At 43.2% G+C, this 72,089-nt stretch overlaps 1 protein-coding gene across 1 annotated transcript; it reads right to left on the bottom strand.

Moving 5' to 3' along the window:
* Positions 1–23,630: 23,630 nt before the first annotated feature.
* On the bottom strand, positions 23,631–64,996 carry LOC126199654 (beta-1,3-galactosyltransferase 4-like). The gene is made up of 4 exons (XM_049936583.1): positions 64,979–64,996; positions 64,664–64,894; positions 58,190–58,333; positions 23,631–25,648 (listed from the first exon to the last, which is right to left on the bottom strand). Exons 1-4 carry the CDS (start codon positions 64,994–64,996, stop codon positions 25,139–25,141), a joined length of 903 nt encoding a protein of 300 aa, XP_049792540.1. The 3' UTR covers positions 23,631–25,138.
* Between the last annotated feature and the right edge of the window lie 7,093 nt (positions 64,997–72,089).

The raw sequence follows: 72,089 nt of genomic DNA, 5'->3' as shown, positions 1-72,089 counted from the left end.
TTGTATTGGTCAAAAGGATCTCTTAGGGTGTTATCTGTTCAAACTTTAACATATATAAATGACACACTCAGTCCAGAGGAATTGCAGTCCTTGGACAGATTAATAGAGTCCCAAAAAGGGGAATATCGATGGAACAAATGTGGCAGCATGTACACTGAGCCTTGCTCACTGCCAACTATGCGTTTTCGTGAACTTTGCTGTCTATGTTTGGTTTCCCGCCCTTGTTGCGGTTGCGTCGTGGTTCTTCTTCCTTCTACGTGTGGCAGCAGCGATGTGTATTGATATTTACACCGTATACAATCTTTGGTTTTGTGCATATAGTTTCCGGCTACGGGGTTTGCAGGGAGTCGGTCAGTTACTGCGGACCAGTAAAGTTATCTCCACGCGGTGCAGTCGGCTGGGTCCGCTGGCGGTCCCTGCACAGTGCCGGAGCGGGTGTGGAGCTGTCCGATCACTACGAGCTTCGTGGTTCACCGACCCAGGACGTCACGGTTGAGTAGTGGTTTCAACTACCCGAGCCACGTCCATTCATGTGGTGTGGTTCGTTTCCGTGGTTCACTGTTGGGGAGGTTTTCCTGTGAGCAACACCGAGTGTTTCTATTGCTGAAATTTAGCAGCCATGCGATGCAATTAACTATATTGGTTGACTACAATTCGAGTGAACCAGCGGAATGTTCTGCCTTGTGGCCGTTAGTGTTCCGGTTACCTGCCCTGGCCACTAACGTAATTTCAGGCAGCGTCCTTTCCTCACCTGTTGTCGCTGTCCAACATAGTGTGTAGTTGTGACAGCTAATACATTTTTCATTGTGGATAATCACGTTCGTAACCTTCTGTGTTTGAGTTCTCACGTACTGATTGGTGGCAAGCAAGCAAGCCGTCGTGTCGGTCGGTCCATGGTTGTCCCCTGGTTGGGCTCCGACGGATCAAGTGTAGTTGGGCTCACCACCTGTCTCACCTAAGTGAAGAAGTGCAGACCGACCTCCCTGGGGGAGAGAGTGCCGTTTTCTTTATTGTCCTGCTCACCGGTGTCTGTTTATAACCTATCATAGACAATGATTTAAAAATTCTAGCTTTTACTGGACTTCATGTATTTTCTGAATTTTGGAAAATCAATTGTGGGCCTTAAGCCGCTTATAACCTTATTCTTGAAATTACCCTTTAAGCAAAAACATTGCGGCCTTCTGCCTTAAAAGATTATGGTAGGATATTTTAAAACTTCCAAATTTAATTGTGGACCTCAGCCGATTGTATTGCACCTTGCCTATGTTTGTTCTGTCTACTTTTGCCTTGAGGCTTTCTAATCTAGCTGTGATACCATATTTATTTTAATTGCTTTTTTAAGTGCATTTTTTGTTTTGTTGACTTTTAAGATTCCTTGTTTGGAGGCCTTCAGCCGTGAAATAATTGCCTTTTTGAAACTCTTAGTTCTAAAGGGTCGGCTATATGCCGTTTCGGTTTAAAGGTGTTATTAAATTACAATTTTGAATGAACCTGACCGACACCTTAATTGGCCCTTTCCACAGTCCTAATCACCTGTTCTGCCCTGCGGGTTTAGCGGGCGTCTCTTACACTATTTCTGGGAAAAACAGGAGCAAAAATTTATTAGTGGTGAGCTTATCGGCCATCAGTTGTGGTGTATTTCTAGCAAGCTTTTGGGCACTGTCTCTCTGGGTAAGACGCAAGTGGCCACAGGCTGTGGACATGCCAACACACTAATTACCAGTATGGTTGACCAACATTGGTCGGGGAATCAATCAGTTTTAAGGTCTTAATACTTGTATAAGGGTATGATAAGGGATACACAGTAGTAGTAAAGTGGGAACGGAAGTCCTGTACGGTAAATTCGGGAGATTGTCCTTATACGTAGATTATTAGAGTTAAATTAGCTGAGTGGTTCACGATGTTAAAGATTAGAGACGAATCTTCTCGGAAGGGAGGGGTATGCTGCGCCACGAATGAGTACAAGCATAGATTTGGGGAATTCTTGTAAATTTCGTACAGCTATGGCTGGAAGATAGTAGTTAAGGGACGGATTGGCTCATGGGATGGTAGGTGCAGGCAGTGTTGATATTTTGTATACGATTCTGCGAGGCAGGTGTACGACACCGCTCGCAGACGAGAAGGCACGGCCCGGCAGGTACTTTTGTATGCAAGTGTGAAGTAATCAGGGCAGCACAGGGCACTGACGTGCTCTGAAGAACCCATACGTTACAGTAAAATGTTCAAATCTGTGTGAAATCTTATGGGAGTTAACTGCTAAGGTCATCAGTCCCTAAGCTTACACACTACTTAACCTAAATTATCCTAAGGACACACACACACACACACACACACACACACACACACACACACACACACACACACACACGCCCGAGGGAGGACTCGAACCTCCGCCGGGAGTAGCCCTTACGTTACAGTCACAACAGAGCCTAGTGACCTGCGTTAGAGGCCGGAGCGGGCTCAGGAAAGCTGACGTAATTACCAAAGAGCACGCCACTTGTCCCCTCCAGAGGAACTACGTCAGAGACCTAGGGAAAACAAGTATAAATGAAACCGGAGACTCAAATCAGGCAGTCATGTCACCACCATCAGTGTCCAGAACCGAAGAGAATGACGGTTGTTTAAACTGCAGGCCAATCACGACCACTTTCTCGTGATGGGTATCGACGGCCATCCGGCCCCTTAAACTACCTCCAACCTCGCCTGCACGGGCCGGGCAGCACCTTCGAGCTGCATCGGCGCGAGAAGGCTGTTGTCCTCCGCTCTCTGGGTGACATCGTCCGGCGGACTGCAACCAGCCGTCCGCAGGAGCGGGGCCGGGGCACGACCTTGCGGCCTCCTGGGTGTAGAGCTGTTTGCAGTCACTGAACGAGCTGCCCTGGGTGGACGGCTGGAGCGGCGCAGCCAATACACGCGGCGGCCACGTAGCCGTGCCGTGTGTAGGAGAACTACATCTGCAAGGCTGGGCGGCCATCAGCGGGAGCAGTGGAAGGCCGGTGTGTACTTCGATGTAAGAGTGTCTTTGACACTCTTGCTGGTGTTTCTCTGCACGCTTCAGCGTGAGTCAACCCTCTCTCCCAAATAATACATCTCGGTCATTACGACATATTACAACCACTGAGCTCATGGGGTTGTCACATAGCCATAAATTAAAAAACTTAAATCTTGTTACAATATTGGTTCTCCCAACTATGATTGTGCCAAGCACCTGGCGTCACTATTGAGACCGCTTGTGGGAAAATGTGATCATCATATAAGGAACTCTGCAGATTTTATTGGCAAATTAAAATCTTTGAAACTGAGCACCTCCGATCTATTAGTTAGCTTTGATGTAGTGTCGCTATTTACTAAGGTACCTCTCTCTGAATCTTTAGATCTCATTGGAAAAAGTTTTGATAAGGAGATTTTAGCTTTGTTTCACCATGTGATGACCTCCACATACTTTTTACTTAATAACGACTTTTTTGAACAGACTGACGGTGTTGCCATGGGTAGTCCTTTGTCACCCTTGGTGGCCAATTTATTTATGGAGGACTTGGAGGAGAAGGCCCTGGAGTCTGCTAGTTTGAAGCCTACAGTTTTTTGGAGGTACGTTGATGATACCTTTGTAGTGTGGCCCCATGGCGAGGACAAACTGCAGGACTTCTTAAACCATCTGAATTCCATCCATGGACAAATTCAGTTTACAATGGAAGTGGAAAAGGAGGGATGTCTTCCATTTTTGGATGTCTTGGTTCGGCGCAAAGAAGATGGCACTTTGGGTCATGCAGTATATCGGAAACCGACCCATACGGGCTTATATTTACATGCAAAAAGTTGTCACCATCCTTCGCAGACGAGTAGTGTTCTAAGAACTTTGGTAGACCGAGCACACGTCATATCTGATGAAAGTAGTTTAAAAGACGAACTTTTACATCTGAAGAGAGTTTGAGGACAACGGGTATTCTTCACAACAGATACGTATGGCACTACAAATAAAACCTAAGGTGTCCGTAAGGAATGCAGAAGATGACGAGGAAACATTTAAATCCATGGCTTTCCTGCCGTATGTGGGAAGCCTTTCATCCAAAATAGGACGGATCCTCACTAAACATAAAGTAAAAGTGATTTTTCGTCCACCGGCGAAGACGGCTGCACTCCTGGGTTCCGTTAAAGATGACTTACTACTCCGCAAGCCTGGAGTTTACAAGATACCATGTGAATGTGGCCTTTCATATATCGGACAAACGAATCGTACAGTCCAAGAGAGGTGTACGGAACATCGCAGGTACACTCGGCTCTTACAACCCAGTAAATCGGCTGTGGCAGAGCACTGTATTGATTCTGGTCACTCTATGGTATATGAAAATGTCGAAATTCTGACTTCTGTTTCATCTTTCTGGGACTCCGTAGTAAAAGAGGCCATTGAAATCCGCTTGACGAAGAATTTAATTAATAGAGACAGCGGTTTCACATTAGGTAAATCATGGAATCCGGCACTTTCAATATTGAACTTACAAAGACGTCGCTACAGTTCAGCTCCCAGTAATACATCGACCTCCCAGCGTGGATCGAATGCGCAGCCACAGACGTAACTCATACATATTGTACGTCTTTGCCGCCGATTAACATCACTGGCGCCTTGTTTATCTGTGGCCGCATGCGCAGTGGCGCGGTCCGCGAGTTTAAAAGGATGGAGCGAGCGCTGGAGCGTCAGTCGTACGGCTCTCTGAAGATAGCTGAAAGGTATACAGCCGAAATATTAGAAGAAGCAGAATTTATGCGGCTGCATTCCCGAAACCTAATGGAACAGTCTTTGCGCCGCGAAAACCTGAAGATTCACATTAAATCTTGTTACTTTAGCTGTTTCTATGTCCAACTGGCCAACACAAGTTCTGCTATCAATGCAACAAGCTGGAAATACTTGAAAATACTGAATTTAATATTTATTGTATGAGTATGAATAAAAGAATGTAAGTTCCTAAAACACACCACTGATGATGATGATCATGATGATGATTTGGGTTGAGGGGGCCCTCGACATCACGGTCATCAGCGCCCTGACGAAAAGTCAAATATGAAATCTCATGGGTGGGGACGAAGGCTGTCCCCACATGAAGAGCAGTTTATAACGTACTATTGTCTGCCGCCCTTCCCCACCAGTTTAGGGATGAGGCCTGACTGTTCACAAAATTCCACCACTCTGTCAACACTGGTATCGGTATCTGCCAGGACGGTGGGCAGATCTCCAGCGAGAACAAGGGCTGCCCTATTATCAGTATACAGCACACACGTAGCCCCAATATGCTGAACTGAAAGCGGCACGCCACAAGCTTCACAGAAAGGTTGATCCTCCCCCGGAGGAGGAAGCTATGTGTGAAAGATCTATGCCCGATGCGCAGTCTAGTAAGCAAAACCTCCTTCCAGCGGTGAGGCTGACTTGAAGTCCGCCAAGCTTTTGTGGTCGGTTTGAGTGACCGCAGTTTGTTGTCCGACACCTGCAACCCTTCAGTCTCCCACTGACGCATGATGCATCTATCTTAAAATGAGATAGTGGGACATTGATGGACAGCACCATCCCAACACGCTTCCTTGGCAGCTTTATCAGCCATGTCGTTACCCCGTATCCCAACGTGGCCAGGTACCCAGCAAAAGATCACCACCTAGTCACGGCGTTGGAGCCGCTGTGAGCAGTCATGGATGAGCTGAATCAGCGGGTCTACCGTATACATTTGGTGAAGCGCTTGCAGTGCACTAAGAGAGTCGGAACAGATAACAAAACTCGTCCGGTGATGAAACTTCCTGGCAGATTAAAACTGTGTGCCCGACCGAGACTCGAACTCGGAACCTTTGCCTTTCGCGGGCAAGTGCTCTACCATCTGAGCTACCGAAGCACGACTCACGCCCGGTACTCACAGCTTTACTTCTGCCAGTATCTCGTCTCCTACCTTCCAAACTTTACAGAAGCTCTCCTGCGAAACTTGCAGAACTAGCACTCCTGAAAGAAAGGATATAGCGGAGACGTGGCTTAGCCACAGCCTGGGGGATGTTTCCAGAATGAGATTTTCACTCTGCAGCGGAGTGTGCGCTGATATGAAACTTCCTGACAGATTAAAACTGTGTGCCCGACCGAGACTCGAACTCGGGCACACAGTTTTAATCTGCCAGGAAGTTTCATATCAGCGCACACTCGGCTGCAGAGTGAAAATCTCATTCGTCCGGTGATGTCTGTGAATCCTCTCCAGTGCCATTAGAATGCCATATAACTCCGCATCATAATTTGTAAATTGTTCTGGAAGACGCACTTTAAAAACCCTATCAGGGAAACACACCACTGGGACGATAAAAATCTGTTAAGAAGCTATTTGGGTTTGTTCCTAAATTGTAGTGTTATTATTTGTACAATTATTACATAGTGAAGAAGTGCGCAGTAAATCATCGTGAAGTCTTACAGCATTTTTGGCTGGGATCCCAAAGGTTGTAGTTTCAGCCGCCTAGTCGGATACGGTATTCTTGCGAACTTGCCACTTTCCTTGCAGATACGTGAGACTTGTTTTTGATGAGTATTTGCGGAGTGTAGGTGAGTGTAATGGATGCGCCTGTTGGGTGCCGTTATGTTAGCGTTGTATGTCATGGTGATAAGGTGATTGATGATGATGGTGATAACGGTAAAGAGCGGTAGCTTATTGCTCTTGAATAGCACCAAGGGGCCGCCAAAGATAATGTGTGCTTGCTACAGTTTCACAGGCTCTTAGAACTCTACAGTATACACTTACACTGATGCTGTCATTTACTGTCTTGTAAAAGTCATCAGATGATCAAAACGACTTGCAAAATGATTCAGATAAGATATCTGTATGGTGCGAAAAGTGGCAATTGACCCTGAATAAAGAAAAGTGCGAAGTTCTTCACGTGAGTACTAAAAGAAATCAGCTAAATATCGATTACGCAATAAGTCATACAAATCTGAGGGCTGTAAATTCAACTAAATACTTACGGATTACAATTCCAAATAACCTAAATTGGAACGATCACATAGATAATATTGTGGGTAGAGCTAACCAAAGACTGCGATTAATTGGCAGAACACTTAGAAGTTGCAATAGGTCTACTAAACAGACTGCTTACAACACGCTTGTCCGCCCTATTCTGGAGTATTGCTGTGGGGTGTGGGATGCACATCAGGTGGGACTGACGGATGACATTGAAGAAGTACAAAGAAGGGCAGCTGGTTTTGTATTATCGCGAGATAGGGGAGATAGTGTCACAGACATTATACGTGAATTGGAGTGGCAATCATTAAAACAAAGGCGTTTTTCGTTGTGACGGGATCTTCTCATGAAATTTCAATCGCCAGTTTTCTCCTCCGATTGCGAAAACATTCTGTTGGCACCCACCTACATATGGAGAAATGATCATCACGATAAAATAAGAGAAATCAGGGCTCGCACGGAAAAATTTAAGTGCTCGTTTTTCCCGCTTGCCTTTCGAGAGTGCAACTGTAGAGAGACAGCATGAAGGTGGTTCATTGAACACTCTGCCAGGCTATTCATTGTGAATAGCAGAGTAATCACGTAGATGTAGAAGTGCACTTAGATTAGGCAAAATATGATGGCCACAACGCACCGAGACGGTGAATGCCTCCTGGTGGTGTTGCGGGCACACGACGCAATAAGGAAAGAACGTAAGCGGAAGAGAGACGAATAGATAGTCATCATAGTGAAGATACGGGCCACAAATGAGGAAATCCACTGAAACGAGAATCTTTGAAACGCTGAAGCTGGTCGCCTGTTGACGTAATACTGTTATGAGCACCTATGGAAAGTGGTTGAAGGATGGTAAAATAACGAGTAGGCCGATTGACGTTGGACGACCACGTCTAGTCACGAAACGTAGAGGTCGGAGGATTTTCAGTTATGTGACTGGATTTGTGATTTCCTGCCAGAGAGGTCACAGTTCTTAGTAATCGACGGAAAGTCATCGAGCAAAGCTTAAGTGGTTTCTGGCGTTCTCCAAGGTAGTGTTAGGCTCTTTGCTGTTCCTTACCTATATAAACGATTTGGGAGACAATCTGAGCAGCCGTCTTCGGTTGTTTGCAGAAAACGCTGTCGTTTATCGACTAATAAAGTCATCAGAAGATAAAAACAAATTGTAAAACGTTTTAGAAAAAATATCGGAATGGTGCGAAAAGTGGCATTTGACCCTAAATAACGAAAAGAGTGAGATCATCCACATGAGTGCTAAAAGGAACTCAAACTTCGGTTACACGATAAACGAGTCTAATCTAAAAGCCGTGAATTCAACTAATTACCTAGGTATTACAATTACGAACAACTTAAACTGGAAGGAGCACACAGAAAATGTTGTGGGGAAGGCTAACCAAAGACTGCGTTTTATTGGCAGGACACTTAGAAAAGGTGACAGACCTACTAAGGAGACTGCCTACACTACGCTTGTCCGTTCTCGTGTAGAATACTGCTGCGCGGTGTGGGTTCCTTACCAGATAGGACTGACGGAATACAACGAAAAAGTTCAAAGAAAGGCAGCACGTTTTGTATTATCGCGAAATATGGGAGAGAGTGTCACAGAAATTATACAGGATTTGGGCTGGCCATCATTTAAAGAAAGGGGTTTTTCGTTGCGACAGAATCTTTTCACGAAACTCCAATCACCAACTATCTCCTCCGAATGCGAAAATATTTTGTTGACACCGAGCTACATAGGGAGGAACGATCACCACGATAAAGTAAGGGAAATCAGGGCTCGTACGGAAAGAGAGAGGTGTTCATTCTTTCCGCGTGCTATACGAGATTGGAATAATAGAGAATTGTGATGATGGTTCGATGAACCCTCTGCCAGGCACTTAAATGTGATTTCCAGAGTATCCATGCAGATGTAGATCCCCCACTGTGTAACCCGCGATAGCCAGTGATCTGTAGCAGGTCTGACGGCTGAGTATAATGCTAGTGCAGGCACATGTGTTTCGGAGAACACCATTCGAAGCCCATTATTCAACATGGAGCTCAACATCACACGACCCCTACGCGTTCTCGTGTTGACGCAACGACGTTGTCAGTTATTTCAGGGGGAACAGCATCACTGAGTTTTCATCGTGGATCAATAGAAATGTGTCGCCTGTCGAATGAACCTCATTTCTTGTTACACCGAGTTGATGGGTCTGTACACGCAGTCATTCAGGCGAATGGCTACACGAAACGTGCCCCGCCCCACAGATGCAGGCTGATGAGAGCAATTATGCTATGGGATTGGGCTTGCGCGATGTCTGTGGTGGTAATCGAAGAGACCATGACGACAGTGAACTACGTGAACATTGTTGCGAACCACCTGCACCGCCGGCCGTTCTGGCCGAGCGGTTCTAGGCGCTTCAGTCTGGAACCGAGCGACCGCTACGGTCGCAGGTACGAATCCTGCTTCGGGCATAGATGTGTGTGATGTCCTTAGGTTAGTTAGATTTAAGTAGTTCTAAGTCTAGCGGACTGATGACCTCAGATGTTACGTCCCATAGTGCTCAGAGCCATTTGAACCACCTGCACCGCTTCATGCTTTGTGCACTACGGTGATGACATCTTCCAGCTCGATAACTGTCCTTGCTGCAATGTCAGAATCGTGCTACAATGGCTTGAGGGGCATTATAGTGACCTCAAATTGATGCCTTGGCTAGCGAATGTGTGTGATCTGTACCCACTGCAACACAAACCGGGCGCCACCTGCGTGCCAGTAAACCGGCATACCGTAATTTGCGGGAATTGTTTGAGCCTAGACATCTGGTGCCTCATACTTCTGGAATCCTGCCAGGGACTTGTAGAACCCATGCCAAAATGGTTCAAATGGCTCTGAGCACTATGGGACTTAACATCTGAGGTCATCAGTCCCCTAGACTTAGAACTACTTAAACCTAATTAACCTATCACACACTTCCATGCCTGAGGCAGGATGCGAATCTGCGACCGTAGCGGTCGCGCGGTTCTAGACTGAAGCGCCTAGAACCGCTCAGCCAAAGCGGCCGGGTGAACCCATGCCAAGCACAGTCTCTGTTACGTGTTTGAAACGTGGAACAACACGCTATTAAACAGGTGGCCATAAAATAAAACACGAGAACAAGAAGGACTAGCTTGCCGAAATGTAAGCCCAGGACGGCTTGCCACTAAGGGCAACAAAACAAGGCGTGGAATACTGTCGACACGCCCCGGATGAAATCCAGGGGATCCTGCCATGAAAAGAAATGGCTTCCGAGACCATCACTCTCGTCATCGGGTTGTCTGGCGGAAGACAGTCAGGTTGGTATCCTGTTGCTGTCTGGGGCGTCTCCACACACGTCTTCGACTTGGAATCTCATTGACTGGAGTGGAAATGTCTTCAGTGATGAGTGATGGTTTAGAGAGTCATTTCTTTTCATAGCAGGACCCATATAGTAGTCATTCGAGGCACCCTTACAGCGCAGACGTACTTCGACGATATTCTACGCCCCGTTTTGGTGTCCCTCATGGCAAGCCATTCGGGGCTTACATTTCAGCAAGATGATCCCCGACGATAGTTTCTACTGCTTGTATGTGTGCTTGCCAAACCACACCTTGGCCAACAAGGTCGCCCAATGTCTCCCAAATTGAGAACGTTGAGAGCATTATGGTCAGATACTCCAACCATCTCTGGATTTTGACGATCTAACGCGCCAATTGGACAATTTTGCGTGATGTCCCTCAAGAGGACATTCAACCACTCTACCCATCAACGCCAAGCTGAATAGCTACTTGAGTAAGGGCCGCAGGTGAAACAATGCGTTATTGACTTGCTCAATTTGTGAAGCTCTTTCTCTTGAATAAATCATCTAATTGAATTTTATCCATGGTGGATGCTGTTTAACTCCGTGACTGTTCCTTTATAGGGTGTAGAAAAATTTCCGCTACCAGTCACAATAAAAGGTTATTTATTTGTCACACTACCGGTTTGGTGTGACGTCACGTGTGCTGCACTGCTGTTGAAATAGCTCGTTAATATTTTATAAATTTTAGACTTCAGTTACTTATTTTAAAGTTTGTTTTAATATTTGCCGTAAAAGTAACTTATTAGTGGATTTTCATTAATCTCAGTCTTTCTTCCTGTGTTATTGACTCGAGTGGACTGTTATTTGTGAGTCTAAGCCTCGCGCCTGAGTAGTGTGTTCACATTTTGCGGCGTGCACTGCAGCTGTAGCGGTTATAAGCTAAGTACTGACAAACTTATTTGTGCTCTGTAATACAGTTATTAAATTTAATAGATTTCAGCGGTGTTGCGTGCCGTTTGTGGAGAAATAACGACTTAATAAACTTTTGTAATCGTTCGCTCGCTGTGTTTTAGAGTGTTTTCAGTGTGTTGAAGTCGTTAGTAATTTTCTTGCTTTAGTTTTCAACTGACGTTTATTATTCTTTCTAGTGAAATATTTCAGTAAAATTTTCATGTAGTGTTTTAACTTCGCTTAGTGTTACAGTGGTAGTTTTAATTTTTTGGTTGTAGCTAATAATTTTGTGAAGTTTTGCTGGTATTGGTATCGGAAGTGTTGTAGTATTAATACAAGTAGCTGCTTTCTTAGTAGGCAGAGAATTTCGAGACCATTATTGTTAGTGCTTAAATAGTTCTACTGGTGTAACTGAACTTTGGTAACGTAGACGTATAGTTTTTTTTCAGTAACTGTAAAATTTACCATGAGTGAAAAGTGTGGGCTCTGTCGTAGGTTTGTGAGTAGTGGATTACGGTGTGGGATTTGTTCAAAGTATTTTCATTGCGGGAAATGCAGTGGGGAAGCCAGTGGTCATTTTAGGGAGATCCTCTCCTGGGAATGTAGACTCTGTAGTAGAAACAAGTTAATAGAGGAGCAGGAGCGTAAGATCTGTGCCCTTCAGGTGCAGTTACAATGCGCAAAGGAGGAACTAGATAGTTTGAGGAGGGTGTAGGGTGGTGGGGAATGGGAACTGGCAGTTGGCAAGAAGGTAGCTAGGAAGAGGAGGTACTCAGACAGTTTTACTTTGCATACATGCAATAGATACCACCAACTGTCAGAGTTGAGTGGAGAGGAGAGGAGAGGAGCCTCGTGTAGCCGTCGATGTAGGTAACTTGCAGCAGTCCTTAGCAATTAGGAGGCCTAGGTTAGTTGCAAAGTCTAGTAGAAAGAAGGTTCTGCTGCTAGGTAGTTCCCACGGTGGAAGTGTGGGCCAGCAGTTGCAGGAAGTGTTGGGGAGTGAGTACCAGGTCACCAGCATTGTGAAGCCTAGTGCAGGGTTGGCTCAGGTGACTGAAAGCGTAGGAGAGTTATGTAAGAATTTTACGAAAGAGGATCAGGTAGTGATAGTGGGTGGAGCAGGGAACAGTCTCGATAGGGACGGGGAATATGATGTCAGTGGTGACTTGGTTAAGATAGCTACTCAAACTGGTGGCACTAATGTGCATTTCGTGCAACTGTTTCAGCGTCATGATCGGCCTCACCTTAATGCGGCTGTTAGGCGCGTTAATGTGGGGCTGGGGAGGGCACTGATGGCGGAGGGCATGGATCACATCTCAGTGGTGCCAGTTGGGTCTATCAGTAGATCAGGTTTCACTATGCATGGCCTGCACCTCAATAGGTATGGGAAGGGGAGGCTGGCTAAGCTTATAGGTGACAGTGTAGTGGGTGGTGGCAGTGGTATCACTCATGGAAAAATTCCTATAGTAGGTGTTAGAGCTGCACCTTTTTTAGACTGAAGTCAGCTGATAGGTATACCTGCTTAAAGGAAGTGCCTCTAAGTAAGGGCTCACCTCCAGAGGATGTAATGTTTCCAAGTAGAGAAGGAATTAGCATATTTCATGAAAATATAAGAGGTATTAGAGATAAAGTTAGTGAACTGCTAGTAGATGTTAACTCTTGAAATTATTGGTATATCAGAGCACCACTTAAATAATTTGATATTCAGAGGCTTCCTTTACCAGGCTACAGATTAGCTGGCTGTTTCTCAAGGAGTTCCTTGCGGGGTGGGGGAGTGGCTCTGTACGTAAAAAACAGTATTTCATTTGAGTCCATAGACGTATCACGACACTGTACTGAACAGATATTTGAAAGTTGTGCAGCATTAGTTGAATTTAGTGAAAGTAAACTTCTAATTGCTGTTGTTTATAGGTCCCCTAACTCAGACTTCAGAGCATTTTTGCTTAAGCTAGAGAGGGTTCTTGTTTCACTTTGTAGGAAGTACCAGAAAGTAGTTCTATGTGGTGACTTCAATATTAATTTTGTATATGATTGTGCAAGAAAAAGGATGTTTGTATATCTCCTAAATTCATATGATCTGATGCAAACTGTGTTTTTTCCAACTAGGGTGCAGGGGAACAGTAGCACAGTCATAGACAATATTTTTATTCACTCTTCATTACTAGATGGGCATTCTGTTAGTAAAAGGGTGAATGGCCTTTCATACCATGATGCACAAATTTTAACACTGAAAGGTTTTTGTACTCTAACCAATGTCGTATTTAATTACAAACTACGTAGGAAAGTTAATCCAACAGCAATAGAGTTTTTTTGAAAACTTGTCAAGGAACAAGAGTGGCAAGATGTTTATAGTGCCGATAATATAGAGGATAAATACAATGCTTTCCATAACACGTTTCTCATGCTCTTTGAGAGTTGCTTTCCATTAGAACATTCTAAACGGGGTACTAGCAGTAATGGACAGCCCGGTTGGCTGACTAGTGGGATAAGGATATCATGTAGAACAAAGCGGGAATTATATCAAAATGTTAGAAGTAGTCACAATCAAGCTACAGTAGCCCATTACAAACAGTATTGTAAGGTGCTTAAAAATGTTATTAGCAAGGCAAAAAGTATGTGGTATGCAAATAGAATAGCTAATTCACAGGATAAAATTAAAGCCATATGGTCAGTTGTGAAGGAAGTGTCTGGTCAGCAGCACAAGGTTGACGGCATATAGTCAGTTTGCAGTAATAATATTTCTGTTACTGATAAATCAGATATATGTACAGTATTTAACAACCATTTTCTGAGCATTGCTGGTGAAAAATAAAAATTTAGTTTCTACAGGAAATTATATAAATTTCTTAGCAAATGCCTTTCCGAGATTGACGTCTGAAATACTCCTCTGTGATACAGACAAGAGGGAGATTGAGTCAATAATCATATCACTGAAGACTAAGGACTCTCATGGTTATGATGGAGTGTCTAGTAGAATATTAAAGTACTGTACTGCACATGTTAGCCCTGTATTTAGCCATATTTGTAATTTTTCCTTTAGGAATGGTTAGTTTCATGAGCGATTAAAGTACTCAGTAGTAAAGCCGCTTTATAAAAAGGGAGAAAGGGATAATGTAGATAATTTTAGACCTATTTCTATGCCATCAGTGTTTGCAAAAGTTATCGAAAAGGCTGTGTATGTAAGGTTAATTGATCATTTTATATCACACGATTTGCTATCAAATGTACAGTTCGGCTTTAGAAGTCGTTTGGCAACTGAAAATGCTATATTCTCTTTTCTCAGTGAGGTACTGGATGGGCTAAACAAAAAGTTTCGAACGCTTGGAATATTTTTTGATTTAACAAAGGCATTTGACTGTTGATCACACAATATTGCTCCAGAAGTTGGACCATTATGGAATAAGGGGAGTAGCTCACAATTGGTTCACCTCTTACTTTAGCAACAGGCAGCAAAAGGTCATTATTCACAATGTGGGATCTGTGATGTGGGATCTGACAAGGAAACCTCCCCATCGCACCCCCCTCAGATTTCGTTGTAAGTTGGCACAGTGGACAGGCCTTGATAAACTGAACACAGATCAATTGAGAAAACAGGAAGAATTTGTATGGAACTGTGAAAAAATAAGCAAAATATACAAACTGAGTAGTCCATGGGCCACATAGGCAATATCATGGACGCTATGAGCTCAGGAGCGCCGTGGTCCCGTGGTAGCGTGACCAGCTGCAGGACGAGTGGTCCTTGGTTCCAGTCTCCCCTCAAATGAAAATTTTACTTTATTTTTGCATAGTTATTATCTGTCCGTTCGTTCATTGACGTCTCTGTTCACTGTAATAAGTTTAGTGTCTGTGCTTTGCGACCGCATCGCAAAACCGTAGACGAAAGGACGTGCCTCTCCAATGGGAACCGAAAACATTTGATCGCAAGGTCATAGGTCAACCGATTCCTCCACAGGAAAACACGTCTGATATATTCTATACGACACTGGTGACGGCATGTGCGTCACATGACAGGAATATGTTGTCGACCCACCTAACTTGTACACTTGGCGAATGGGTAAAAAGATTCTTCTACCTTTCCCGATTTAGTTTTTCTTGTGGATGTGATAATCACTCCCAAAAAAGTGATGAAAACATAAGAGTTGGTCACATAACATGAAAATAAAAAATTAAACTTTTCAGTCGACGGAAGATTAGAACCAAGGACCTTTCGCTCCGAAGCTGCTCACGTTACCACGAGACCACGGCGCTCCTCCGTTCCGAGTCTCCTTGACGTTGCCTATCTTCCCATGAACTACTCAGTTTGTATATTTTTGCTTATTTTTTCATAGTTCCACACAACTTCTTCCTGTTTTCTCAATTGATTTGTGTTCAGTTTTTCAAGGCCTATCCACTGTGCCAACATAACTAAATCTGAGGGGGGTGCGATGGGGAGGTTCCCTTGTGAGTAGGGTACTGTCAAGTGGGGGGTGCCCCAGGGATCAGTGTTGGGGCCGCTCCTGTACCTTATTTATATAAATGATAAGCCCTCTAGTATTATGGGTAACTAAAATATTTCTGTTTGCTGATGACACTAGCTTGGTAGTAAAGGATGTTGTGTGCAACATTGACTCAGTTTCAAGTAGAGCAGTACATGACCTCAGTTCATGGCCTGTAGAAAATAAACTAACTTTAAATCACAGTAAGACTCAGTTTTTACAGTTCCTAACACACAATTCAACAAAACCTGACGTTTTAATCTCTCAGAACGGGCATATGATTAGTGCAACTGAACAGTTCAAATTCCCAGGTGTTCAGATAGTAAGCTGTCGTGAAAAGCCCACGTTCAGGATCTTGTTCAAAGACTTATACTGCCATTTTCACTATTCGAACGGTATCGAAAGTGAGTGATATTTCGACACGTAAATTAGTCTACTTTGCTTATTTTCATTCACTTATGTCGTATGGTGTTATGTTTTGGGGTAACTCTTCCCATTCCAGAAGGATATTTGTGGCTCAGAAACGGGCGGTTCGGGCAATAAGTGGTGCGAGTTCACGAACGTCTTGTCGACCTCTGTTCACGAGTCTGGGTATTTTGACATTGGCCTCTCAATATGTATATTCCTTATTGTCGTTTCTTGTTACCAATATTAGTTTATTTCCAACAATAAGCAGCTTTCACTCGGTTAATACACGGCAGAAATCAAACCTTCATTTGGATCGGACTTCCTTAACTCTTGTGCAAAAAGGTGTGCAGTATACTGCTGCATCCATTTTCAATAAGCTGCCACTCGAATTCAAAAATCTTAGCAGTAATCCACGCGCTTTCAAATCGAAACTGAAGAGTTTCCTCATGGATCACTCCTTCTATTCTGTCGAGGAGTTCCTTGAAAAATTAAGATGATTCTCATTGTATTGCTGATAGCGTTTGCTTAAACTTATGGACTGATTTTCTTTCAGGTTCATGAACATTTATTTTTATCTGTTATTACTTTTTATGTTGTAAGGTCAGGTACTGACACGTTCCATGACCTTGGAGATTTGCTCCTCAATTTGGTCCTACGGAACTTGACATTTAAATAAATAAAATGGTTCAAATGGCTCTGAGCACTATGGGACTTAACATCTTAGGTCATCAGTCCCCTAGAACTTAGAACTACTTAAACCTAACTAACCTAAGGACATCACACACATCCATGCCCGAAGCAGGATTCGAACCTGCGACCGTAGCGGTCGTGCGGTTCCAGACTGAAGCGCCTAGAACCGCTCGACCACTTCGGCCGGCCCACCGGTTCCGGGCTTGCGTCCATCTTCAGGGTATAAACACCTGAAGATGGGCGCAGACCCGAAACCGTTCGTGTGACAAATAAATAACCTTATATTATGACTGGTAGCGGAAATTTTTCTACACCCTAATCATCTAATTTTTCTGAAACTTCAACCTTTTGTCTGTCTGTACACGTACGTCACATCTAGCGATTCTCGTCCCATTCGGATAATTCCTCCGTGGTACGTTGCTCTTTTAGTCTTAGGGTGTATGTGGGAGAAAATTTGGCTAATAGCTTAAATGGCCCGCTATCGCAGTTAAAATTGACTGAGAAAAAAAACGGAACCCCACATCATCATAGCACAACACAATTTTCTTTCTCGTAGTCCGTTTTAATATTAAACCTACACGTTGTTTAAAAAAAAGTCTGTATAGGCTATATCTGCATGTGTATCGAAGTATCGCGAAAAATTTGAAATAAGTCAGTCAAGAAATCTTCGAAATTTTTGGAAAGAATTAGAGAGATTAGAGCGCGCACGGAGGCTTTCAGACAGTCGTTCTTCCCGCGAACCATACGCGACTGCAACAGGAAAGGGAGGTAATGACAGTGGCACGTAAAGTGCCCTCCGCCACACACCGTTGGGTGGCTCGCGGAGTGTAGATGTAGATGTAATCTGGATTAGCAATTCACGTAATAGCTGCGCCTCTGAATGACGTTCTTAGGTATATATGGTCTGGAATACTGAAGGAGTGCGTGAACTATTCTGCCTTTAACAATGCATCTCCAGTGGCAAACGATGGCACCTGATCAACGTGTTCTAAATACTGTGAAAGATACGAATGACGTTAGGTGACAAACATTCACTGTATCTACACACATGATGTGAAATTACTGAAATTCAAAGGCGAAGAAGCAGCAGCTCTATTACGATGAGTATAATCCCGACTTGCAGCTCATTAGCACTGTTATTAAATTTGTGTCGAAAGAACAATGAAATTTGCGGTCACCTTTATCAACGGCTGGCTTTAGTTTGAAAATTACTTGCCGCAGTGCTATCTTCCTGGAAAGTTACCACTAGGCAGTCTACCCATATCCAGCAGCATTTGAAGAGGACTCTTCTCCGACGCGTAGAGAGAGAGAGAGAGAGAGAGAGAGAGAATGAGAATGAGAATGAATGTACGTTCGAAGCACAACATTGTATGGTAGTGAGACATGGACTGTGGGGAAAACAGAACAGAAGAGAAGGGAAGGGAATCCAAGACTTTCAAATGTGGTGCTACAGACCAATGATGAAAATTAAGTGGACTGATAAGGTGATATGGAAAACATTGACAAGAAGAAGAGACAGGATTGGAGGACTTCTTTTAAGACATCACGAAATAACTAGAGGCAGCTGCAGAGGGTAAAAACTAGAAGTAAGACAAAGATTGGAATACATCCGACAAATAATCGAAGACGTAGGGTGACATTGATACTCTGACACTAAAAGATTCGCACAGGAGAGGAATTCGTGACGGTATGCATCAAACCAGATTGATGACTTTCTTCCTTTCATTTTTTTTTAAAAAAGGAAAGCATGTACACCATGTATGTAACAACACAAGTTTTCCATTGTGCTACCCCCGAGATATTTGTCGACCATACAGGGTGTATCGCAAGTAATATCGAAACTAATAGACGTGAAAGTACACGATGATAGAAGCAAAATCGTTCCGATAAACATGTGTGCGGAAACGCGACGTTTCTTCAGATGTGTAATAGCATTTGAGGGGTGGTCATACAAATAGTGAAAACGATACTTACCGCCGACAGTTCGGTTCTGGAGTTATTCCTACATTTTGTTGTACTACCAGTATTGGTCAAAACAGTGTCACAGGTCCACCCCAGTAGTTGCGCCGCGGATTGCTATCAAAAGAGGCCCGGGTTCGTTTCCGGGCCGCGTCGGAGACTTTCTCCGCTCCGCGATTGAGTGCTGTGTTGTCCTTACGCTCGAATCGTCGTAACTGACTTTCCCCTGTTGAAATGGCAGTGTTGGCACATATCGAAAGCCAGTTATAAAATTAATGAATAAATAAAAACTGTGACTGGCAGAATATTTTGTGGTAGAACAGATTGGTCTGAAACCTGAGAGATACTTATGAACAGTTCCTACTTCCATGCAGTGCAAAATCGTGTTTGTCACAGAGAAGTAAGTTCCCACTGTGTCGCTACTTTCTATTTGTTTCATTTATCATTTTTCGGAAGCACATGTAGCTCGCAAGTTTCTGAGCCAATAGAATAGTCAGCAGGTTACGTCTCTTTCTTATCCTAGTAGTGTATGATACTTATTTCTAGCTTTAATGGGTATTAATGTCATTTTCAAGCAAAAGTGCCCTTTGTATCTTTTCGTACAGTCATCAGAAAGTGAATGTTATCTAACCTTTCGAAGGATAGACCAGTACCAGCCGCTGTGGAACATCGAAATAATTCGATGGTGAAAGTTGATCATTTGGGCCGAACTGGGACTCGAACCCGTATCTCCCGACTAACGCAAGGGGTTGCCCGAAGTTCGTCGTGCATCCAGACACGCTTATCGTCCGATCCAAATTCTCAACTTGTCACACGGTAGTAGCGTCCACTGTCCATTCACCTACTTGCTCACAACGATATCAATATTCCTGTAAGCGGCTCAGACCCTGTTGTGCATTCGCATTAAATTGTCAAAGAAATTATCCATTAACAGCATCCTTAAGAGCTTAAATATGCGACAGCAGAATCTGCATTTGTGATCTTGCAAAGTCATTCAAATTTGTTGTTGATACACGGCAAATACAGTTTGCGTAAGGGTTAGAATTCTCGTAGATATTACATTGTAATGAAATGAACTAGGAGTAAATTTTCCAGGATGGTTTCATTTCTTAAGTATTTTAACCGTTGCTCGATACAGATCATACCAGTATTTTTAGTTTCAGCTTTCATCCCTCAGTAATGCATAAAAGCAAATTCGTGATCAGGCCCAGACGACAGAATGCTGCCGACCGGTCCCTGTGTCACCCTCTGCCATGTTAAGTCATTCGGCTGTGGTATTCTGAGCGATTCTGTCAGCAGACTGCTCACCTGACATCGGTTTTCCAGACATGGGGCTGCTACTTCTCATTGAAGCAGCTCCCCAGTTGGTATCACGAGGCTACGTGGACTCCGTTGCAATCCTCCCATCCACGAAACATCCCTGTCAGTACTAGGAATTGAACCCTGGTCACTATCCATATTAACTATTCCATATGATGTGTTATACATTGAAGAACCAGCGAAATTAGTACACCTGTCTAATATCGCGTAGGGCCGCCGCGAGCACGCAGAAGTGCCGCAACACGATGTGGCATGGACTCGACTAATGTCTGAAGTAGTGTTGGAGGGAACTGACACCGTGAATCATTCTGGGCTGTCCATAAATCAGTAAGAGTACAAGGGGTTGGAGATGTCTTCTGAACAGCACGTTGCAACGTATTCCAGATACGCTCAATAATGTTTATGTCTGGGGAGTTTGGTGGCCAGAGTGTTCCTGGAGCCACTCTGTAGCAATTCTGGAAGTGTGAGGTGTCGCATTGTCCTGCTGGCATTTCTCAAGTCCGTCGGAATACACAATGGACATGAACGGATGCAGGTGATCAGACAGGATGCTTGCGTACGTGTCACCTGTCAGAGTCGTATCTAGACGTATCAGGGGTCCCACGTCACTCCACCAGCACACGCCCCACACCATTACTGAGCCTCCACCAGCTTGAACAGTCCCCTGCTGACATACAGGGTGCATGGATTCATGAGTTGTCTCCGTACACGCACACGTCCATCCGCTCGATGCAATTTGGAACGAGACTCGTCTGACCAGGCAACATGCCTCTAGTCATCACCAGTCCAATGTCGGTGTTAAGGGCCCAAACGAAGCGTAAAGCTTTGTGTCGTGCAGTTATCAAGGGTACACGAGTGGGCCTTCGGCTCCGAAAGCCTATATCGATGATGTTTCGTTGAACGGTTCGCACGCTGACACTTGATGGTGGCCCAGCATTGAAATCTGCAGCAATCTGCGGAAGAATTGCACTTTTGTCACATAGAAAGATTCGCTTCAGTCGTCGATGGTCCCGTTCTTGCAAGATCTTTTACCAGCCGCAGCGATGTCGGAGATCTGATGTTCTAGCGAATTCCTGACATTCACGGGAAAATCTCCACTTCATCACTACCGTGGAGATGCTGTGTTCCATAGCTCGTGCGGCGACTATGAAACCACGTTGAAACTCACTTAAATGTTGATAACTTGCCATTACAGCAAGAGTCACCGATCTAACAACAGCGCCAGACACTTCTTGTCTCATAAGCGTTGCCGACCGCAGCGCCGTATTCTGCCTGTTTATATATCTCTGTATTTGAATATGCATACCTACACCAGTATCTTTGGCACTTCATTGTATTTACTATACTGCGTTTTATTTAAACTGAGAAAACTTTCACTTGCAGGAAGCAACTGATTTTGCATTTTTAATTGTTTCTAATTCCTTTCACAGTCAGTTACTGAACAACTATATTCCTTTCCTCAGTTATTTCTTTCTTTTCCATTTTTTTTTCATTCACAGTGCACATATAAACTTCAGAATGTACGACTGTAGGAGACTGAATGGAATGTGTTTGGAGCAGTAAGTGACCATGGCCTAATCGAAGGAAACAGACAGTAAGATTAGTTTTCGCTCTGTCTGATTTTGGGAAACTACTGAAATACCACCTCACTGAGGAAGAGTGGGATTGAAACCAACCAATCATGCCCACGCAAATCGAGTATCAAACAAGTGTGATGGTACCTCATTAATATTTTTCATCTCAGCTCTTCTCTCTCTCTCTCTCTCTCTCTCTCTCTCTCTCTCTCTCTCTCTCACTGTGTGTGTTCTGTCTCTCCCCTTTTTCCACGAAATGGAATTACACATGACATGAATGTGAAAGAAACTGATGGAAAAGAATTGCAATACCAAAAATGTAGAGCAATGAAATTTCGGGAATACATTCATCTAGGTAACATGTTTAAGTTATGAACACTACAAATTCACAGGTTAACGTAAGCGCGAGATACGCGACTGTAAATGTGAAATGTGGTTCATTAATAACCGGGGTAACCGTCAGAACGCTGAATGCAAGCATACCCCCAACGTGCACGCATTGTGTTGCATAGGTGTTGGATGTTAGTTTGTGGGATGGAGTTCCATGCCCCTCGCACTTTGTCACTCAATACAGGTACAGTTAAGGCTGTTTGTAGACGGCGCTGGAGTTGTCGGATGATGTCCCTTATGTGCTCGATTGGAGACAGATCTGTTGATTGGGCAGGCCAACGTAACAAGTCGACACTCCGCAGAGCATGTTGGGTTACAACAGTGGCGTGTAGGCGAGCTTTGTCCTGTTTTAAAACACCCCCTGGAGTGCTGTTCATGAATGACAGCACAACAGATCGAATCACCAGACTGATGTACAAATTTGCAGTCACGGTGTGCGGGATAACCACAAGAGTGCTCCTGCTGTCATACGAAATGGCACCCAGGACCATAACTCCAGGTGTAGGTCCATGTGTCTAGCACACCGATAGGCTTATTGTTGGGCCTCAACTAGCGTCCTCCTAACCAACAAGCGGCCATCATCACTGGCACCGAGACAGAACCACTTTTCATCAGGAAACACAGTAGAACTGCACTCTGCTCTCCAATGAGCTCTCGCTTGACACCACTGAAGTACCAAATGGTGGTGCGTTGGTGGCAGTGGAACACACGCTAAAAGGTGTCTGGCTCAGAGTTGTCCTTGAAGAAACCCATTTGTAACGTTTCGTTGTGTCACTGTGGTGCCAATTGGTGCCCGGTTTGCTGCTGCAGAAGCAGTATGATGCACCAGAGCCACGCGCCTAACACGATGCTCTTCCCTCTCGGCAGTGCCACGTGGCCGTCCGGAGCCCGGTCTTCTCGTACCCAGCACAGCCAGCAGTCTTGTACAGTTGGTATTAGTGCCCAGTCTGTCTGCAACATCGTAGAAGGAACATGTAGCTTCTCGTAGCCCTATTAAACCACCACGTTCGGACTCCGTGAGTTGTTGCTAATGGCGTCTTTGTCACCTAAAAGGCATTCTTGACTGAAATCATTTCACCACGTCCTGTCTCGACGGTGAATAACGCTCACGACCGTTACAGCCTGTATTTATAGCAAACTTGATTTGTATCCTCACAGTGGCGCTACTAGCGGCAGTCTTGTGCGACTGGCGCGAAATCTGAAGAGGCGTCGTCTGGGAGATGTAGAAAAATGCCTACCAAATTTCGTTTGTGTAGCAGAGCTCTTTCGTGGTATTGCGATTCTTTCCCGTGAGTGTACAAAAAAGTGTGTGTGAAATCATATGGGACTTAACTGCTATGGTCATCAGTCCATAAGCTTACACACTACTTAATCTAAATTATCTTAAGGACAAACACACAAACCCATGCCCGATGGATGACTCTAACCTCCGCGGGGACCAGCCGCACAGTCTATGACTGCAGCACCTCAGACCGCTCGGCTAATCCCGCGCGGCGTGAGTGTGCATTCGAAAGGACTTGCAAATTACTTGCACGAGGTACTGTATTATTTTTAATTGTTTATTTTTGCTTTGCTCCACAACGAAGAGCAGACATTGTTACCTAGAACGCACAGAAAAACATAACGTCGACACTATCACTTCACATTTATGATAAACATCAATGAAATTCATCATGGTTAATAACAATAAATAGAAAAATATGTTGCAACAATACACTGCTTCAATTTTCTTGTCTTGATCAATCAGGATCAGATATTGTGAAAAATTATGTGTTGAAAAAAATTTGTTCATCAATTGACCTTTAACAATTAGACGATAAATATTTTTAAAAATGTTACTAGAAAGAGTCACTGCAGAGAACTATCCACAAGTAAGGCATCAACTCTGTTTCCGTCCGTGTTAAGAAAACGTGAAAATCTCTCTTAAGTACGAACACCAAGGTTGGGTAAAATTTGTGCGAACACTGAATCACCAGATATTGTCTGAGTCATAAAGAGCTAAGTCGTACTTTAAAGATGTCTCAGTGCCGTGAGATCACAAGATACCAGCCAATACAGGGAGAGTTTAAACACAGTTACTTTTGTATATCCTGTGAGCAGCTGTCTTCACACTTTAAATACACTGTAAACGAGTCAGCACACCAAGTGACGCATACTTTTTTTCTGCGGTTATCGAGGACCCACAGTAAATTATCAGCTAAGTGAGAGCATTAAACACTGTCACAAGTAGCCTTCCGAGGTGTTCGAAGTTCACGAAAAACGAGTCAGTCACACGAGATGTCTGTGGGGATGAACGTTGATCATCGACATGTCACCACACCAAGTGCTATAGATAACGTCAGAAATTGCCATATGACGAGTTCAGCAACCAATCAGTACAGTGCTTGCTTTGGACACTGTCAGCAATCTTTAGGGGAACAGAACTAAGGTGGAGCATACCAGAGCCAGTTGCTCGTCAGGTCGACGTCACGATTCATAGTCCACATCGATGATCTGGAGACAGCTTGCACCATCAATTGATCAGAACGAGCGCTGTATGTACTATTAGAAATAACCATCTCGTGGGTTCAGCAACAAATGAGCATACTGCATGATCTGGACATTGTTGGCTGTATTCCATTGGCGGAGCTGCAGTGCACCGATGGTCAGGAGGAGGACCAGCTGATGCAGATCTCAACGCCAGAATTCAGTCCCAAGTCGACGACCCGAGTTAGCCGAGCAGCCAGCAGAGCAACATAAACACTATAGACGCACTCAGAAACTGACATCTCAGGAGTTCAGCAGTGAGTGACTACATGCTCTAGCGACTGCCAACAATCTTCTGGTGCGCAAGTCTGGAGTTCACTGATCGCCAGAAGAAGACCTCTCAGCTCCAGAGGCCTACATCAGCTACAACGTTCCACATCGACCATCCTTATATTGGTCAGCAGTCAGCATAGCACCACTGATGGTTAACCCCAAGTGCTGTAGACACACTTAGATATTTCAATTTGAGAAGTTCAGCAACGAGTCAACACAGCACGTGGCAGTTGTATCGACTGTCAGCTGGGGGGTCAGGACTTGGGCACACCGATCACCGGAGGAAGACCCGTATGCTGCAGAGGCCGACGTCACCACTCACGTCCGTGGTCAGTAATGCCGAGGCGGTCGAGCAACCAGCAGAGGCCGGCCGGCGGCCTGGAGACGGTGTCCCAGATGGCGCGGATCTCGTGGGCGGTGAGGCTGCCCGTGGAGAGCGAGGCGCGCGCCAGACACGGCCTGGTCAGCCAGAGCGGTGACGGAACGGCGTCGAGGCCGGGCACGTCGTGGCGCGTCAGCCCTGCGGTGTCAGCGGCCACGCCCGTGGTCAGGACGTCTTCCAGCGGCAGCAGGGGCGTCTTTAGGGCGGCGCGCAGCAGCGGCCGCAGCGCCGAGCCCGCCACGGCGTAGCTGGGCCCCGACAGGTACTCGGGCAGCGCGTCCTCCGGGTACAACCAGCGCGGCACGTACCACTTGTGGTACGGTGAGCGGAAGGGCGGAGGCCGGCGCAGCAGCCGCCCCACCAGCGGCCACCCCCGCTCCGCCGCCCCCGCCAGCACGCGGGACAGCGCGCGCACGTTGAGCACCACGTCGTCGTCCACCTGCAACAGTTCAGAGATGCACTTGCTGGCGCTTGCTTCCACCGACGCTGAAGAATGGCAGGACAAGGTTTAACACACCGACAACGAATCTTACTGGCAGAGATATCAGGCCTACGTTGTGTTTTTATTGGCTTCACTACCTGATTAGCCACAATTGCCTGGGTAAGTATTTTTATTTTACTAAGATGGTATCTGTTCTTTCAGACATGTCCGAAAGAACAGATACCATCTTAGTAAAATATATAGTTAAGGCTCACCGGCCACTTGACCATCTTCTTCTTCTGTGCGAATGCACAAACACTGCCCGAACTCTTACCGAAATCGGCAACGCGCCTCGAGTAATGAGTATAATGAGCGGGGGCACTACGAATGTAGTGCGAGACAATACGTTGAGAATGTGGGTTTCGCGGGAGGCGTGCCAGAGATAAATCCCTGCAGTCGCGCTATCCACTGTGTCCTCGGTGGCTCAGATGGATAGAGCGTCTGCCATGTAAGCAGGATATCCCGGGTTCGAGTCCCGGTCGGGGCACACATTTTCATCTGTCCCCGTTGACGTATGTCAACGCCTGTAAGCAGCTAAGGGTTTTCATTTCATTGTAAGTAGTTTTATGTCGCCAGATTCCCACCCCTACCCAACGAGTAGGTGGTGTAATAAGAGGGTCACTCCAAAAGAAATGCACACTATTTTGTAAAAATACAGTTTTCATTCTGCATGTGTGAAAGTTTTACAGTGTGTAGATACATCCTTCCCGCTTGTTTTCAAACTTAGTTCAACCTGTTCCCGTGAGTGGTGCCATCACAGCATGTCTTCAAGATGGCTGCTACACTTGACGTTCGTCAGAAGCAACGTGCTGTCAAATAATTCCTGTGCTGTGAAAACGAGACAGTGGGAAACATCCACAAGAGATTGAAAAAGGTGTATGGAGATGCTGCTGTCGATCGCAGTACAGTTAGTCGGTGGGCAAGCAGGTTACGTGATGAAAGCGGGCACGGCGATACTGAGGATTGTCCTCGCAGCGGCAGGCCTCGTACTGCCCACACTCCAGACAATGTGCAGAGAGTTAACGAATTGGTGACTGCTGACACGCATTACGACTTGTCACGCTACGTCGGGATAGGGGAAGGAAGTATTTGCAGAATACTGAAAGTGATGGCGTTAAGAAAGGTTTGTGCCAGGTAGGTTCCCAGGATGTTGACAGTGGCTCACAAAGAAACAAGAAAAACGGTATGCAGCGAACTTTTGGAACAGTACGAGAATAGTGGAGATGAATTTCTTAGAAAAATTGTGACAGGTGATGAAACATGGCTCCATTTTTCACCAGAGACGAAGAGAAAATCAATGGAGTGGCATCATGCAAATTCACCCAAGGAAAAAACAAAAATTCGAAAGACGCCTTCTGCTGGAAAAGTTATGGCTACCATGTTTTTCGATTCTGAAGGGCTCTTGCTTGTGGACACCATGCCAAATGGAACCACCATAAATAGTGATGCATATGTGACGACACTGAAAAAACTTCAAGCTCGACTGAGTCGTGTTCGACCACATCGGCAAAAGCAGGACTTTTTGCTGTTGCACGACAATGCATGGCCGCATGTCAGTCAAAAAAAAACCATGGAAGCGATCACAAAACTCGGATGGACAACACTGAAACACCCGCCTTACAGTCCTGACCTGGCACCATGTGACCCATCTCTTTGGGAAACTGAAAGACTCTCGTCGTGGAACAAGGTTTGAAGATGATGAGTCCCTTGTGCACGCTGCCAAACAGTGGCTCCAACAGGCTGGTCCAGAATTTTACGGTGCGGGTATACAGGCGCTGGTTCTAAGATGGCGTAAAGCAGTTGAGAGGGATGGAAATTATGTGGAGAAATGAAAATATTGTTCCTAAAGGATGTATCTACACACTGTAAAACTTTCAAACATGTAGAATAAAAGATGTATTTAAAAAAATAGTGTCCATTTCTTTTGGAGTGGCCCTCGTATCATCGAAACTGTCACCAGTCAGACAATGACCCATTAGCTATTTGCTCACACGGGTGGTGGGCCAGATCAGTCCTCAGGATGCTACCATAGAGTAAGTGATATGTGTACCAAGTTTGGAAGAAATTCCCGAATGAATTTTCCCTCTGGAGCATGGTCACAAAGACACACCTCCCGCATATAATTACCAACATAAACTCCTAAACTTAAATAACATTAACAACAGTTCCTGAGAGGATTTACTTGATATATGAACCATCCAAATAATGTCTGTGCACTGTCATTCTCACAGCAAAGGATAATACGCTCGTAGGTTCCATGCAACGCTTTTCGGAGCCTTGCTGCGGTATTTTGTGTGAAAGCTTAACACCCAGTGTCTTTCGCGTTGTTAGTGGTATTGTAGCGGTTTTGTAGAGCGATACCACTTATGAGCCTCCCCCCCCCTCCCCCTCCCCCTCCCCAACTGAATATCAAAGATGGTGAAGTCTAGACTTCGTAGTAGCCTGGACACTACATGTGAGATATTCGCTGTGGAGGTTCCCAGCAGTTTTGATCTGCCATGGAGTTTCCAGATTAACACACATTCATCTGCAGAGCGGAAATTCATTCTGGAAACAATCCTCGAGACTCTGGTTTACCATTATCTCCGCAGTATCCTTTCTTCCAGCAGCGCTAGCCCACAAGGCATACTGGAGAACTTCTGTCAAGATTGTAAAGTAGGAGATGAGGCACTGGCGGAAGTAGAGCCGTGAAGGCGAGTTGTGAGTCGCACTTTGATAGCTTAATCTGTACAACACTTTCCCACAAAAGGCCAAGTTTCCAGGTTCTAGAGTCTCTGTGGCACAAGGTTGGTTCAAATTATTTGATATATATTCTTTGCGTGTCATCTCTGCCTATCCCACACCACTCCACCCCCACACTCATCCTTATGGGTCACTTGCCATTGGGCTACTGGAGCTGTCATCAATTAGTCTAGCAATATCAAAATGACCGATTCACATCGTTTCCGAAAATTTTAACATACGAGAATAACGTCTATTCGAGCTCCACTCCCAGCTGTGCTAGGGATGGCTTGACCCTGACGCCAGTGTTTTCTCCAGAAAATAGGTCGGGTTTTGTACACGGATTGTTGATTTTGCTCAAAGTAGTTGTTCCGCAACTTCGTTGCATATTCTTTTCATCAAAATAAAGATCAATCTTCAGCTGTACAAAAAATTTTAATTCCACCTTACCCGCTTTAACAGATTAAACTGTCATTTTCAGAAGCCTCTATCAGATTTCTGATGACAGACTAACCCGTTGGAAACGGTAAAAGGGTTTTTTTTTTCAGTTGACGAATGATTTTTATTTTCGGGAAAATGAAGTTTTCTGAACTTGCTCCAGGTGCTCTAGAGTAAAGCGGACATTTCACCACCTTGCCACCCACATCCCTACAGTTAAAGGCGCTAACGTTGTCTTACCCCAAATTTTTCGTGTGCAGTGAACCACATATACAGCAAATATGGATGAAATTTCTCCACAATTCCCTAAGCCACACTAAAATGTCACGTTTGCTACCCCACTCCCGCAAGGTCACGACTGTCTTAATTCTGTAGCGTATTTTCGGGCAGTAAGTCACATTCTTATCAAATTTGTCGGAAATAGCTGCAAGTGTTCCAGAGTTATAATTACATGTCATCACTTTCCCATTCCAACCCCCACAAATATCTGCGACAGGCATGAGTAAACCCACGTTGCCTCCTCACTCTACATCTACATCCATACTCCGCAAGCCATCTGACGGTGTGTGATGGAGGGTACTTCGAGTACCTCTATCGGTTCTCCCTTCTGTTCCAGTCTCGTACTGTTCGTGGAAAGAAAGATTGTCGGTATGCCTCTGTGTGGGCTGTAATCTCTCTGATTTTATCCTCATGGTCTCTTCGCGAGATATACGTAGGAGGGAGCAATATACTGCTTGACTCCTCGGTGAAGGTATGTTCTCGAAACTTAAACAAAACCCTGTACCGAGCTACTGAGCGTCTCTCATGGAGAGTCTTCCACTGGAGTTTATCATCTCCGTGACGCTTTCGCGATTACTAAAAGATCCTGTAATGAAGCGCGCTGTTCTCCGTTGGATCTTCTCTATCAACCGTATCTGGTACGGATCCCACACTGGTGAGCAATATTCAAGCAGTGGGCGAACAAGTGTACTGTAACCTACTTCCTTTGTTTTCGGATTGCATTTCCTTAGGATTCTTCCAATGAAGCTCAGTCTGGCATCTGATTTACCGACGATCAACTTGATATGATCATTCCATTTTAAATCACTCCTAATACCTACTCCCAGATAATTCACGGAATTAATTGCTTCCAGTTGCTGACCTGCTATATTGTAGCTAAATGATAAAGGATCTTTCTTTCTATGTATTCGAAGCACATTACACTTATCTACATTAAGATTCAATTGCCATTCCCTGCACCATGCGTCAATTCGTTGTAGATCCTCCTGCATTTCAGTACAATTTTCCATTGTTACAACTCTCGATATACCACAGCATCATCCGCAAAAAGCCTCAGTGAACTTCCGATGTTATCCACAAGGTCATTTTTGTATATTGTGAATAGCAACGGTCCTACGACACTCCCCTGCGGCACACCTGAAATCACTCTCACTTCGGAAGACTTCTCTCCATTGAGAATGACATGCTGCGTTCTGTTATCTAGGAACTCTTCAATCCAATCACACAATTGGTCTGATAGTGGATATGCTCTTACTTTGTTCATTAAACGACTGTGGAGAACTGTATCGAACGCCTCGCGGAAGTCAAGAACTAAGTTATAATAGGTGCAGCACTTTTTTTACGGGTAAATGGGCATCTTTAAGGTTTCATCCAAAGTCACTAATCACGATAGTCCAGAAGTAGTCCGGAAATTCAATAAACGAACAAACAGAACAAGAAATTTAGTACCAACAGTAGTTTTTGTTAATGGCACAACGGTCACTGACCGCAAATATTTGCTTATTCACTTATCAATTTAGAGTGTTTTAGTTATTTTCATATTATCTATATACAGAAGTGTGCATATGTTATAAAAATGTACCTAATGAGAGGCTATCAACTTGAATAAGCGGTGTCATAATACACACACAGATTACAAAGTTAGGAAAACCTAACTGTGCTCATGAAGTCAACAGACAAAGCTATTGAAATATGTATCCATAAATGGCATTGTCACAAGAATTAAAATAATGATAAAATAGTAATCAGACACGTCCCGTAATGTCAGGTCGTCGCTTGGATTCTGCGCCTACAACAGCAGTGCAAACAGCTGACTGTCGTGGCCGCTAGATGTTGAAAGCAGCATATAAAATCGCTATTTTGTTTATTGGACAAATTATAGACCACTTGTAGGCATTACCTTTTATAATATTTACGGTAGTTCATGAACATACTTTCGTTTGGCCTAGGAGCGTTTACTAATTTTATTACTAGTTTTATCCTTCAGTTCCCCATTTTCATTCTCTCTTGACTCCATGCCGCCAGCGGTTAGTCGTATCTGGTTCTGGCATGCTCGCTAAGCCAGAGACTTTTTTATCGTTTGACAAGGTGCTGAATAACTTAACTGTATTGCGAACAGCACATACATTTATTTGCAGCTACATTCCAGAATTTAAACTGGTATCTCCATTTGACTCCTGTTATAACTCTAGCTCCATTTTAATTGCAATTTATGTGTATGTTTAGTTGTATGCGGACATAGTCAACGATTACATTTTTAGCTTCGCGCCGTTTCGAACTGTGTTTTGCCAACGGCATCTAGCGGCCATGCCCCGTCACCTGATTGCACCGGTGTTGTAAGCACGGTATACAAGCAACGACAGGAGTTAACGCGACATGTAAGGTTACTATCTTATCATGATTTCATGTGACAATACCAACTGTCTCTGTTGATACATTGTGGACGTGGGCCAGCGGCTCGTCAAATATTTAACAAGCAAATATTTAACAAACAGCAGTACAAGTTAAAAAGTTATTTTATTTTTGCTACGAGTTTTGGCAATTCAATATGCTATCTTCACGCCCCGTATGCACCTCTAAAAATTATCGATATTGGCATACTGGGGCTGTTTTTTGATGTCGAGAATTCTCAAGTGCTTCCTTCTAAGACTTGAAGACAACTCAAAATACCAATTATAGATACATATTTTAATCTCTTTCTTTGCTAACTTTATGAAGACAAGTATTTTTTGCTAACTTTACGGTCTTCGTATATTATGATACTGCTTATTACAGTTGATAGGCTACAATTAGGTAAATTTGTATAACATATGCATACTTTTGTATGCAGATCAATCTGAAGATGATCAAAGCTATCGAACTGTTAATTGAAGAAACAAATATTTGCTATCACTGACTGATGTGACATTTATAAAAATTTCAAAACACTGGATCGCTGTCACCTTCACAGTGACCTGTAACTCCTCAACAACGGTAATATTAATAGCTGATAAGTGGTTGGACGTTTATAGTAGGTTTGTAATAGCAGAAAGTAGTAGCATTAGTTAGTTTTGAATACATCGTGGGAGCAGACAGTGATCAATATTATTGCTAATAGTTACTATTAAAATGAGTCTTGATCGCAAATTTATTTACTCTGGTAACCGGTTTCGACGACGCCTGTGGTCTTATTCAGACCAAAATGCTGTATGAGCAGGAGCCACCTCCTGGTGGTAAATCACTGCTCGAAGATGATTTACCACCAGAAGGAGACTCCTGCTCATACTACATTTTGGTCTGAAGATGACCTCAGGCGTGGTCGAAACCGGTTACCAGAATAAATAAATTTGTGATAAAGACTGATTTTAATAGTAACTATTATTTGTATTAGTATTTTAGTATTTTGTGCCGGCCGTTGTGGCCGATCGGTTCTTGGCGCGTCAGTCTGGAACCGCGCGACCGCTACGGTCGCAGGTTCGAATCCTACCTCGGGCATGGATGTGTGTGATGTCCTTAGGTTAGTTATGTTTAAGTAGTTGTAAATTCTAGGGGACTGGTGACCTCAGATGTTAAGTCCCATAGTGCTCAGAGCCAATTGAACCATTAGTATTTTGTACGATTAGAATTTTTAAGTATTTATTTATTTCTTAATGTTTATCAGTGCCAGGAATAAATAACGTACATGGGCTGGACAAAACGTTGTGGCAACACTGTTACATTGCATATCAGACATTACGGACAGACCTTCACCGTATTACATACCCTCAATGTGAAACGTCCCCTTAGAAAAATTATACGAGACTGTGATTAAACTGACACGCAATATTTTTTTAGCGCAACGCAATCTGACTTTCAAAAATCCCTACAAAAGAATGGCCCTGACTAACATTAAACTATACCTTTCACAAATCACTTACCTCACAAAAATCTTCGCTACTCAAGATACTGCAGTACAGCGAGCGCCACTACTGCCAGCTAAATAAAAGATTCAAACTACTGAAGGCACTAACTACTGATAGGCATAGTTAGCAAATGAAAGATTTTAATAGAGAACAAACACTGTATTTACCTTAATAGTCATATTATATATAGCAGTTCATGACAGTCTTACAAATTTCAAAACTCCGCCATCTCTCTCCCCACATCCATCACTGCTGGCGGCTCACCTCCAACAACGCAACGCTACGCGCTGTTCAGAGCCAGCTGCCTAACACTACAATGGCGAGTATTACAACAATGCAAAGCAGCCACAGACTGCACACAGCACAGCCAGTGATTTTCATACAGAGGTGACGTTACCAATAAAAAAAAACCTAAACAGCCTACTTACATAGCCCCCATGCTCCCCACAAAAAATTTTACAAATTGGTTTGGGCAGTGGCCAATACAGATTTGAAAAATTTTTTCATAATTACAATAACAAAGAAATCAAATGCACACACTTATTGGTACAATGTTGGTCAAAAGCTAAACTTTCTCACAGTCCATAAAGACTTTCCTAATCGATCATAATAGTAATTACAGTTTTTTTTCACAAAGTCATTAGTAAAAGAAATTGCACACAGAAGTAGTGGATTTCCATGCAGTCTTGAAGAAGTAGTGTTGTCCTTCCGACGGAAAGACAGTGCTGACTCTTGACATGCTGACAGGTAATGGGCCACAACAGAGCAAACCCACAGCGGAGTCAGTCGAAGTTTTGAAGAGTATTGGTGGGTAGGTCATCACAGAGCAGACCCACAGTAGTCCTGGTAGAGATTACGGTACTGGTGGGCCACCAGAGGTGCAGACCCACTGCAGTCCTTGTAGAAATAATGGTATTGAAGGATCATCAAAGATGTAGACCCACTGTAGTCCTTGTAGAGATAATGGTACTGGTGGGTCATCAAAGATGCAGACCCAATGTAGTCCTTGTAGAGATGGCCAGCAGCCATCTGTTGTGACTGTGCAGGTGCACAATCATCATCGAAGAGTCTTGCGGCTAATATAGCAAGTCCATAACCACCACTTGTGCACTCACAAAGTTTTTGGAATTGTCCTTAGAACCAGCAATGCTGTTATCCAGTCCCTTGCTGAATTATTAACACACGTGCAAACACTAACAGTCCCTACTTCTCACATATTGTCCATATACTATGACCAACAGAAATGTGTGCAGTGAAATGTAACTTACAAGTTAATAATATGATGAACTGGTGTCAATTACAATTTTATAACATAAGAATACAATTACAAAGGTACAAAATACATAATTAAAGAACATAACAATACAGATAACATTTGTAGTACAGGCTTGAGAACAGAATAGAAATAAAGATATACATCAATGTTCAGGAATTATGACATGAGTACATACATAAAAGATCAGAATAACTTTCGAAACATCAACTTCACACATGAGCATTAAAACAAAACAGAATAAATAATGTCTAAACACCTTTATGAAGAAAATAACATAGTATTTGAAAAAATTCTACAACATAAATCTTATTAGCTAAACACATAAAGACAGGAAAAACACAAATACACAAGGGAACACAAACACATAGTGGGATAACACATAAGGAAAGGACAGGGTTTGTTTTCAGTGTAACATTTGGTACTGCAGTCCAACCCCAAAACTTCATTCCATAGATCTTTCGTCGTATTTCAGCCTTTGCTTCCACCAAAAAAATCCTATCCAAGCATGCTTTCTGTATTTATTTCACATATTTCTTACCTCATTATTTATTTCCAAGAAAATCCTACCTATACCTGCTTTCTGTATTTTTTTCGTATAACTTCTCAATGCATTTCTTCCAATGAATCGCAACTCATTCTCTTATATAGTCTACCCCCTCTTAAGCTAACTTAAATCTACTGAGCTCAGATGCTAAACTAAGGGACGAGGCAATGCAGCAGCACGAAACAATTATCGCAAACAGCAATGAAAAAAATGCAGATTTGCGAAGCAAGCAGCATTATAGAAATTAGCAAAGCAATTGCAATATTACAACTAATATAAGGCACTGTGCAGCAAACAAGAAAAATAAATCAGTAGTAAAACTAGCTTAACAGAGTAATACAAAGTGAAATTTAGTAGCACTATGCATGGCAAAGATCAAGCAGAAAAAATATTACACTAAAGACAACAATGCAGACAAGGGAAATGTCTATTCACATCTTAATGTCTATGTAATTAAAGTGGTGCACCACAAAAACTAATTCTACAAAAAATTACCAAGTACTTGAAAAGAAAATTATATATGCAGTTACTGTTATTAGTCCCTTCTTATTGTTCTTTCCATTCCAAGAGCTTTTTTTAAGAATGTGGATTACCAAATTATTATTTAATAGATCTGTTGACAGAAAGTGTTCACATTAGCAAATGCATTTTATTTTATAAAAGCAATGCTGCAACACAGCTGGAAACTAGATATCAAATGAAATAAGCAACTATGAAAAGCAAAGCATAAAAATATCATTCAATAGTCATGTGACATTTCATAAGTTAGTAGAAATTATCTCAACTCTCGTAGAAAGACACTTGTCCTAATCAGGTGTGCAGTTGTACGAATATTTCCCATCAATTCGTAAGCATTTCAGTAAGTAGCACAAAATACGAGTAATCATATGTTTCCAAGTAATGAGCGTGTCGTATTTGCGATGCTTTCTACAAAGGAATGTCAATAGCGAGGTTAATGGCCTCTTTTTTTTCACCTAATGGCTGTTTCTCCAGGTGGCTGGCACAGGTGGCCGCTCAAGACACATTACGTCAAGGTCACTTACCTTTCTTACCGAAATATTTACGACAACAGTTTCCGCTACAGTGGCAGTCTCGTATAAAAATATTTCACAGGTCAAGAATTTGCGTTACAAATCTGTAGAAACAAAATCCTATTGATATAACAGTGTCCAAAAAGTTTTCGTCGGCATTGTAATACATTCACGCATTTACATACATTTCATAACTCTTAAAGTACGATTCTTGGTTTCCAACAACCTGTTTCACAAACCAGAGTGAGTTCCTAACCACTACTCATTATTCCTTAACTTATTCGTCGACACTTCTTCAATATTTTATGATAACAGATACGTAGCATACTCAAATAACTCATATAGCATCAGCTTATTGATCATAAACATACCGCAACAGCATAATACACATAGTCATCGTAATAATATCGTAACACCTCAGTCAACTCTCAAAATCGTCGTAGCTTCCTCCAATAATTTCAAAACCTAAAAAAAATTCTCTGCTCATGTCAAAAGTGGCATCTGCCTCAAACGTACTTTAAAACTCGTGATCCCATACCAAATATATCATTCAAAGCTCTCATAATATCACAATGGGTCCGAAAAAATATGAACAGTTCACAAAGTACAGACAAAATACAATTTCATAAGTGTGAAGTTACCCAACTGTGTAATCGCGTAAACATGTATCACTGATATAGTACAAAAAATGTTTGTCTCTCTCAGTTAAATGATCAGAAAGCTGTGTAATTTGTGTGTTAGAGAAATATGGTGCCGATGTGTAAAGTTGTATAAGCAAATACCATATTAGCTAGAGCTCCTTGTGCTTGCCAAACACATGGTACACAAAGTAAGCGTGTACCCCCCTGAGGATTAATGTAATTATACCCTCAGGTGTTACAGATTACAGCAACGGAATGAAATGTATCACGGAAAACCTTTGTATCATTGTACTTCAAATATCTTTAAAAAATAAATGTTTTAAGTACAAAATTAATCACTCAAATACGTGTCCTGTAGGGCTAAATGTGCGTCTTGTTGCAACATAATCTCTGTGAAAGTGTCGTAGTTATCGTCCTCCGAAAGCTAAGTTCTGCAGAAGTCAATGTACTTACCTCATGATACACCAAATTTCAAGTAAACCAAAATGTTGCATTAAAATCTTATTAGCAGTACCAGTATGTGTCCTAAGTATGTAAGCCTGATAGTCGTTACGTAATCGTGCAACTAACAAGCAAGAATGTACAAATACAACACTGTGTCGTCTGTTCACTATAACAATACATTCGTAATTTCTGTTTAAAAAAGTTCTCTTGGTTCTTGATTGGATATTTAACCTCAAACATTGTTGCATGGTAACAGTTTCTAAGTCTGACAATGCATACTAGAAATGTGAAGTGAAAAGTTTTATGGCAATGACAAAGTAAAAAAGCAGATTATCTTTCAATAAACGGTTTTACATGTGAAATGTGGTGTAAACCTTTACTCTTCCTAGTACGCAGAGTTTCAACTTCAACGCAATTATCATGTGGTATACGTCGGATTCTGTAAGGTCCATTGTAAACTAGAAAGAATTTGTGACTCAAGTGTTTCTTCTTATGTGACAATGAATGAGCTTTAATGAGAATTTTCTGACCAATATATAATTTCTTTGCATTTGCTTTACCGTGTAGTTTTCTCCTTTTGTCTGCTGCAGATTTTATATTTTTAAGAGCCAAGTCAATTATGTCTTTGTGTCGAAGTTTACGTGTATTCGGGAAAGGTACAAGCGCTCTGATTCTGTTCGGTGGTTTTTCATTCTTCAGTACAAGAGTAGGTGGTAAAGCAGTGGAGTCATGAGGCATTTCATTCAGCACGTTTTGAAATAAGTGTAAATATCTGTCCCAATGCTGATGCTTTCTGTGACAATAAAGTCTGCAAAGCTTATTGATTTCTTTCATAATCCGTTCGGAGGGGTTACAATGTGGTGAGTACAATGAAAAAAACAGGTTTGATTTTATGGTTGCGAAGCATGCGTGACCAAACAGCAGATCTGAATTGCGGTCCGTTATCTGAAATGACTTTAGCAACGTGGCCAACTTCACGTAAGAAGTTTTTAACAAAGGCGTTGGATACAGATCGTCCAGTGGCTTTACGTAACGGAGTGAAAGAAACAAATTTTGAAGTAAGTTCAACAGCGACTAGAACGTACGAAAATCCATTCGATGTTCTGACAAGGGGCCCCAATAGATCAACTGCTGCAAATTCTTTTAATTTAGAAGGAATGATAGGAAACAACTGAGCACGATGTGAGATAGTAGATGGTTTCGCCTTTTGACAAAGTTTACAAATAGACAAGACTCTTCGAATTCTCTTTTCCATATTGTTAAAATAACAAGTCGTTCGAAGAATATGGTAACATTTTCGTGGACCAAAATGTGCGTAGCTGAAATGAATGTACCAAATGAGCTTATTAACAAAATCGTCTGGAATGCAAAGTACCCATAGCTTGTCATCAACAGTGCAGCGTTTGAAGAGTATGTTGTTTCTAACCAGGTAATAATGCCGAATCTGTGTGTGCGTCTTTTCATACCATTTGCTCTTGATGTCTTTCCAAATCGGATCTTTATCTTGTTCATGAGCAATGTCCTTTAAAGATGTGGTGATGAAGTTTTCAAAGGAGACTTTCTGAATGTAAAGAATACTGAAATTTTTCTCGAGGTTGCCTTCTGTGTTACTTTTGTCAAGCCCAGCTGGTGCGCGTGACAGTGCGTCCGCAACAATGTTCTCCTTGCCGGGAATGTAGACTATTGTGAAGCGGAATTCTTGCAGAAACAATGCCCAACATTTTAACCTGTCATGATTTAATTTTGAAGACATAAGAAATTGTAATGCACGTTGATCACTGTATACTTTTACGTGCTTACCAGAAAGTAAGAAACGGAATTTGTTAAATGCCCAAACGATAGCTAAGGCTTCTAATTCAGTAACGGAATAATTTTTTTCAGATTTTGTTAGCACTCGGCTAGCAAAAGCAATGGTTTTCTGAACAGTAGTGTCATTTTCTGTGGCTTCTTGAAATAAATGGGCACCAAGACCGACTTTAGAAGAATCCGTGCTAAGGCAGAAATCTTGTGACAGATCTGGATGTGCTAGGGCCCTGACTAACATTAAACTATACCTTTCACAAATCACTTACCTCACAAAAATCTTCGTTACTCAAGCTACTGCAATACAGCGAGCGCCACTACTGCCAGCTAAATAAAAGATTCAAACTACTGAAGGCACTAACTACTGATAGGCATAGTTAGCAAATGAAAGATTTTAATAGAGAACAAACACTGTATTTACCTTAATAGTCATATTATATATAGCAGTTCATGACAGTCTTACAAATTTCAAAACTCCGCCATCTCTCTCCCCACATCCATCACTGCTGGCGGCTCACCTCCAACTGCGCAACGCTACGCGCTGTTCAGAGCCAGCTGCCTAACACTACAATGGCGAGTATTACAACAATGCAAAGCAGCCACAGACTGCACACAGCACAGCCAGGGATTTTCATACAGAGGTGACGTTACCAATAAAAAAACCTAAACAGCCTACTTACAAATGTAGTCGCCCTGTACCTCTATCACCTTTCCCCACTGTATGGAAGCTGTTGTACACAGTCCATCTCTCTCGATGGCACTCAATGACCGCTCTATGGCACGGATAATGTCTTCTGTTTTGTTGTAGCGCCATGTAGGGGTTCCTTCACTTTGACGAACAGTTCGTAATCGCACTAACTCGTATCAGGTGAGTACGGTTAATGTTCCAGTACCTCCCATCCCCACATACGCAGAAGCTCTTGCACGGGGTTCGCCGTGGGGCATCGTGAAGGATGATGGGATGCAGAGCCCAAAAGAAACATTGTGATGCGCACCAACAACGTGCCACTTCACTCTGGATCCACACACATTCATCGTGTGAGAGGCACCCACATGCCGTGCTCATACTGTGGCATCAAGCAGTCAGGCCTGCAAGATGAGTGGTCTGCCAGGCGAGTGGATTCATTCTTATTTTTCGAGTAACATGAACTCTAGTACTCACAATTAAGTTAAAAGTTATTCTCCTGTATGAATATTACGCAACGGAAACGACATCTGACTATTAGTAATTTACACAACTCTGACTGTTCACTACGCACTAGCAATACCACATTTTCTTTCTTAATTAACGGCTTTGATCAACACGTGGCCATCGCACTGAATATGAATGGCGCACACATTATAAATTCTGGATATCATGGCAACATACAATTCGAAGGAAAAGGCCACCAATCTTATTCTTTTCACTATCTTATTTATTCCGATAAATTCTATAACCTAAACACACAAATTCTATAACCTACAACAATAACACATGAGAAATTCCGCCCAGAGGGCATCGCTTTACATTGGTGATTCTCTATCTTATGGTCTCGTAATTCTTTAACGCTACAGTGCACTTTCTGGATAGGATGGTGGATCTTTTGCTATATCTCACACTTCGACTCTCACAACCATCATCACGAAACTTTCCTCCAGACCGAGCGGTACAAAAGGAACATGCATAACCCACTACCTCTGAAACTACCTAGCTACTCTCCCACGCAAACCACACATACTTAAGTTATATGACATATACCACACTGCAACATGGAATACAACATAAGGAATAGCCACAACATTATGATCACATCACTTTCAGCTTTCCCACTTCAATTAGTATTCATCCCAGTTCCACACGACACTGCCCCACTTCGAGCTTTTCTTTCCTACTACGAACTCTGGACGTTATATGCACGTCTTCCTGTGCAGTGCAAGCCAAGTGGCGTTGCTGGATAGACGGCTGACTCACCTTGCTTCTCTCTCAGAGTATTATAGTTTGAATCAAGCGTCACACGGAAACATAACATGCAAAGTAATATTAAGAACATATTCATCACATACGCGAGTCCTCAACTGATACTATGGACGAGTACTCTTTATCCTTTGTCCCATACACAGATTGAGACACGCACAGTACTCACCACGTGGAAGTACTCGTCTCTAATTTCAAGTCCTGCACACGCCATTTCTTGAATATTTCCAACTTATAGTACACACACTAGTAATTCAGCTTAACTTAAGCACTCGGAAGTATTTCAACTTATTGCTACATGTGGTTTCATTGTGACCGTTGGTCACTTCCGAAGATTACTACGATCCTCTTAATATTACCTGCCTGAAATTTAATTCTCCCCACAAAAGTTCCTGAAATAGAGAAATTATTATTCTAAACTACTCTTAAGTATTTCACATGCATACCATGTCTCCACTCTTTTGTCCTTACGGAGCACGCCTAAGACAGGTCTTACCAACACTAGATCCAGCGGCAGAGTGCTGAAACATGGCCATTCTTCAGGTCCTCTCGCACCTCTGCCGAAGTGGGGGAGCACCTTGCTACCGTATTGGTCAGCCACATTTCAGGCGCTCAAAGCTCAGGTAAATTTCATCTCTTTGGTCCCACCAAAGATGACCCAAGTACCGTCTCAAAGATGATCATATATTCACATTCACTATCTGCGGTTAGCAGACGACCATACATTCATTCATTTCACAGATCTCACCAAACTGGATGTAGGGATTTATTTTGTGGAAGTGCACATGTGATCAATTAAATAAATAAATTGTCATTCTTTCCCACACTGGTATCCGGCTTCGCTGTATTAATTGAAATTTAGTTATTATTAGAAAAAATATGTTGTTCTGACAAGAATAACGAAGAATGTTGTACCTATTTTCCATGTCGGGCGGTACTGTACCCTTTCACGTGTTTCCTAAACATAGTGGCCTTCCGCACTTTCACACAGAACACACTGCAACTTACTCAGAAACAGCCGTCTCCGCTATCTACACTACTTCAACTGACCTATCAGCTACAGACAGCGGGCATGCCATGTGCTGCACAGCATGTTATGGCTGTGTTGCCACTACTTTTTATTCAACCCATGTATGTATACATTTTTCCAATTATCTATGAAGATGTGAGTCATACTACCTGTGTTAGCTTCCGTGATAACAGGTGAAATTATGAAGGTGAATAAATAGAGCTCGTCCTAAAGCTAACTCCAATCTTCTATGTTGTCAGTGTTATGCTAGAAAGTAGTGACGCTGAGCTGGTGTAAAGAATTCCCGGAATGTTCAAATGGCTCTGAGCGCTATGGGACTTAACATCTGTGGTCATCAGTCCCCTAGAACTTAGAACTACTTAAACCTAACTAACCTAAGGACATCACACACATCCATGCCCGAGGCAGGATTCGAACCTGCGACCGTAGCGGTCACGCAGTTCCAGTCTGAAGCGCCTAGAACCGCACGGCCACACCGGCCGGCAATTCCCGAAATTTTTACTAGTGTTCTTCGCCAGTATCTGAAGTACTCTATGGCATCACATCGAGTGGGACCACGGTAGACTCTTAACTACGATGTATCTGCCAGACAGAAGAGGTTAATCAGATGTACCCTGTATGGTATTACAGACGAGTAAGGTAAGTGATGGGCCCAGGTTTCGACATGTCTGTTTCATTCTCTCTTCACTTAAATCAACAAGATCACATCTCTATACAGCGTAACTGCATGTCGCAATCACATACACAATACGCAGACAGAGATTACACGTAATTATAGGTTGGGGGATGACAACGGCAAATGATCTACCTGTTATTCTACCGACTTGTTATTATCGCATTAGGGTAACAGACAGTTTAACTCTCATGTTGTTTTAGATTCAGACAATACAAAAACATTTTATCGTGCACAGGTGTCATCTTTTCGTCTACAGTCTTCCAATGTATCTCTGGCATCTGCCTTTCCTGCGATTGGTTTCTTGAGCTCTTTCAACATTGAATCACTCCATATGTATACTCCAAGCCATTTTATCACTGTGTGCCTCACATTATCACGAAAAGCATGATGAAACTTCTCACTCTTTCCACAAAGTCATTTATATACATATTGTGAAAATCAATGGTCCTAGTACACTTCCTTGGAGTGAGACGGAATTTACTTTTACATCTTGATGTTTCTCTTCATTAAGAATGGCATACAGTGTTTTGTTTGCTAGAAACATTTCAATCCAACCACACAGCTTATTTGACATTCAGTACAGTATTTTATTCATTAGAAGGCAGTGCGGAAATTTGTCGAACGCCTACCGAAAGTCAAGGAACATGGCATCAACCTAGGTGACGATGTATAATGCTTTCTGGGTCTCATGGACGAACGAAGCGCTTGGAACCCTCCGGATTCCTACGGAGGGGATTTTTCTGTCTCCGGAGAAGTCATAATACGCGAGGGGAAAACATGTTCCACAATCCTAGAACATACCGACTTCACTGATACAGACCTATAGTTTTTTGCGTATGTTCGGCTACCCTTCTTGAAAACGGTAATGACCTGCTCCTTTTCCCTACCACTAGGAACGTTTCGCTCCTCCAGTGACCTGCGTTACACTGCTGTTGGAAGGGAAGCGAATTCTTTCGCATATTCTATGTAGAATAGCACTGGTGTCCCGTAATATACAGTGGCTTTTCCTCTTTTCAGCCATTTCAGCTGATTTTCTACGCTGTGATCCTTTATTTCGATATAGGTCATTTCGATGTATGTGCCACGATATGATAATCCCTAGTGAAACTAATGTAAAAAATGCATTTAATACCTCTTCCTTCTCTCTGTCACCCTTAGTTTCGACGTCAGTATGGTCACAGAGTATGGACACATGGCCTTCGGCCATTTACTGATTTAACTTACGGCCAACTCTTCTTAGGGTTTTCTGTTAGATCGTTGGACAATTTTACTTTAGAATTCGTCGAGTGTTTGACGCACGGCTCTCCTTACGCTACTTTTGATTTCGTTAAGTTTGTTTGTGAGGTTACGGCACTCTGTGCAGCTTTCAAACACGGTTGTCGAACCACGGTGGGGCTTTGCCATCCCCCACAATTTTTTCTCCGAATATGTATTTGTAAGACGCAGTGTGTAATTTTTTTGAAGTTTGTTTACGCTCAACGTACAGTCCTGAAGATGAATGTTTCATGTTGACCGCTCAGGTAAACTGAAATTCATTGTTTCTCGCACTAGCTATCCAGAAATATCTTCCTATTTATTTACATTCCTATTTATAGTAGTTTTCATTCGGACCTGCTGGTTACCAGCAGATCCAAGGTGTTGCCTTCACGGTTCGGTTCTCTGATTAGCTGTTCGAGATAATTTTCGGATGAGGCATTGAGAAGAATTTCACATGATTCACTGTCCCCCACCCCCAATACTTATAACATTCCTGTCCATAGCTCGTAAGTTGAAATCTGCTTCTAATATTATAACCAGGAAGTTTACTCAAAATCTTAAGTTTTCCCTAAATTTTCCGCCACTACTGCTTCTGAGGCAGTCGGTCTATAAAAGAAATCGATATCCATGTTTACTCCACCTTTAATAGTTGTCTTCACCCAAACTTATTTCTCATTCGGAATCTGTACTAGCCTCATTGGGTATTATCGTGTTATTTACAGTTATTATCACTCCTCCTCTACCGGAGTTGAACCTATCACTGGGATATACAGTCCAGTCGGAACTTGTCATTTCATTGTTCATGACTGGTTTCAGCAGCTTTCTGTTCGTACTACTATGTGGTCGTTATTACCATTTATAAGTGGGATTTGTTCTGGGACTTTTCCATGGAAGCACCTGCAGTTAGCTAATTCTGAAGTAATAGTTTCTTAGATCTCCCATGACGAATGCTATTCTCTTAATTAATGGTGATGATAGTATTCCCTGTCTGAAATGAGGACGCCTGTTACAAGTGTGGCCGCAGCCCCGGAGTGGAACGGACGAGCCGGCAGCAACGTACAAATGAGAACAAGCTGTAATCTCAGATTTGGCGCGGTTATCTATGAGGAAGTGTTACCTGATACATTTTCTTTTTGTAATAACCAGTCATGTTTGTACGAAATAATCTGGTGCAAAGGTCGGTTTCTAGCTCATCATAAGGAAAATTTTAAAGTTGAACATATTCCAAAACTTAAAAAAATTGTAACCTTTAATCAAAGGATTAATGAATCACAACTGGTATCAGACATCTCATACAAATATCTGCGAGTCCACTAGGTGCGGAAAAGGATCAAGATTAGTAGAATATTGGAAAACTGGCGTTTGCCTACAAAACAGCTTGTAAAACACTTGTGTGCCTCGTAATGGAACACACTTTAAGTGTCTGTAAATCAATGCAGATCCGAGAAGCCAGGGAATGTTCGTCGTATACAGAGACGTGCAACGTGAACATTCGCCCGCATGTTCTGTGATAGTCTAAGATAAATCAAAAATCTCAAATCGGTATCTACTTAGAAAATTTGAAGAATATTTACCAAGCGGGGAATATTCAACTTTTCAAGAATAGCTCCCGCAGAGACCATGACACGAAAGAAAACTCACCATGTAGTCTGCGATTAAAAAGGCCTATGTATCAGTTTTATCCTCCTATACAGTTGACGGACGGGTTAATACTGTTCATGATTTACTCCAATTTTACATCGCAGAGAATCTAATGACATTAAAATATACTCCGCACAAGCTTTTATGAGAAATGTCTTTTGTGGAAGAAATTTCACTTCAATTTCCTGTTAATCAACAGTAGCCCACTACTTTCTTTACCCAAGGGTGAACTTGAGCAATTGTCCTTGCAGCGTGAAACAGAAAACGTTTCGGAACTCAAGGTACCGAAAGACCAACCAAGTACTTATCTTGAGTAATGATTCATTGCTTACCGTGCAGGTAATAAGCAATATCTATTTTTTCACGTTCGAGAAAATCTAAATTCTTACTGTTTACTATTAAGAAGTAGTATTAAATCAGATTTATTGTTTATAAAATAGTGTATAAATAACAGTGGAGCACTTTTCCTGTTTTTTCCACGCAGTCCATTTACACTTAACGCAGCACAGGTAGTAAACTCTTGCATATTTGACGAATATAGTAAGTCTTCTCCGACAGATACTTGGATTACAACTATAGTATTGCATTGGCGGTACGAAGATGGAATGTCTGCTATTACATCATCAAGCTTTATCTTTTCATCGTGTCTTCAACATGTAGTAATGCGCGATTGAGGATGAGATGTGTGGTCTTTAAACCGCTCATGAGGTAAAAATGAAAGTCGAAATATATGTGGAACAATACGCAATGTGGTGTTGGTGAAAACCATTCCTCGTATTTTGCGAAAATCCTCCGAGTTTCACATGAGAACAATTTCAGTCTTGCCACATTGTATTCCATATTTTGGAGAAAAAGGCGTGTGGCTGCACTACGAGCAGTGTGATCGTTTCGAAGTTGAACGTCTGAATCCAAAATTCCTGCCGTGAAAGTAGTAGCATGATACTGCTGCTCAACAAGGAAATTACCCACCACCACCTAACAACAGGTAACTGCTTATCCGCCCTGTAATATTCGCTGAGCTCGCTATAATCACGTAGGTGCTCTTACGCGTAAGACTGAATTCACACAGCTTATTTCCATCTTAATGCTCTGCAATTTTGGCATCTTACATGTCGCCTCGGGTAAATTTGTGTTTCGTGGTTTTCGCCTGTCTGAATAGAAGAAGAAGAGGAGGAAGAAGAAGTGATTTTGTGGCGACACCAATTGGAAAAATTGTCTATCATTTCTCTGTACGCAGGGAAAATGTTACTTTGGCTTACATTCACAAGCAACTAGAGCAACCAGCGATCGCACTGCTATTAAAAATCAGTAAACTGTAAAGACAACTTTAACAGAGACAGCAGCTACACCCTTAGCAGTGCATTGAAACGGATGCTTGATGCTGATAAGCAAGGAAGAAATCAGCTCACCCACTGTCTAGAAAAATCAACATTGCTACCAATGTTCTACAGTCAGAGACAGTGACATAGCCTCTGGTATCATACGATACCCCCACCACGACGACGACCCCCCCCCCCACCACGACGACACACACACACACACACACACACACACACACACACACACACACACACACACACACACACACACGACGACGACACACCACCACCACCACCACCACCACCACACACACACACACACACACACCACGACAACGACACACACACACACACACCACGACGACAACGACACACACACACACACACACACACACACACACACACACACACACACACACACACACACACACATCACGACGACGACACACACACCCCCACGACGACGACACACACACCCCCACGACGACGACACACACCCCCCCACGACGACGACACACACCCCCCCACGACGACGACACACACACCCCCCCACGACGACGACACACACACCCCCCCACGACGACGACACACACACCCCCCCCCACGACGACGACCCCCCCCCACGACACACACACACACACACACCCCCACGACACCCCCCCCTCCCACCCCCCCCCCTACGACACCCCGCACGACACCCTCCCCCCCACGACACCCCCACGACATAATTCGACCAGATGAAGCACCTAATGAGATCCTGGTCCAGGACGTGAACGCCCAAAAAATGTCGACCTGCCACCGTATCAACCTCTGCCTTGCGGTGTCACGTGGATTCGGTATGGAGGGGCATGTGGTCAACTCGCCGCTCTCCTCACCGTTTCGCAGACTTTCCAAACTGTGGAACTGCTACTTCTCTTTAAAGTATCTCCTCAATCGGCATCACGAGATTGAGTCCACGCCGTTTCAATCCTCCCACGAAGAAGAAATTCTTGGCAGCACCGCGAATCGATCCCCGACCGTCCGCATGGATAATTTTGAATAATTTTGCATGACTTACACTACAATGTTTTGCAACTTTGAAAATTCATATAAATTAATTTATAGTACCTACAGGGGTGACTGTAGTGTCAATTTATAGGGAAATACATCAAGTTTTGTCTCGCAAAGTTTGCTAGTGCCTAATCGTACCTTGAGGAGCGGTAGTGACAGTTCCGTTAAAGATGGCTGCCTTCACTGGACCAGAGTGTGCTAACTGTGTGTTTTGGTTTGAAGAATCGAAGTCTGCGACAACAGTTCAGCGTAATTGCCGTACCAAGTACGCTGAAGATCCTTCTAGTATGCATACAATTTATAAGTGGCACAAATGTTTTGTAGAAACAGGGTGCTCGGTAAGACATGGCAAAGATTAGATTAGTACTTGTTCCATACATCATGAATACGACACTTCGTAATGATGTGGAACGTGTCAGGTTAATAAAAGGTATCTATACAAGATATTACATTAAACAAAATATTACATGACACTTAATATTTTTAATTTTTTTGTGGGGGTTGGGGAAATTACCCACTTATTATATCCAAAAATTCGTCTAATGAGTAGAAGGAGTTGCCATTAAGAAATTCTTTTAATTTAATTTTAAATGCTATATGGTTATCTGTCAGACTTTTGATGCTATTAGGTAAGTGACCGAAGACTTTCGTGGCAGCATAATTTACTCCCTTCTGAGCCAAAGTTAGATTTAACCTTGAGTAGTGAAGATCATCCTTTCTCCTAGTGTTGTACCCATGTACACTGCTATTACTTTTGAATTCTTTCTGATTGTTAATAACAAGTTTCGTAAGTGAATATATATATTGTGAGGCTACAGTGAAGATCTCTAACTCTTTAAGTAAGTGTCTGCAGGATGATCTTGGATGAGCTCCAGCAATTATTCTGATTACACCCTTTTGTGCAATGAACACTCTTTTACTCAATGATGAGTTACCCCAGAATATGATGCCATAGGAAAGCAGAGAATGAAAATAGGCATGGTAAGCTAATTTACTGAGATGTATATCGCCAAAATTTGCAATGACCCTAATAGCATAAGTAACTGAACTCAAACGTTTCAGCAGATCCTCTGTTTTTTTCCAGTTAAACCCCTCATCAATGCATACACCTAGAAATTTTGAATATTCTACATTAGCTACCTATTTCTGATCGAAGTCTATATTTATCAATGGTGTCATTCCATTTACTGTGTGGAACTGTATATACTGTGTTTTGTCAAAGTTTAACGAGAGCCCATTTTCAGAGAACCACTTTATGATTTTCTGAAAAACATCGTTTACAAATTCACCAGTTAATTCTTGTCTGTTGGGTGTGATAGCTAAACTTGTATCATCGGCAAAAAGTACCAGCTTTGCATCTTCGTGAATATAGAATGGCAAGTCATTAATATATATTAAGAACAGCAGAAGACCCAAGACCGAACCTTGCGGCACCCCATTCTTGATTGTTCCCAGTTTGAGAACTCACCAGTTTTTTGCATATTATCTGAACTGCTTATTCCAACTTTCTGCACTCTTCCAGTTAGGTATGATTTAAACCACTGGAGCACTGTCCCACTCATGCAACAGTACTTGAGCTTATCTAGAAGTATTCCATGATTTACACAATCAGAAGCCTTTGATGGATCACAAAAAATCCCAACGGGTGACTTCCTGTTACTCAGAGCAAATAATTAAGTTGTCCAAGCACATCTGACGATGTCGTCGAGCGAGTGAGACAACGTTTTGTCAACGTGGCGGCGTAAATTCTTGCTCTAAGGTCTGGTAGAGACGCCAGCACAGGTGGTACAAACACGATATCCTTCATGAAACCCCATAAACAAAAATCGAATGGTGTCAGGTCTGGGGATCGTGGGGCCCATGCAGTTAGCGTATTACGGCCAACCCATTGACCTGTAAAGAGGTCACTGAGAAAATCGCGGACTTCAGCCAGGTAGTGGGGTGGTGCGCCATCTTTCATGAAGTAAACACTTTGTTCTTGGTCATCCTCATCGATTTCGTAGGGCCGACACTGAGCGCGGTACAACTGCAATGCCTCAGCTAGTTTGGGAAGAAATTGACTTCCGATTGGATGCGTGCAGGATAACCAACCGAAGCCACATACAACATCTTTAGTTTATGGTAATAAGCCTTGATGTGTCTCCCTACACAGTAACAATGTATCCAGCTCTCTCTCTCTCTCTCTCTCTCTCTCTCTCTCTCTCTCTCTCTCTCTCTCTCTCTCTCTCTCCTCTCCTTGCAATAAATTTATAGGAATTTTTAAAGTTGTAAACTCCTTTTTGAAATACCCTGTATTTACAGATATTCTATACGATGAAATTGAAAACAGAAGTACACAGGCAAGATTTGAACCTCTACCGTCAGCGTGGTAGCCGCGAACCTTAACCGCTGCGTTAAGCTCGCTTGGTTGAAATATGATTAATGTTAAAGGTGTAAAAATGCATTCGTATAACTTCAACATTGACTTTCTCGAAAACTAGGGGCCATCGCAAGGAAAGGGCCTAGTCTGGCACCCACGACAGATCCCTCTGCAACACACCTGAATCAAGACCAGGGATTAACAGGTCTGATGGTCTCGTCGCAAGAGCCAAATCTCACATTTGTCAAAATAATCAAAAGCCAATGTCTCTTTTTGTGTATTACTTCTTTGTACCCAAAAGCACCGAACGTAATCTGATATCGCATAATTACATCACCTCTTTCCACTTCATCAGTGGAAAAATTAGGAAGTACGTAATTTATTTTAAGAATGTTCCAGGTTTTCTCTTCGGCTGGACCCACAGCGTAGTATGTTTCATAATATGACCTATAATGAATAATTCCAAGTCAGATGCAAAGTATTGTTTCTTCTTCACTACAAACTTGTTTCAGCTACAGCTCTATTCCCAAGTAAATCTCTACATGTTCCATTTGGTGAGTCTTCTTTCATTTATAACAGTTGTTAATGTCACTTTACATATATACTTACGTCTAGTTGGAATAGGCGCCCATATTGCGCCAGTCAATGAACTATCGATTGTCTAGATGTTCCTAGATTGTTAAAAGTCAGGTAAATTCTACTTGTATAGAATTTCCTTCGTGAAGTTATTTTGACAGCTAGGATCACTGTTTATTCTCGTTGATGTTTTACCTTTACTGTATAATCTTTGCTAGCCAGTGATGATATGTTTCATTGCTATAGCTCTGTTATGATCACATACATACATTACTGGACTGTCAAAGACGTAGCTTTTACTGAAGCTTGACGTTTGGTGAGGAAAGATGGCGACATCGGGAAGTGTGCTATACCAACACGATTTTCTGAAACGAAATAACGTTAACGTTGTAAGATTTACGAATTGGTTTAAGAAATTCCTGCAGTTGAGCAAATATTTGCGTACTAGTTGAGTTATGAGAAGCGCATCAAGTACGTATACACAAGGTTTAAGCAGATTGCACTTTTCGTAAGAACACTCAAATGAAGAAAGACTTGTTATCGACGACAAATTGCACGTTCTACTTATAGGTGCAATTTCGTAATGAGTATAGTACTCGAAGAAAAGCAAGAAAAGCAGAAGATGATGAAAACAGGATGAAAGCACATCATTAAGCTACGTCTGTTAATACTAGATCATTAAACTCCCACAAAAACTATTCAAATACTGCCGGGATTTCGGATAAAACAAAGTTTAGTGTCATTATTTAGGCTTACACACAGCGCAGAAACAAAAATGCGTAAGATGTTTCTAGTTATGTTTGCTCTGAAACATGTTCCTTTCTTTTTTATCTTCCGTCTGCTGTATAAAAAATTACCGCCAAACGCGACGCATATATGAACCATTGTGTCAAAACTGTAAGGGTAACGTAGTTTTATCAGTTTATTCCCATTTCTTACCAGTATTTTGTCTGCAAACAAAAAGCTTTTTGTACGTCGCTTGCGCTCGGTTGCTATTGCAAATTGCTGGCTTCAGTGACACCAGTGATAAAGTATAAGGTATTTCCAGTCTAACAATGTACGTCTATGTTGCCAGTTTAGTACTGTATGTCTGTGGTTATGATTTGTATCTATGATTACCTTTTGTTTCTGTTTACTGTCTACTTTTTATCCGTTCTTTTCCAAAATTTCAACAAAATTTTCTAGTTAATTTTTATCTTTATGATTGGTTGGTTCATTAAAAATATCATTTGGGTAATTCTGTGTGTGCGTATATATAATTCTTCGAAGATGTTCGTATCATGTCTTTATGTTCTGTGTACCGCTTGAAATGCGTTTTCGATATGTTCTGATTTGTGGTTTTGGTTCAAAAATGGCTCTGAGCACTATGGGACTTAACATCTATGGTCATCAGTCCCCTAGAACTTAGAACTACTTAAACCTAACTAACCTAAGGACAGCACACAACACCCAGCCATCACGAGGCAGAGAAAATCCCTGACCCCGCCGGGAATCGAACCCGGGAACCCGGGTGTGGTTTTGGTTTTTTTGGGGTATAGGTAAAAGCTTAATTCACTGCTGTCGCTTTCTTGTGTGTTTTTTGAATCTAAATCTAAAATTTCATCCAGGTTGACGGCAATAGGATTTAATGCAGTCGTTACACGAAATGTACGTGCCTGCGTTGCTGAAGTCGGATATTTTGGTTTTTCCAGATCGAACATTCGTTTTTAGATTGTTTTTGTTCAGAATGCTAGTTTTATGGTAGTTATGTTTAAGAATTAGTTTATTTCATTCGTTACGTGTTCCAAGTATATTGACGGTAAGTATGTCACTTTTCCTTTAATTTTGATTTCTTTTGTTACTTTTATGTCGAATAGTTTAGATAAAAAGAGAATAGAAGCTTTCGAAATGTGTTGCTACAGAAGAATGCTGAAGCTTAGATGGGTAGATCACATAACTAATGAAGAGGTACTGAATAGAATTGGGGAGAAGAGAAATTTGTGGCACAACTTGACTAGAAGAAGGGAATGGTTCGTAGGACATACTCTGAGGCATCAAGGGATCACCAATTTAATATTGGAAGGCAGTGTGGAGGGTAAAAATCGCAGAGGGAGACCAAGAGATGAATACACTAAACAGATTCAGAAGGATGTAGGTTGCAGTAGGTACTGGGAGATGAAGAAGCTTGCACAGGATGCAGTAGCATGGAGAGCTACATCAAACCAGTCTCTGGACTGAAGAAAAACAACTTTTATGTCCATTTGTATGGTTTGGCTTTTAGCTTTTATGTGTTATTCATACAGTTTGAACTAAATTTGGATTGAAATCCTTTTCTTGAGCTGTATGTTGAAGTATTGTTAGCTCATTTTGTATTTCTTGATGTTCGACTGGCAAATTGATAATTCTATTCATCATTGAACTGAAGTAGTCACACTTTTGCAATTCGCCTGACAAGAACTTCCATTAATTATGCTGTTTGCGGTAGTTGATTTTTTGTAGATTTTGCAAGCATGATCGTTGTTAATGTTGCACATTTTAATATCGTGAAAATTTATGGATTTGTTTGTTTCTGTTTCCAACCTAAGTTTTATTTTTTATGCAATTCGTTGAGTTCTTGATGAATTGGTTCGATGACTTCATCATTTTCATCCATTACCACTTACGTGCCATCTTCATATTTATGGTAAAATCTAACTGTGTTGAGTAATGGCCTTTGGGAGCCGAAAAATTATTCCTCCAGTGTGATGATAAATTTGTGGGCAACTGTACCAGCAACACAGTTTCCCATAGCCACTGCATCATCTTGTGTGTAAATTTTGTGATTAAATTCAAAATAATTTTCATTCCAAATTAGTTTTAGCAGAGCTATGATTTCATAGGTTCCTGCAATTGAAGTTTTTCTAGGTCTTCGAAGGTTACCTTTCATAATTTCTATTTTTTCCTGTACGGGTTTGTTTGTATACAGCTTTGTAATATGAAAGGAAAAAAAGAAATCTGTGATTTTGTGGTCTTTGTATACCTTTTATGCCATGTGCTAATGTTCTTTAGTTCTTTATGGGATACTTCTTGTTGTAGCCATATAGCTTGATAAGGAATGTGTTAGGTTTTTTTTACTTACTAGGTACGCTCGGCAGTCAGTACAATTTATAATTGGGCGATTTGAAGTTAATTCTTTGTGTCTCTTAGGTTGTGCGTGCAATTTTGGAGTACGTGGGTACATAATGATGGAAGCTTTCCTTTCCCTGGTTTGTTGGTATTATAATACAATTTTTGATTCATTTCTTTGCTTGTGCAGCATACTTGATGGGGTTGTGTGGCATTTCTGTAACGTTGTCTTCCAAAAAAGTCATTTTATTAACATATTCACTATGTTTTATAATAACTACACTGCTAACCTTATCCGATTTTATTGCTAGTGCATTTGTGTTAGTAGTTCCTGATTTATGCTGTTGAATATATTATGTTCAGTTTGCGTTTGTCATATTATGTTATACTGTTGCGAAATAGCGGTCCAAGATTTTGGCTACACCTGAAAAACCGAAGCACAATGCATCGAAAAGGCAACGCAAGTGCTACATAAAATATCAAATGGATGCTATTTACATCTTGGAAGAATTAGAAATATACATGCACACAATAAATTACCAAACGATATTCTTCATGAAAAAACATTTATCTTAAACATAACAATTATCTAGAAAATTTTATTGAAATTTTGGAAAACGAGAATGGCTAAAAAGCAGACATTAACTGAAACAAAAGATAATCATAGATACAATCGTAACAGAATTATAATATTTATGACTCACATCACTGACTAGCAAAGATTAAACATTAAATGTAAATCATCAACGATAATAAACTATCATTCTAGCTATCAGAAGAATTTCACTAACAGAATTCTGTAAAAATAGAACTTTCGTGACACATAACAATCTAGCAACGTATAGATAAGTCAACAGTTTACTCGCTAAAGAAGTATGGACATCTATGCCATCTGGACGTACGTACACACACAAACTGACCTTTATATGCATCTGTTACAAATATAAGTTGTCTCATCAACTGTAACATCTAGAAGTTTACTTAAGATTGGCGCTATAGCCGAAACAGTTTGTAGCAAAAACGAAAAAAAACTAATTAAAACATTTACAGCTTACCTGGAATTATTCATTACAAAATGTTCTAAGTGCTATATCCGGAAGCTGACTGGTTCCATGTGCCAATAAGAAAATTTTTGTTGGTAGTGTCATTAATACAGAGGCACTACGTTTATCAGCCTTTAACACAAGTACAGCCATACAGCAGTAATGTTTTTGCTAGTGAAACTGTACTTAACAAAAACCGTTTCTCACATCTCTTTTTTTGCAAGAGGATAATACAGCAATTACAGAAAAGCTATTTTAGTACTGACTTCTGTCTCTTACACGAATCTATTACATGGCTTAGATGTTGCAAAATTTACCTCAAAACTCCCTGTGATGTTGAGGGCGAAATGGCTTTATTTAATGTTTTCCAGACACATTGTTTTGTCTAGTCACTTTTCCAACTTTTTTCTACTTGTTTGAAACCCATATTATCTCCTACTACAGATATGTTTACTGATACAAACAAAAGCTCACATGCACCCTTGCTTACCACACCAACTGTCCGTCAATGAAATGGAGAAGACCTTGCCGGCCGGAGTGGCCGAGCGTCTCTTGGCGCTACAGTCTGGAACCGCGCGACCGCTACGGTCGCAGGTTCGAATCCTGCCTCGGGCATGGATGTATGTGGTGTCCTTAGGTTAGTTAGGTTTAAGTAGTTCTAAGTTCTAGGGGACTGATGACCTCAACAGTTAAGTCCCATAGTGCTCAGAGCCATTTGAACCATTTTTGAGAAGACCTTGACGCATGCCACTTTGAACTCCAGAGGGAAGCATTAGTCGTCACAAATACTGTGCGTCATCTAGTAGTGAATGTTTTAAATATTTTCTCCGTGAGTTCGTACTCCTAATGAGTCTGGGCACATGCAACAGTGTACTGAGAACACTACAGCATTGGAAACACTTTTCGTGAAGAAAACGGCACTTCCGTTTTGTTCTTCCCTTCTTCAAATAAACACTACGACATCAGTCGGTGGCTGTTTAATGCCGGACGTTAAAACAGAACTTATTTTTTTAAACTAATTTATTCACATTTGAAGCACAAACATCCAATCCCCTTCAAAGGACTCGCTATTTGCACTAAACCTTCTCTAATCTTCTATTTCATTTTTCAAAACACTTTTAAATTCATTTTTCGTGGTGCCTGACAGCGACTCCGTCTTTTTGCTTCTCCATCTCAGCGAAACGCTTCTATTTCATGTGTCTCTTCATTCTAGGAAACAAAAACGTCGCAAAGCAAGGTCGGCGTGAGAAACAGGGGTCATAACAATTTTGGGCCAGAATTATCGTACAAACAGAGCTGTGCGAGCAGGTGAATTATGATGGAAAAACCAGTTACACAAATTAGACCACTTCCGCCGCACGCTGCTGTGGAATCTTTTCACGGCTTTTAAGTAGAAAGCCTGGTTAAGTATCCGACACTGTGGAAGAAACACTTAATCGGTGAGTCCTGTCATATCGAAAAAACAAATCTACATTCTGCTTAGTGTTTGATTTCACCTGACGAGTTTTCTTGGGGCGAGGCGAACTTTCAAGTCTTCCGCTGCTTTGATTGTTGCTTTGATTCGGGATAATAAGCATAACACCAAGTTTCGTCAACTGTGATAATTTTGGAAAAAAAGGAGTGGATCATTTCAGGACTTCCTTCAAAGCACAGCATGCTTCCACGCGACCTTGTATTTGTCCTGCAGTCAGCAGTCGTGGCACGAACTTAGCAGCCACCCTTTTCGTTCCCAAGTCTTCTGTCACAATTCGTTGCACTGAGCTCCATGTCACTCCCGACAGCTCCAGAATTTCTTCAATGGTCCGCCGTCGATCTTCGTTGATGGCTGCACAAATGATTTCAACATTTCCATGTGTTCGAACAGTGGCACAACGAACAGACCTAGGTTTGTCATCAACTGACATTTCACCATTTTTGAAAGGGAAAAATGACTCAAGCACTCGAGTTCTCCAGGTAGCATCGTCCTCTAAAAAAATGGTTCAAATGGCTCTGAGGACTATGGGACTTCTAAGGTCATCAGTCCCCTAGAACTTAGAGCTACTTAAACCTAACTAACTTAAGGACATCACACACATCCATGCTCGAGGCAGGATTCGAACCTACGACCACAGCAGCAGAAGCGCGGTTCCGGACAGAAGCGCCTAGAACCGCTCGGCCACAGTGGCCGGCTGGTTGCGCGTGTACTCGGTCCACAATATGTACGGCTCAGCGTGGTAATGCAGCCAATGCTTCGTGCCGAGTTCTGCGTAAAGTTGAGAATGCAGCATATAGGGGAAATTAACCACCATCAAAAACTTCAAAACGTTCCTGTGTCCAACTGGTGTAGGCCGCACGACGACGTCATTGTTAGTAGATGAATGACCGAATTATTCTTTGCATAGCTTGCGCGAAAATACTCAAGGTACAAATAATATGACCGATACAAGTATCTTAGGGAAGTACAAAGTAAGATGCAATGATAAGTAATGAGTTAACACGAAAACTGTTCAGTCATTAACGTCGACCAACAATGTGCCGCCGTCGTCTTTGTTCCAGCCGCGATCCTCGGAAGACACACCACACAAATTGAAAACCATATAAAAGTGACATTGTTTTTGTTAGAAATAAAAGGCAGAATACCTTCGACTCCATACTATATTAAGAAAACCTAATCATTTACATAATAATCTATACAATGAGCACAGCAGAATGCCGTTCGTACCTTCCGAGAGCAAGACAACGAAAGACAAATCTTACAAGAGATAAAAAACATCCGAAGTACAAAAACACCAGACGAACGAAATTAGTCTAGTGATTAGATGTAACGCTTTAGGAGTCGATACACACACACACACACACACACACACACACACACACACACACACACACACACACACACACACACACACACACACAAAATTTAAAGTAAGTGCATCGTTTACAGACTTATTTCACAAACAGTTCACACATACTAAATAGGATGAAATAAAAAGTAATAATAGAAGTTGTTACTGAGAAATTCTTTTGCGAGTCGTTTGCTTAACAAATATTTTATTATGAAGAGACGTTTTGATTCATCGATGTTCACAGAAGGAATAACTACTAGAACGTCATAACAGAAATGAACGTTGGGACCCGATACCTGGAACTGAATGTAGTCATTACAGTTCATCACATGATTTCGTTGAAATCCACGAGTTTGATTTGGGGGATGATCTAATGGAGGCTCAGACTTTGTAATTATCGACCCGAAGCACAGAAAACGTCACATAGCGAATTACGATCGCCGTTTCATCCAGGATACGCGGAATAGCGGAACACCTTTCGAGAACACGAGAAGAATGCCATTCACAGGGATTTCCATTCAAAATGACATCTACCCAACTCCATCTACACACTTTTAAGTGAAATTTTATGAGACAGAGTACGTGGCTAGTAGCTGTCCACTACACCCCGGTTACAGCAAAACTTACCTTGACGACGTAAGACACTTGAGAGCAGTGGTCAGCCGTCCACTTGAGCATGAGCAGCGTCTTTACCGTGAGGTTGTCGTAAGTGTCCACCATGTCCTCAACCAGCATGTCGCCGTTCACCAGTGCCTCGGCTATTAGCTCTTCCTGCAACAGAACACAATTTTCAAGCGACTGTGTCACACTTCGTTTTTTTGACCACATGTTTTCATGAAGGTCCGACAGTTGTGATACACTCTGCAGAAAACTTTTTTCTGATAGCCGTAAGTCGACAGAGTGTATGATTCACCATCAACAATACTAACTGGCTCACAGCTCACATATATTTTACACACATCCTTCTTCCCTCTGAGTGCCCACCTCTTCCTAGCCCAATCTCTGTCCAACTCCTCCCCCCCTTCCCCACTCTCTGTAATCTCCTCCTTCCCTTCTTCCTTTTCCACCTGCTCACTCTCCCTCTACACCTACCAGCCTCCTGCCCTTCCCCTTCTTTGCCTATTTCCTCCTTCCTCTTTCTGTGACCATTATCTCTTCACCTTCTCCCTATCGATTCCACCCCCTCATCTTCCTCTGTCGATATCGTCCTGCTCCACACTCTTTCTCTGTATCTCCTCATCCCCTCTGCCACTGTCCATCCTCCCCCTCCAGTCCTTCACCTGATATCCCCCCTCTCCTAGCGATCTCCTCCTGCTCCTCTAAATGTCCCTCCCCTCTAGTCCGTCTCTGTCCTTACCCGTCCTCTCCTCATCTATCTCTCTATCCATCTCCTGCCCATTCTCCCTACCCATCTTCTACTGCGCCCTTTAACTATAAAACCCCTCTTCCTCCCCCCTCACCCCATCTGTCCCCTTCCATCCCCTCTCACTGTCCCTCCCCTCCACTCCCCCCATAAATCCCCTCCTGCCACCACCTCACTTCATCTCCCTTCCCTCCCCCCACTACCTATACAACCCCATTGCCCCCTCCCCTTTCTGTCCATTCCCTCCTCCATCGATCAGAACCCTCCCTCTCCCATAGCCAACTGCATGTGCGGCACCTGCTAAAAGGGGTCGATAAAGCAGGCCAATACTAGTCCCACAACACATGCTGTGGGTCGAAAACACATTTTTTGTGCCTCAGGTGTATTCTGCAATTCAAACCAGGACAATAAGGCAGGGCAATACTACTCCCACACAACACACCTGGCAGGCAGGGCATCTGCATATGAACGTCAGAGAAACCATTTCTGCCAATATCTCTGCTCCCAGAATGAAATTGTCACTCTACAGCGGAGTGTGCGCTGATATGAAACTTCCTGGCAGATTAAAGCTGTGTGCCGGACCGAGACTCGATCTCGGGACCTTTGCCTTACGTGGGCAAGTGCTCTACCAACTGAGCTAGCTCAGTTGGTATAGCACTTGCCCGCGGAAGGCAAAGGTCCCGAGTTCGAGTCTCGGTCCGGCACACAGTTTTAATCTGGCAGGAAGTTTCATCTCTGCTCCCATAGGAACTAGGGGCTCTAGCCTGCACAGTACTGATTCTCGTTGTTCCAACAGTATATGTGGCAAATTCGGCAAAAAATTATTTACTGGTTCATGGTGAGGTGCTGTACATAAACACTTACATTCTGTTTTCGACACGCGTGTACTATCCTCTACACCAAAACCTCACTTGCATACATGTTCGACACATATATTGCACGCAACTCCTCCTGCCACCCTTCCCCTACACACCACGACCTATCCACCCACTCTTCCTATACACCACCACCTCTTGATCAACCTTTTCTGCTCTCCTCTTCTGTGTCAAACTACTCCTCCTTTCCCCTGTCTATATCCTTCTCCTCCTGCCCCCTCTGCTAGTTCATCCCAAGCAGATCGATACTACTCCCACACAACACTCATTCATGGCAACCTACACATCAAAAAGCAATAGGAAATGGTTTTCAAAAATTTACAGCTACAGTCTTGGGTCAGGTTACCCCGCCAATTTATTGCGTGTTATGGCAGAAACAGTATAGTCTATTTTACCAGAACCGACATTTTCTCTTGTCTGTAGCTTCCGTCTGTTGTCCTATTGATTACGTCAATTAACCACCAACTGAGCCTCTGCTAGAAGAGAATTAGATGCCAGACGCGGTCGGGACAGCAGCTGACAGGTGAATGACAAACCTCACCGCTTGCAGGAAAACAGAGAAATCGTCTGTAAAGGTAATTATTTTGCCACACCTCTGCAAATAACCAGCATCCATCATTAGTATTGAAGCAGTCTTGTGCAGCAGCCAACAACTGCTACAGTTTCACTGTGTTAATTAATCCGTTTGTATTCAGTAATTCAGCTTGGGTCTTAAGGGACTGTGCCTGTCTATCAACTAGGACGGTAAGCCAGAAAGTCTTCTCGCCTATTTTCTTTCAGTCAAATTACGGCTGTAAATGCGAAGTCAACATATCCATTCCCAGCGTAGTACTTTCTTGGTTCGAAACGGCCTTACCTGCCAGTAGATCCGCCGCGCGGCTCTGCTGTCAGTTGTTAAAGATGGCGGTAGTGATACAAACGTCCAAACCGTTAGAGCGACGAATTGTGATTCGTTTTCTATGGAGCAAGAGACGAACGCCCATAGAGATCTACAGGGAAATGCAGTCCACACATGGGGAAAACTGTCTGGCTTTGAGAACTGTGAGGTGGTGGTGGTGGTGGTGGTGGTGGTGGTGGTGGTGGTGAGAGTTCAAAGGCCGTGTAGTCTTGCATGACCATGAGCGGTCGGGGAGGTCGCGTTCGTCGCCGACTGACATTTCCTGGGTGGATGCAATGGTGAAGCAGATCAGTGTGTGTCCATCACGGCCATTTCCCAGAACTTGGCATATCGTATGGGAATGCTTATGACTTCGTTCACGGATCATTAGGGATCATTAGGGTTCTGGGAGGTTTCATGTTGGTGGGTGCCAAAGCAGTTGGGTGAAGTGATGAGAAGGAGGCGAATAAGGTCTTCACTGAATCATCTGGAACGTTACTCCAAGGAGGGTGAAGGTTTCCTGGACCACACTGCTATTGGCGATGAAAAGTGGATACTGCATTTCACGCTCGAATACAAGAAACAGACTACGGTGCGTAAACATCCCAGTTCACCTATGACAAAAAGTTCCGTTCAGCGCCGTCTGTTGGTAAAGTGATGTCAACGGCCTGCTGGAGTAGCCATGACCACTCCTGCTGGATTTCATGCCACAACGTGCAACCATCAACGCCTACAGTTACTGCTCCACACTGTCACTTTTTTTTTGTGGTGTTTAAGGGCGCTCAACTACTGAGGTCATTAGCGCCCAGTCACAATTGTTAGAGCACATAGAATCTAGTAAAACTCAAGGGGGGGGGGGGGGGAGGGGACACCAGAAAGTCCTTACAAAGATGCAGATAAAATAAGTAAAAGAGTTAGATGTCTTTGGACAAGCCAGTCAAAGTTATAAAACGAAGAACACGAGCAGCTGCTCGAGCGTCATCAGCTAAAATATCCGGTAAAGTAGATGGCAGGGACAGGACAACACGAGATCGACTAAAGCGGGGACACGACAATAAAACATGGCGCACTATTAATGCTTGACCACAAGGGCACTGCGGGGCTGGGTCACCGGAGAGCAGGTAGCGGTGGCTAAACCGGCAATGCCCAATCCGCTGCCTGGTCAGAAGGACCTCTTCTCGCCGAGATGGTCGGGAGGAGGTTGTCCAAGCAGTTGGGAACGGTTTTACTGCCCGGAGCTTGTTTCCTTGAAGGGATGACCAAGTATCCCACCACAACGACACAAGCCTCTTACAAACAACCCCACTAACGTCAGATGACGGGACACAATGGGAGGCTGGCCGAGGCAGGAGGACTGCAGCCTTGGCTGCAGCATCCGCAGCCTCATTCCCAGGCACTCTTACATGTCTGGGAACCCACAGAAAGCTGACAGGAGAGCCATCATCAGCGAAAGAATGGAGGGACTGCTGGATCCGTTGCACCAATGGATGGACCGGATAGGGAGCTCCAAGGCTCTGAAGAGCACTGAGTGAATCAGAGCAGAGTACATACGATGAATGGCGGTGGCGGCGGGCATACTGAACGGCCTGATGGAGAGCAAAAAGCTCGGCCGTAAAGCTGGAACACTGGTCGAGGAGCCGGTATTTAAAGGTGCCGGCTCCGACGACAAAGGCACAGCCGACACCATCGTCGGTTTTGGAGCCATCGGTGTAAATAAAGGTGTGACTGGCAAGTCGCGCACGAAGTTCGACAAACCGTGAGCAATACACTGCAGCCGGAGTACCCTCCTTCGGGAGCGAGCTGAGGTCGAGATAAATCTGAACCGGAGCCTGTAGCCAAGGTGGTGTCGAGCTCTCACCCTCTCTGAAGGTGGTAGGGAGGGCAAAATCCAATTGTCGAAGCAGGCGACGGAAGCGGACTCCAGGAGGCAGCAGGGCAGACACATACAACCCGTACTGACGGTCGAGAGAATCGGCGAAGAAGGACTGATAAGAGGGGTGGTCGGGCATTGACAACAGCCGGCATACCGATACAGCAGTACGTCGCGCCGGTAGGTCAATGGTAATTCGGCAGCTTCAGCATAAAGACTCTCGACGGGACTAGTGTAGAAGGCTCCGGTCGCAAGACGTAACCCCCGATGGTGGATGGAGTTGAGACGGCGTAAGAGGGATGGCCGAGCAGACGAGTAGACGAAGCTCCCATAATCCAGCTTCGATCGGACTATGGACCGATACAAGCGAAGCAGGACCCACACTGTCACGTCTGAGGCCCGCCATCAGGCGAAGGCGCCGAGGGATTCTCGATGTCAACAACATGATTCTGCTCCACGACATTGCCAGACCACATATGGCAATCAGAACTGCCGAAAAGCTCCGGCAATTTCACTGGAAGATTCTGGAGCACCCACCATGCACTCCAGACCTCGCCCCCCCCCCCCCCTAGCGATTTCCATGTTTTCGGACCGCTGAAGTAGTTCTTGGCAGGACGGCGATTCACAAGTAACGATGAAGCCAAAACAGCAGTCCAACAATGGTTCCGTAGTAAGCCGGACGAATTCAACTGCAAGGGCATCTCAAATTTAGCGCTGTGATGGGATAAATGTGTGAATCGGTAAGCGAACTATGTGGAAAAATAATGCAAGGTACATAGAATAGGGATGCAATAGGGCTCCTATGAATCTTGGGAGAAAAGTTTACTGAAAAAGGAAGAGACCTATTTATGTGCTTCATCGATCTAGAAAAGGCATTTGACAATGTGGTTTGGTACAAGCTGGCTACTATAATGAGGGAAAAAGGGAGTGGATTGGAAAACCAGAAGACTTGCAAACTCATATCTTAATTAAAAAGTTTGTTACAGTGAGAGGAGAAAGTACAAACTGGATCGGACTAGGAAAAGGAGTAAGACAAGGATGCTGTCTATCATCTACTCTTTTCAACCTCTACTTGGAAAATATGACTGACCAATGATCATTAGATGACAAAGGCGTAGAAATTGGAGGAAGAAGAGTAGGGTGTATGAGGTTTGCTGATGACATGGTCCTTCTAGCCACAGGGGAAAAAGAATTACAGGATTTGGTGGACACCATTGAAACTAACGGAACAAAATATGGAATGAAAATTAACACAAATAAAACATAAGTATTGACACTAGGAGGAAATAAGGAAATAAAAATTATGCTGAATGGAGAAATACTAGAACAGGTGCAAAATTTCAAGTATCTTTGAAGCAGGATAGACACCGACTGGAAGTGCACCACAGAAATTAAAACAAGGATAGCAATGGCAAAAAAGGCGTTTTATAAGAAAAGCGAATTTTCTGCAGCGGTCTGGACAGAGAACTCAGGAAGACTTATAAAGTGTCTTGTGTGGAGTGTTGTTCCATATTGCGCTGAAACATGGACTCTGAGGAAGAAAGACAGAAAGGCTGGAGGCTTTTGAGGTCTGGACATGGCGGAGGATAGAAAGAATACGTTGGATGGACAGAGTAAAAAATGAAGAGGTATTGAGAAGAGTGGGAGAAAAGACAGTTACTAGATGTAATAAAGAGAAGAAAAAGAAATTGGACTGAGCATATATTAAGAAAGAATGACTTACTGATCAAAACAGTATTAGAAGGTTATGTAGACGGGAAAAGGAAGCGAGGAAGGAAGAGATTCGAGATACTGGATAACAGGATGGACGGTACAACATACAGCAGCCTTAAGAAGGAAGCAATGGATCGCAGAAAATGGAGAGGCAAAGGACCTGCTAATACAGCAGATAACTGATGATGATATAGAATAGGATGTATATTTGTCATTACTTGCATGTATCTTACTTTGGCCAACAAAAAATACGGGCAAAGTCTTTCTGATTTGCCCTCGTGATTTTCTGAGTCAGGTTTTTACATTTAGCACACATGGGATTTTTCAACGTGCCTTCTCTGGCTTACGGAGGAGTTTTGCAACCCAATGTGTGAAGAGGAGTCCTGGATAGAGCTCGGCCTACCTGCAGCCGGCCGTCGCCGGAGTGGCCCGTGACGAAGAGCAGTCGGCTGGAGTCGCGCAGCGCACGCCCCCACGTCGCGCGCACGGCGTCGCGGCGCTCGCGGTTGGCCACGGCGGACGGCACGGCGAGCAGCAGCTGCGGGGGCGGGCTGCCAGCGCACAGCCCGGCCGGCGGCGGCAGCAGAGCCGTGGGCTGGCCCGGCCGCACGTAGCGCGCCGCGTCGCGCGCCCCCTGCCCCCGCAGCCACTCCATACGGGCGCCACTCCCCGCCCCCGGCCCCCAGTTTTCGGCCTCTGTCTTGTGCAGTGTGTTCACCGCCACCACAAGGAGCATCGTGGACACCGTGACCATTCCTAAGAGAAAAAGAGGTCGTAAATTTGTGCAAGATGTTCGAATTTCACGAACGGATAATCTCCCACCACATCTCATCAAATTATACCACGATAGTATACTCACATCAATAGTGGGTTACGGCTCGGGAGTTTGAGCACACAGACTCACGAGGGTGGTGGCTGCCATGACAGTGAGAAGAACATGATAGTGAGATCAGTGGGGGGGCATACAGGACTACGCCGGGAGGAGCCCTGTTAGTCATAATGGGGCTCTGCCCCCTGGACATCAAAGTTCGGGAACAGGCCGCTTGGTACTGGGCCGAGAAGGGGAACGTAGAGAAAACAGAAGAGATTTTAGGCATCAGGGCTGAGAACAGGGTTGAGATCAGATTAAGAGAAGACCAGTTACGGCAGCTGTAGAAACCGAACGTAGAACTTTTGATCTTCTTCCGGATATTGGGGAACGGATGGGAATGAAGTACTTCGAACCAACCCGGGGACTATTCCACTTTCTCATTGGTCATGGTCCCTACACGACATATTTATGTCGATTCGGAAAAAAGGCTACAGCCGCGTGTGACCGTTGTGTTCCGGAGGGTACTCCTGACCATGTCGTTTACGAGTGCCCCTTTTCAATGATGTAGCTTCAATGTTATGTGACCAACTGCCACACCACACCACAACACATACAGCTTACTTAGACAACACGACACTTTTCAGACCATCAACAAATTGGGAAACGTGGTATCACAAGAAGTTTTAAAGGAATATCCGAGAGACTTGAATTAGCAAGAATTTGAGAAATATTTAAACACCTATAGAGTCTGGTACCCTATTCCCATACCACCTGAGCGTGGACAGGCTGACTTCTACCGTCTGGAAATCCGCCGCGTTCGAGATTTAGGGGGAGTGGGGTGCAACATTACCGATTATGAACAAGCACCGAACTTGACTTTAGGATAGGATTAGTTGTAAAAAAAATGGCTCTGAGCACTATGGGACTCAACTGCTGTGGTCATAAGTCCCCTAGAACTTAGAACTACTTAAACCTAACTAACCTAAGGATAGCACACAACACCCAGCCATCACGAAGCAGAGAAAATCCCTGACCCCGCCGGGAATCGAACCCGGGAACCCGGGCGTGGGAAGCGAGAACGCTACCGCACGACCACGAGATGCGGGCAGGATTAGTTGTAGGACTTAGATTTAGGTACTATGTCTAGGAACCTGCAGCGACTAACATCTTGGCCTGCCCAGTGTCAGGGGCACGCTCATTAGGTTTAGCTCAATGAGCAAGGCTCTGTAAGTAGATTTATACTTTTGACTGACACATATGTAACGCTGTAGGCATTAGTAACTAGTTAAGAGGTTTATTAAGTAATTCACATACAATCAAAATCAACTAACTTTGCCCATTGCAGTTATCCTGTAGCTCACTTTACTAACTAGTTACTTAAATATAACTTAAGATTTAGCTGCAATTGTAACCATTGTATCATCTGGACCCACTAATCATATAAGGTAGTGGGTCAAAAAATGTATAATTATTAAGATTTGGAAATAAAGATTAAAAAAACGGATAATCTACACTAAGGAGCCAAAGAAACTGGTACACATGCCTAACATCGTGTTTTTTTTTCTTTTTTTTCTGGGTTTAAGGGCGCTCAACTGCTGAGGTCATTAGCGCCCAGTCACTGTTGTGAGAGCACATGGAATCTGGTAAAACTCAAGGGGATGGGGGGGACACCAGAAGGACCTGACAAAGATGCAGATAAAATAAGTAAAAAGGGTAAATGTCTTTGGACAAGCCAGTTAAAGTTATAAAACGCAGAATACGAGCAGCTGCTCGAGCGTCATCAGCTAAAACATACGGTAAAGTAGATGGCAGGGACAGGACAACACGAAATTGACTAAAACGGGGACACGACAATAAAACATGGCGCACTGTTAATGCCTGACCACAAGGGCACTGCGGGGCTGGGTCACCGGAGAGCAGGTAGTGGTGGCTAAACCGGCAATGCCCAATCCGCAACCTGGTCAGAAGGACCTCCTCGCGCCGAGATGGTCGGGAGGATGTTGTCCAAGCAGTTGGGAGCGGTTTTACTGCCCGGAGCTTGTTACCTAACATCGTGTAAGGCCCCTGCGAGCACGTAGAAGTGCTGCAATACGAAATGGCATGGACTCGACAAATGTCTGAAATAGGCTGTCCATAAATCGGTAAGAGTACGGAGGGGCGGACATCTCTTCTGAATAGCACACTGCATGGCATCCCAGATATGCTCAATAATGTTCATATCTGTGGAGTTTGGTGGCTAGCGGAAGTGCTTGAACTCGGAAGACTGTTCCTGGAGCCACTCTGTAGCAATTCTGGGCGTGTCAGGTGTCACAGTGTCCTGCTGGAGCTGCCAAGTCCGTCGGAATGCACAATGGACGTGAATGGATGCAAGTGACCAGATAGGATGCTTATGTACGTGTAACCCGTCAGAGTCGTATCTAGATGTATCAGAGATCACACATTACTCCAACAGCACACGCCCCACACCATTACAGAGACTCCACCAGATTCAACAGTCCTCTACTGACACGCAAGGCCCATGGATTCATAGGGTTGTCTCCATACCTGTACACGTCCATCCGCTCGATACAATTTGAAACAAGACTCATCCTACTAGGCAACATGTTTCCAGTGATCAACAATCGAGTGTCGGTGCTGATGGGCCGAGGCGAGGCGTAAAGTTTTGTGTCGTGCAGTTATCAAGGGTACACGAGTGGGTCTTCGGCTCCGAAAGCCCATATCGATGATGTTTCGTTGAATGGTTCGGATGTCGACACTTGTCTACGGCCCAGCATCGATGTCTGCAACAATTTCCGGAAGGGTTGCATTTCTGTGACGTTGAACGGCTCTCTTCAGTCGTCGTTGGTCCCGTTCTTGCACGATATTGTACCGGATTCCTGATAAGGTACACTAGTGAAATGGTCATAGGGGAAAATCCCCACTTCATCGCTACCTCGTAGATGGTGTGTCTCATCTCTTGGGCGCCGACTGTGACACCACGTTCAAACTCAGTTTTTCTTGATAACCTGCCATTGTTGCAGCAGTAACCGATCTATCAACTGCGCCCGACACTTCTAGTGTTACATAGGCGTTGCCGACGGTAGAGCCGTGTTTTGCCTGTTTACATATATCTGTATTTGAATACTCATGCCTATACCAGTTTCTTTGGTGTGTTTCAGTGTATACTACCATATAAAGACAAGTCACAGTTTAACTTTGTTACCAAAAATCTCGAGTAGTTCTACACACACACACACACACACACACACACACACACACACACACACACACACACACACACACACACACGAGGGGGAAAAGGTTGTTAACATCATTTTCGGAAATTTGTTGGCCGCTTCACTTTAATTTTTAAACGATAGTTTAATAAGCTTTCATACAGACATAGGGCACTTTGTTTTTTCAATTGTTCAAGCGTCGGTGTGGAAACTTTTCGGAATACGATATGTCGTAAACGACTCACATTATGAGCCTGCAACAATAGCCCTGACATTCTATTTTACCCTACTTTTAGTTTCTTAATGTCTACAGGCATTGCACCATTTGAAAAAGTGTATGTTCCACCAAAATACGCTTTATAAGTATTATTACAATCTGCTGATTGACTGACAATACGAACCACTGAAAATGATACATGACAAACAATACAAACCACTCAAAACCGTACATCAATAGCACTTTCCATTTCCACAATATCTGCTGTCCAAGTTTTAAGTGATTCACCCTATACATAGGGGGTGGGCCATTTTAATCCATAATGGGGAATAACTCGGCATGGAGATGAGATACACCAAAATGTTTTAGATAATAGCTTTAGACGGCATAGAGAGTCACGCACTGCTACTGATGGCTGTGATCTGGAACATGAAGATTTTCAAGGTGATTTTGTAGTTAGTGTTTTTTTAATGGGAACCATAACATTTTAGTTAAATGTGAAATGAGCAGCCCATTTTACATATAAAATGATGCTTTCTGAACAGAAAGAAAGTTTTTAGACCATGTTCAGTTCGAGAAGGCAATGAAAATGGATGAAAAACATTTTTGAAGGTGGCTATAAACAGCCGTCAAGTAATGTATAAAATGCATGGTTGACCATCAGCTGTTTTCATTTTAAACCCAAATATCAACCAGTTTCAGTTTTGGACCATCTTTTCACGGATAGGGGTTAAATTGGTTTAAGGTCAGTTGATCTCTTCATTACTGCTCTGTGTACATTTAGTATTGGCATGTTTGCTTCTAAAAGTCTTGTGTCGTATACTGATATTCATGACATGCTCTACAAATTATTTAAGCAATGACAAACGTAGTGTGTAAGTAGGCTGTTTAGGTTTTTTTATTGGTAACGCCACCTCAGTATGAAAATCACTGGCTGTGCCGTGTGCAGTCTGTGGCTGCTTTGCATTGTTGTAATACTCGCCATTGTAGTGTTAGGCAGCTGGCTGCGAACAGCGCGTAGCGTTGCGCAGTTGGAGGTGAGCCGCCAGCAGTGGTGGATGTGGGGAGAGAGATGGCGGAGTTTTGTAATTTGTCATGAACTGCTATATATATGATGATATCAAGGTAAATACATTGTTTGTTCTCTATCAATATCTTTCATTTGCTAACTATCCCCATCAGTAGTTAGTGCCTTCCATAGTTTGTATCTTTTATTTAGCTGGCAGTAGTGGCGGTCGCTGTATTGCAGTAGCTTGAGCAGCGAAGATTTTTGTGAGGTAAGTGATTTGTGAAAGGTATAGTTTAATGTTAGTCAGGGCCATTCTTTTGTAGGGAATCTTGAAAGTCAGATTGCGTTGCGCTAAAAATATTGTGCGTCAGGTTAAGCACAGTCGTGTATAATTTTTCAAAGGGGACGTTTCAAGTGTGATGGCTTAAACCATACTAACCGTTATCGGTGAAGATGGTCCAAGACTGAAACCGGTTGATATTTGAGTGCAAAATAAAAACAGCTTACGGTCAAACATGTATTTTATACATAGGAAATGGATGCGGTGCCGGAGTTATATTGTAACAATTTATGCGCATAATAGTCTAGTTTACTTACTAAATTTGAGGCAGATGGTGTAACTATTAATTATCATTAGGTAGTGGTACTGCGACAGATCGTCACAGTGTCTGGTCTGCTGCTCTTGTCCAGCGCCGCTGACAGAGCTGACGATAGGGGCGGTCGTGTAGTGCCAAAGTTCGACGATGGAGAGGTGTCGCCCACGTCTGCGTGCTGGGACGCTGGTCTTGTTTCACCGCTAATTTGAGAGATCGTTCGTCAAGACTGCGACGCTATTTCCTTTTATTTTGTTCACATAGCTACAATGGCTGACTACACTCCAAATGAAATCGTAGACATGATTACTATATAGCAGGCTGTCAGGGTGTTTACGTCCACGCGCCCACAATTTATGCTGAACGTTTTCCCAACAGACGACAGCGAAGTAACGTCACCATTCACGATCTCACTGATACTGCCCGTGATGGACGACTAGATTTTGTATGTCAACGTCATGAATACAGGGAAAATGATGATCACATCGTAGCCTTTCTTTCAGTGGTCCAGGTAAATTCTCACTTCCGTTCACGGAAAATTGGATTATCGAAGTCAACGGTTCTCAAAATCATATAGGCAGGAGATTTCATGCGTACCATATCATATACAGGGTGTTACAAGAAGGTACGGCCAAACTTTCAGGAAACATTCCTCACACACAAAGAAAGAAAATATGTTATGTGGACATGTGTCCGGAAACGCTTACTTTCCATGTTAGAGCTCATTTTATTACTTCTCTTCAAATCACATTAATCATGGAATGGAAACACACAGCAACAGAACGTACCAGCGTGACTTCAAACACTTTGTTACAGGAAACGTTCAAAATGTCCTCCGTTAGCGGGGATACATGCATCCACCCTCCGTCGCATGGAATCCCTGATGCGCTGATGCAGCCCTGGAGAATGGCGTATTGTATCACAGCCGTCCACAATACGAGCACGAAGAGTCTCTACATTTGGTACCGGGGTTGCGTAGACAAGAGCTTTCAAATGCCCCCATAAATGAAAGTCAAGAGGGTTGAGGTCAGGAGAGCGTGGAGGCTTTAGAATTGGTCCGCCTCTACCAATCCATCGGTCACCGAATCTGTTGTTGAGAAGCGCACGAACACTTCGACTGAAATGTGCAGGAGCTCCATCGTGCATGAACCACATGTTGTGACGTACTTGTAAAGGCACATGTTCTAGCAGCACAGGTAGAGGATCCCGTATGAAATCATGATAACGTGCTCCATTGAGCGTAGGTGGAAGAACATGGGGCCCAATGAAGACATCACCAACAATGCCTGCCCAAACGTTCACAGAAAATCTGTGTTGATGGCGTGATTGCACAATTGCGTGCGGATTCTCGTCAGCCCACACATGTTGATTGTGAAAATTTACAATTTGATCATGTTGGAATGAAGCCTCATCCGTAAAGAGAACATTTGCACTGAAATGAGGATTGACACATTGTTGGATGAACCATTCGCAGAAGTGTACCAGTGGAGGCCAATCAGCTGCTGATGGTGCCTGCACACGCTGTACATGGTACGAAAACAACTTGTCTTCCGTAGCACTCTCCATACAGTGAAGTGGTGAACGTTACCTTGTACAGCAGCAACTTCTCTGACGCTGACATTAGGGTTATCGTCAACTGCACGAAGAATTGCCTCGTCCATTGCAGGTGTCCTCGTCGTTGTAGGTCTTCCCCAGTCGCGAGTCATAGGCTGGAATGTTCCGTGCTCCCTAAGACGCCGATCAATTGCTTCGAACGTCTTCCTGTCGGGACACCTTCGTTCTGGAAATCTGTCTCGATACAAACGTACCGCGCCACGGCTATTGCCCCGTGCTAATCCATACATCAAATGGGCATCTGCCAACTCCGCATTTGTAAGCATTGCACTGACTACAAAACCACGTTCGTGATGAACACTAACCTGTTGATGCTACGTACTGATGTGCTTGATGCTAGTACTGCAGAGCAATGAGTCGCATGTCAACA

This window comes from Schistocerca nitens, chromosome 8 (genome assembly GCF_023898315.1).
Source record: "Schistocerca nitens isolate TAMUIC-IGC-003100 chromosome 8, iqSchNite1.1, whole genome shotgun sequence".
NCBI lineage: Eukaryota > Metazoa > Arthropoda > Insecta > Orthoptera > Acrididae > Schistocerca > Schistocerca nitens.
This window is presented reverse-complemented; position numbering and strand designations above follow the sequence as displayed.

Coding starts and splice junctions, on each gene's coding strand:
- LOC126199654 (XM_049936583.1), bottom strand. Junction 58,334..64,663: donor CCGGCGACGGCCGGCTGCAG/GTAGGCCGAGCT, acceptor GTTCTGTTGCAG/GAAGAGCTAATAGCCGAGGC. Junction 25,649..58,189: donor AAGTGTCTTACGTCGTCAAG/GTAAGTTTTGCT, acceptor GAACTGTTGCAG/GTGGACGACGACGTGGTGCT.